This window comes from Talpa europaea (genome assembly GCF_964194135.1).
Source record: "Talpa europaea genome assembly, chromosome: 13".
Taxonomy (NCBI): domain Eukaryota; kingdom Metazoa; phylum Chordata; class Mammalia; order Eulipotyphla; family Talpidae; genus Talpa; species Talpa europaea.
In genome coordinates this window covers 4,057,145-4,129,034 of record NC_140080.1, presented here as the reverse complement: position 1 = coordinate 4,129,034, position 71,890 = coordinate 4,057,145, and the positions used below count along the sequence as shown (strand labels likewise).

At 45.9% G+C, this 71,890-nt stretch overlaps 1 protein-coding gene across 1 annotated transcript; it reads left to right on the top strand.

The window, feature by feature from the left end:
- Window positions 1-16,178: 16,178 nt before the first annotated feature.
- On the top strand, window positions 16,179-61,118 carry PAPSS1 (3'-phosphoadenosine 5'-phosphosulfate synthase 1; the record flags this gene model as incomplete). Its single annotated transcript, XM_084251782.1, has 12 exons — window positions 16,179-16,249; window positions 25,704-25,818; window positions 28,768-29,003; window positions 31,275-31,413; window positions 33,064-33,182; window positions 40,425-40,538; window positions 41,798-41,909; window positions 43,257-43,462; window positions 44,773-44,908; window positions 49,871-50,139; window positions 56,646-56,875; window positions 60,980-61,118. Exons 1-12 carry the CDS (start codon window positions 16,190-16,192, stop codon window positions 61,116-61,118), a joined length of 1,875 nt encoding a protein of 624 aa, XP_084107908.1. The 5' UTR covers window positions 16,179-16,189.
- Window positions 61,119-71,890: the final 10,772 nt, after the last annotated feature.

Here is a 71,890-nt window from a genome sequence, read left to right as displayed (position 1 = left end):
AAGCTCTGACATTGTGTCCCATTTGCTTCTTAGTACTTGGGCGTGTATCTTTTTATTTATTTATTTTTAAGATTTATTTATTGGGCCTCCCCTGGTGGCACAGCGGTTGAGCGCTGGGCTGTGAGGCTGCCTGCAGCCTCTGCAGCGCCGGTTTGTTCCCCGGCTGCCAGCAAGGGTCCCCCCCCCAAAAAAAAAAAAAAAAGATTTATTTTTTTATGCACACAAGAGCTGGGGTAAAGGCCAGAGATGCAGGGGCTGAGAGGACTCACCAGAGACAGAGCGGGGAGCAGAACAGGCAGACTGACTGAAATACACTGCTGAGGGGAACAGCGGGCGAGTCAGGACAGGTCTGCTGCACCATGTGGGTTGCTCTGTGGCTGGCCTGGGACTGAACTCATGCTGCAGAGGCTGCGGATTGCTTCATAGTGCGGTGCTTAACCCCTTGCGCCACCAGGGAGGCCCAGCGCGTATCTTTTTAAAACAAGGTTATTGAAATACCAGAATCAGAACATTTAAATACTGATACATTGCTATATCTAATCTACAGTTCATTTTCTAATTTCACCAGTTACCCTAATAAAATATCCTTTATAAGCTACCCTACTCCACCCCTTAATCTGCCCCTCCCCTTCCCCAGGATCTAATCCAAGATCATGTATGACATTTAATTGGTTCTTCAGTCTCCCTGAATCTGGAACACCTCCTTGATCTAGCTTTGTTTCTTGACCTTGACATTTTTTAACAGTTCAGGCCAATTATTTTGTAGAATGTGGGTTTTCTTCAAGGAACGTTACTTCACAATTAGATTTATATTATGGGGTTTTGGCAGGAATATTACATATGTGTGGTTGTGTGCTTTTCAATGTAAAATTGGGAAAGCGTCTAATATCAGTTTACTCCATTTGGGGGGATATCAATTAAATTCCTTCGTTACGGTGATTTGTCTTAAGTTTATCCACTCTAAAAGCACACACACAAAAAGTGCCCCCCCCCCAATTAATAAGTAAATTGTGGAGAGATACTTTGAGACCTTGTAACTATCTTGTTCTTAAAATATAAACACAAATAGTTTTGGCACCAACAGACAGTTCTGTGTGAATCAGTTGTTACCATGAAGGCTGCCAAAAGGTGATGACCCACCTCCCTCTCTCCTTCTACAAGACATTCTATTCTAAGGGGGAACTTCTTCCTCATTTCTTTACACACATTGTTAGGAGAAACTCATCTACTTAATTAATTTTGGTTTGCTTTCCCTCACGGATCAGCACGGCGTCCTGTCAGTTATCAAGAGCCCATACGTACTTGGGTCTTTCTGGGCTCTCCCTTTTGTTCTTTTAATCATTTGGCTCTTCCTATGTGTCAAAACACTGTCATTATTGTGACTTCATCATTAGTTTCAGTGCGTGGTTTCCTCTTTTTGCTAGGCAGTGCCTTGATATTCTTGTTTTCCTACATAAACACCAGAGTCAGCTGCTGTGTTTCATTAAGCCTCTGTTAATATTTGGATTGGGAATTACATTAGCTCTGTAGGTCAATTTGGAAGGAACTCATGAAATAAAAAAGGTTGAGCCTTCCTTTCCATGAACACAGCATATCTCTCCATTTACTTAGGTCTTCTGAGTGTCTTTTAATAATGCCTTATGCATTTTTTTTTTCCTTTTCTGCAAGGTCTTATATATCTTTCATTTGATTTAATTTTAGATATCTTATTTTTGAGTCATTTAAGTGGAATACGTTCTTAAATTATGTTTTCTATGTGTCAAAATGTTTACTGAGTGCTTGTTAGATTTCCTAGAAATGCAACTGATTTTTGCATATTGATTCTATGCTCAGACCTTAGTAGTTCCAATAAATTGCTTTTCCGTTTTTTAAATATAATCATTTGCTTTATGAAGCTATGAATTCCTTTGTCTTCCTTTCCAAAAATTTGTCTTTGATTTATTTTTCTTGTCTTTCAGCGTGAGATGAATAAAATGAGTAAGGGATCTGCACAGTCTGGGGGCTGTTGCTTCCCTAGCCACTCTGTCCTGGTCCCCACGACAGTTTGGCGCCATCTAGTGGTGACTGTCGACTCGCTGACATCCTGATGGGAACCAATCAGGGTGTGTACCCCAATGGTCTACAGGAAAGCATCAACCATTCCAGGAAATTCCTGACTAGCTGGCGCCAGTTTTGTCGGCCCTGCTTGGGAATATTGAGTTGGGCGATGACTGAGCGAGCAGACACATCAGTCATCTTCAGGCTGCACACTCCACCTTCCCTCTGGGGTTTGTGCTATTTTTCAGACAGGCTCTCTGCTTCACCCTGTGCCCTGTTTCTTCCCCAACCACAAAAGTAAGAATTTTATCCTCTTTCCTCTCCACCTGCTAGGCTAGGAGTGAATCATTCATTCTATGATCTCATAATTCATGATATCCTGGAAGTATTTTTACAGGGCTTTTCTGTATTTACTTGTACATTTTTCTTTTTCCTTCAATTATAATGTAAGCCTTGAAAGGCCGAGAATGTTTCATTCACTGCTGTATTACTACTGATAAGAGCTCCTAGCATGCAGACACTCAGAAATACTTAGTGAATGAAATGAGTTGAATGGATACTGAAATCTTCCATTATAAGGTAGATTTGTTCATTTTTTCATATAATTCTCACTCACTGCTTTTTATTTTTAAGCCTCCCTTATCAGATGCAAAAAAAAAAAAAAATAAAATTGTAGCTTCTTGACAGAAATGGAGTGTTTTGAGTTTTCTGCCTTTGTATTTTGGTCACAAAACCTGAATCAATGCTACTATGCCAGCAAGCTATGTTCTGGTTGGTCTCTGCCAAGTACATTTTTTTTCACTTACTTTTACTTTCAACCTTTTTATGTCCCTCTCTTCTACAGTGTCTTAAACTGGATTTTAAAATATAATTGCACAGTCAATCACTGAACTGGCAAGTTTGGTTCATTTATGTTTATGATTATTTTTTTATTATATCTGCATTTATTCCTCTATATTTAAGCTGCTTATTGATTAAAAATATTTCTAATTAAAAAGCACATTTCCAGATCACATTATTCCCATGGGTTTTGTTTGAATTGCTCCTCCTCACTTCCACTGTCTAATTACATTGTAATTTTTAAAATCTCATTGCTTATTTCTGGAACTATTCTATACCTAACCTACCACCTATGGGTAAATTTATAATAGTTATACTAGGTAATATTTATATACTGCCAAACATAACTGCTGCATATATCAGATAATCACCTATGTACTAGGTGTTCTTTTTAAACAAATTTAGTACTATATGTTACTTAGTTCAGAATGCCCAACCAGGTGCTATTTTAAGAATTTGTTTGTATTACCACATTTAATCCTCATTTTGCTGATTAACTCCATTGTACATATTAGGTAACTATAATAGAGAGAGCTAAAAAAATTTACCAAGATAACCTATTTTTCTGAGCTGTGATTTGATCTCAAGCTGTTCCTAAATTCAGTATAAAGGACAGGAAAAAACCCAACATTGCTTTTAGCAAAAAATTTTTTCCCTTTTTTCAGTTCTAGTGACTTCTTAGTTTTGTTCATGTGTTAACTGACTTTTTAAAATGCCTTTTTAGTTTATTTTTCATATTATTTGTTCATTTTTATCTTAGCGTCACAACTGATCTATGTATTAAAAGTTCTTTGTTTTACGTACAATAGAACACATTTCTATTTAAAAATTTTACAACTTAGCAGAAATGAACTTCCAACTAAATTTTAATTTCCTATGAAATTGATAAGCGCACATGAAAAATAAGATATATATAATTCCTTCATCAAAGAAAATGTACCTTCGCTCTTTCTAATTCTCACTCTCATAAAATTCTCAACTATTATTTTCTGGCCCCTGAGTTGAAACCCCCATAAGGAAGACAAGAAAGAAAAAATATGTATGTATCCTTCTGTCACATACATAAAATATATGTATATGTCACATACATAAAATATAATCTCCGTGAGATTAAATGAAAACAATTACTTATTTCAAAGAACTAACCATATTTTATTATATGTGCTGCCGAAGCAAACACAAACTAACCATATTTTAAATACCATAAATAGAACATAATGTAGTTAATAAACAGACACAACTAATATTCTATTTTAAAGAAAAACGTTTTAAAGGTAAATGACCAGTGATCATGCAAGTTATAAAAAGGAAAACTTTGTTTTCAAGAATGAGCCACTAGGGGCATCCCCCATGGTGCAGCGGTTGAGCGCTGGGCTGCTAAGCTGCCCGCAGTCTCTGCAGCGCTGGTTCAATCCCTGGCCACTGGTGAGGGTCCCACATGGTGCACAGACCTCTCCTGTCTCGGCCGCTGCTCCCCTCAGCAGTGTATTTCATCAGTCTGCCTGTTCTGCTCCCTGCTCCGGCTCTGGTGAATTCTCTCACCCTCCCGCGTTTCTGCCTGTGCCCAGTGCTTGTACAAATAAATAAATAAATAAATCTTTTTTAAAAAAAAAAAGAAAAAAGAATGAGCCACTAGGGCCTCCCTTGGTGGCGGCGCAGGCGGTTGAGCACCGCGCTGTGAAGCTGTCCGCAGCCTCTGCAGTGCCGGTTCGATCCCAGCAGGCAGGTGAGGGTCCCACATGGTACGGCAGACCTCTCTTGTATTGCCCGCTGCTCCCCTCAGCAGTATATTTCAGTCAGTCTGCCTGTTCTGTTGCCACTCTGTCTCTGGTGAATCCTCTCTCTCACCCTCCCGAGCATCTGGCCTGTACCCGGGTTCTTGTAGAAATAAATAAATAAATCTTTAAAATAAAAAAAAGAGCCACTAAAGGATTTCTTTATGGATCTGTCCAAAAGTGCACCTAATTTTTTTTTGGGGGGGGGATGGGAAAAGCTTAAGAAATTAAAGAACCACAGTAGCATTTCAGTCTGAGCATTTGTCTTGAGAAAACTGGTCTTAGGGAAACAGCGGTCTAGGAATGCTGCCCTCTAGTGTTCTCCCACAGAACTGGCTCCACGAAATTAGCACACTCTGGAGAAATTATGTCAAAATGTAGTGAAGATCTTACCTCTCTGAAATGAAGCTGGACACCAACAGAGAATTTCTTGAGGTAACCGAACAGGTTCTCCATTAAGGAAAGGAGGAGGAGGTTCTCAAAGGGGTGTGGGAGGGAGGGGGCGGAAAGAGAGAGAGAGCGCGCTGACTCTTGTGGCCATGCAACAAGAAAAGTGCAAGCACTCAGGATCTTTTGGGGAGAATAAAGACCATGAGGAGAAGGTTGAGGCTCAAGTGACTGACCCTCAAAGTCAACTGGTCACTGACATGGACTAGATGTGGAATTTAAAAAAAATTTAAAATATTACCTATTTACAACTTCTGAGGAATTTTTAGATGTGTGGCTCCTGCTTTGCATCAGACTGCCTCGTCTCGAGTCCCCTGTGGAAATTTCTGGGTGAACTGCTGAGGCAGCAACTGGTGGCCATGAAAGAGACAGGAGATATCTGCTGAGCGTCACAAAAGCCCCACTCTGCAGCCTTCTGTCTGGAGTTCTGTCAGGCAATCACAGACAAAGAAATGGACTTAAGGATCAGACCAAAAAGTTACAACAAACTGCCTGGGGTTAGACCGCTGGCCCGCCTGACCTTTTAAAAACTCCCCTGTGCTCTGACCCTGGTGGAACACACCTTGGGACTGGCCTGGGTTGTGATCCCCTGCTCTGATGGTACATTTCTCTGGACCCAGTTACCATCTCAATAGTCCTTAAACTTTTATTGAATCTGTTTTATTTTCATTGGACAAAACTCTCCCTGTTTAGAATTCAAGTAACTATGAAGGACGGGTAGTGGAACCCTTCATCCACCTTGTTTCTATCTTGGAAAGAAAGAAATTAAGCAGGTGGATATGAACATGTTGCTTGCCAAGCATGCATTCTTCTGTATGCTGCAAATGAATTCTCCTTGGAATCACCCATCTCTTCTTTCCCTGTGCCATGTACAGGGATAACATCCCCTTCTCTGCCACTGCTGGCCAACTGCCTGATGGCTCATTCTGGCCTACTCAGAATATCCACAAGCCATGCCTGCCCCTAGCCATGGGGTTCATTCCACAATAGTCGCACATACTATCCAAGACTGCGTGTCTCATAATAAGCAGACACTTATTTCTCACAGTTTTGGAGGCTGGAAGTCCAAGGTCAGGGTGCTAGCATGGCTGATTTCTGGTGATGGCCCTCTCCCAGTTCATAACCAGAACCTTCTAGCTGTGTCCTGCCATGGAAGAAGGGTCTTCTTTACTATGATACCATTCCCACTCATAAAGATTTCACCCCCATGACCTAATCACCTCTCAAAGGCCCCATCTCCTAACACTATTACTTTTTGTGGTGAGGATTCGACAGAGGAAATTTGGGGTAATGCATACATCCAGTACACAGCCAGGTGAAAATTAATATACAGAAACTATTTAAATGAGGTTGTGAGGCTAGGAGAGAGTACCCCGGTATCCGCAATCAGCAAGCTACACGACCCGTCATGCCCTGCATCTCCGCCAGTGAAATCCAGAGCAACCACGCTGCAAGATATTCGGAAGGGAAAGGGAGGCGTGCGGAACAGCAGCCAGAAAATTCAATTTAAGTCCACAGAAATGCCAGGTCGAGAATGTCAGTGAGAAGAGACAGAATATTGACATCTGGACACCAAGCCCATCACAGGGTGCGTCTGTGATTCTGACAAGAGAGCACCGAGACATACAGAGTACACAGAATCTGCCTGGTGTGCCTGGGCAGGCTCAGTGGATGCTGAGCTGGGGGGTTTAGCACAAGACAGGAATATGTTTGCCTCAGGGTGTCAGGAGCCCTTTTGTTTAAAAAAAAAAAAAAAACACAAGAACTTTTTTAGTAAGAAAAATTAAGCTTATGGTACAGCATGAACCATTATGTTATTACTAACATAATGAATTAGTTATAAATAATAAATACTAATACATCAATATTAACTACAGTCCACGGTTTATTTAGACTTCCTTTGTTTTCACCTAATTCCTTTTTCTGCTCCAGGGTCCCATGCAGAATATCAGAGTGCATTTACTTGGTATATTCCCTGAGGCACCTGTTGGCTGCCTTTCCTTGTGTTTGATGACCTTGACAGGTTTTTTTTTGTTTGTTTTTGTTTTTTGCATAGAAGTGGGGTGTAGGCAAGAGGTGCAGGGGGTGAGAGGATTTACCAGAGACAGAGCCGGGAGCAGAACAGGCAGATGTACTCAGTGAAACACACTGCTGAGGGGAGCAGCGGGGAGACAGGAGAGGTCTGCTGCGCCATGTGGGTCAGCTCCCTGGCCCAGGGATCCAACTCAGGCCTTAGTGGTAACAGCATGGAAATGAAACCCCTAGGCCACCAGGGGAGCCCCCAACCTTGAAAATTTTAAGGATTATTGGTCAGGCATCCTGTGGGTTATCCCTCTATTGGAACCTGATGTTCTCCTTGGGGTTTGCTTAGGGTGAGGGGCTTCTGGTGGCAGATCACCAAGATAAAGTTTCCTTTTGATCACATCACATCAAGACCACATACCATCCACATGAGTGATCACTGTCCATGCTGCCCTAGATGAGCTGGCAGAGGTAGTGTTTGCCAAGTTTCTTTACACTTCCCTCATGGTAAAGCTACTCTTTTTTCTCTCCATTTCCGTAATGCACAATTGCAAGGAGGGGGTGCATATTTAAAGAGTGGAGATTTGGGCCTCCCTGGTGGCGCAGCGGTTGAGCGCTGGGGTGCAAAGCTGCCTGCAGCCTCTGCAGCACCGGTTCAATCCCCGGCTGCTCCCCGGCCACCGGAGGAGGGTCCCACATGGCGCGCAGGCCTCTCCTGCCGCCCGCTGCTCCCCTCAGCAGTGTACTTCGGTCCTTCTGCCTGCTCTGCTCCCCGCTCTGGCTCTGGTGAATTCTCTCACCCTCCCGCGCTTCTGACTGTACCCAGTGCTTGTATAAATAAATAAATAAATATTTAAAAAAATAAAAAAATAAAGAGTGGAGATTTATACTCCCTCTCCGGGAGAGTCTAGTGTCCACAAATACTGTTTGGAATTCTTCTGCATGGGAGATTCATCTCTTCTCCCCACTTATTTATTTAATCATTTATTTATATTAATATGAACTCACAGGTATTTACATGAAATAATAATTCAATACTACTTTGTTTTGTTGCTCAAATGTTCCAGCTTTGGCCCTAGGAGCGCTCTGGTTTCTTTGACAACCTGCACAAATGTGGTTTTTTGCTTTTCATTTTGTTTTTCCTTTTTGTACTACCTTACCTTCTGACATTAAGATGTTCCACATTCACCTTGTGTATGTCTTCGCTAGTACTAGACTCAGTCATTTGCACAAGGAACCCTGGTTCCTTTCATTGGAAATGGTGTTAGAAACCAAGATGTGGGTATACTCATTGCTACTGGGGTCTTGTTTTTTTTTTTTTTTTTTTTAAGATTTATTTATGCACAAAAGAGCTGGGGCACAGGCCAGAGATGAGAGAGGTGAGAGGATTCACCAGAGCCGCAGCGGGGAACAGAACAGGCAGACCGACTGAAATACACTGCTGAGGGGAGCAGCAGGAGAGACAGGAGAGGACTGCTGCGCCATGTGGGCTGCTCCCTGGCCGGCCGGGGATGGAACTCGTGCTGCAGAGGCTACGGATTGCTTAACTTCGTGTGCCACCAGGGAGGCCCTGGCCTTGTTTTTTTGAGCCCTCTCAGCTGACAGCAAAGAAATATACATGTATATGCACTATCAGTAAATATTTCTATATGTAGTAATTCTATATGTAACATTTCTCTCTGTAATCACTATGTGCAGGTGATTCTTTCCAGATGTAAATATTTCTACATGTATTTATATAAAGCTAAACATGAGCCTTTACTAATGTCTCCAATTCTATTCCATCACTATATTGGCCATGCTAGCTTCTCCTCTAGGCCTCACCCCTTGTTTATCTGAATCCCACTCAAGCAGCAAGAAATTTAGCTCACCTTTTGTGTCATCATCATCTAACTGTTCGATTGCATTTCATATGTATGACAGTATCAGAGCTGTTAACTGTACCCCCATGGGGGAAGATTTTATCAACTGGAGTACAGTGTGTATGTGTAGTTCCTTCTGCCTTTAGTTTTACAGATTTCATCCATTTCCAAATATTCTTGTGTAAGCCCCCCACTTCTCTTATTGGTACTTCATGGAAATGAAAAGGATGAAAAGCAAACATGCAGATTAAAATAATCTTAAAGAGATGTCATACTTCCAACATTGGCAAAACTAAGTTGAGGGACAGACATCTAGAGATAAACATTTAAATAATAAAACAAATGAACAAAAAGGCAAAGAAGTTATTGCTATAAGTGTAATCCAATTTAAAAAGCAGCTCCCACTTTTGGCAGATGAAGTATCAGAGACTGGATGTCCTCTCACACCTCTAACAACTTGACATGATCACGCACCCCACACTGGTTTTCTGACCTTGCATACCAAGCGGCATGGGACAGTGGTACCTGAGAGATGGGGAGACAAACAAGGACGCTCTCTCGCTGCCTCTGCTTTCCACCTGGAATGTCCAGGCTGCAGTGCAGGGAAGGGGAACCAGACAGTGACCCAGGCACCCCTGAATTAGGACATGAGGCTAGGAGTCTAGAGACAGAGTGGAGTACAAGAGAGGACCCATTACTGCAGAGAGAGTTTCCAACATGGCAGGAAGGTTACCTGAGCAAAGGATGGAAACCACCACAGGAAAGAGAAAGAGACCCAGAAGGAGTAGAGGGGAAATGCCCAGAGCTCCCACCCAGCAGAAATGGACTAATTTCTCACAGCCAGAGTGGAAAACTCTGATGTGGGCAAAGTCCCTGAAACGCCGTTCTGAGTGGTGGGGCACAATCAGTCAGAGGCTGAAGGGTGCTCTGGCACCACCCAGGGATGCTGAAAACAAGCCCTGAGAGGATCAATCTGTGTCCAAGTCACTTAACTGTGACCCAGAATAATGCTAAGGATATTTGCAGGAATACAAAAATATGCAGCACTCAACAAGGTAAAATTCACAGCATCAGTGGTCTGCTAAGAAGGAGGGTGAGGAGGAAAAGATGATGTGACCCTTAGTGCAAAAAAGTCAATCAATACAAATCAATGTAAACAGATAAAAGAATGAGCTCCATTACCTATAAATCGGAGAGTTAGGGGACAAACTGCTTGTGCTACAAACTGCTTGTGCTAACATGAAAAACGGGTTAAAAAAAAAAAGAAGACCGAAGCTGAACTTGTACAGGTGAAAAATAAACTATCTGAGACAGAAGATATATGCAGTCTCACAGTTCAGTAATGGGACAAGAAACAACGCAGTTAGAAAATGGACAAGGGGGGGCCTCCAGGTGGTGCAGCGGGTTGAGCACAGTGCTGGGAAGCTGTCCGCAGCCTCTGCAGTGTGGGTTCGATCCTGGCCGGCTAAGGAAGATACCCACATGGCACGGCAGACCTCTCCAGACTCGCCCGCTGCTCCCCTCGGCAGTGTATTTCAGTAGCTCTGCCTGTTCTGTTCCCCGCTCTGTCTCTGGTGAATCCTCTCACCCCCCACATCTCTGATCTGTACCCTGGTTCTTGTACAAATAAAAAAAAAAAAGAAAATGGACAAGGGATCTGATCAGACTTTTGACCAAGGAGATACACAGACAGCTGCTAAGCCATGAGGAGATGATCAACATCTTCAGTCACTGGGGAAGTGCAAATGAAAACCACAGTGAGATACCACTGCACGCTACTGCAACAGCCAACATTGAAGAGAGCAACACACTGGCAGGAATGTAAAATTGTACAATCCCTTTGGAAAAGGATCTTGGCAGGTAAAAAAAAATATATTAAACATATACCTACAATATGACTCATCCATTCCTGTCCTAAGAATTTGTCCGGGGAAAAGGAAAGCAAACATCCACACAAAGGCTTGTGTATGGTTGTTTGTATATGGTTGTTTACTTGCAATAGCCCCAAACAGAAATTAAGCAAATACCCATCAGCTGGTGAACAAAAAAATCATGGTACACCCGTCCATTGAGAGTTTGCTAAGCTACTCCATGGTGTTCCTACTGAGGCATCCATTGGATCTGCACATGCAGCTTGTGGGGTCTGACCCCGCCAACAGCCCCCTGTATGGGCGCCTTCCTGGACAACAGCCCAGAGTCACAAGCAAATCTAAGTTCCTGAGATGGCTCCCCAACCTCCCAGGTGATCTACAGTGTCCCAGCCTCACAGGGCCTCAGTGTGCGCCTTAGATAAGACCTCCGACGAGCTTAGTAATACCATGGTGTTTTGTTTTGAATGAACCAATCCAGGTTTAGCCTGAGAAACCCAAAGCACTGTACCCCAATACTAGGACCTGGGGCCTGGGCCATAGATTCTGCCTGTGCCTGTATCCTGCCTCGACCTCTCAACAGGACCCCTGACTGTGTGTCATACACTTCACCCAGGACCCGTGAGCAACAAAATTGCTGGCATCTCTTTCTCCTGTGATCTGTTTTTCATCAACAACTCATCATCCAGCACTCTGTGCTCAACTTAAAAGTTAATTTACTAGTAACACGGTATACAATACAACGCTAATCCTCAAGAAAATGAACTACTGGTAGACACAACATGGATAAGTCTCATAAGCACTATGCTGAAATACACTAGGGAAGAGAATATATGCTGTGTCTGGTGCTGCAACCTGTTATTTACCACTCAGCCACTTTCACATAGAAATCATTAAGACAATATTTTACATACAGCAGGCACTTAAAGACAATTTGAAGGTTGTGTCAATGATCATTTCCAGGTATAAATGATGCAACTGAGGCTAAACTCTCAGACTCTCAGAGTACAAAAGAGAGACGTATCTAAACTTTTCTCTGCAATTTGCTTTTATAGACACAGTAGAGCCTGGAGGCTTAGCAAGTGAACTAGTTTAGTTTTAGGGAAGATGATTTGAGAAGAGAGTGGCTACCTAGAGACTAGGGAATGCAAACTCATTCTAGGGGCTACCTAGAGGCCATTCTAGTCTCCAGGGGCTACCTAGAGACCAAGGAACGCAACAGAAATGCAGACTTATGTATGAGTTGCCCTGTAATGAACCAATGAACTTGAGGCACATCCACATTCTTTTGCCTCAACCCATTTTTTAGTCAATAAAATTTAACTCCTTTGTTCTTGACCTAGTTTCCCAAAACTATATAATCTCATTCCTTTTCTTAATTAGGAGGTAGATTCCAGTTGATTTTCTACTTCCTTGTCAACTGATTTGGAATAAAGTTTCTTTTCTCAAAACCTGATGTGGTATCAGTCTCTGTGTACATTGGGTAGCGAGCCCATTTGCTTGGTGACAATGACATGTAAATTAAAAATCTAGCATAAATAACAAGTGGAAGAATCTTTTGTCCAATTTCTTCTCCATCCCCAGAAGTTATAAGATTTACCTGAGGTCATGTAATAAGTAGAAAATATAGAATTCTAGAAGTTACTTCCATTAACTGTCAAGATTTTCTTTGAATTGGGCCTCCACAGGGGTGCAGCGGTTGAGCGCTGGGTTGCGAGGCTGCCTGCAGCCTCTGCAGCGCTGGTTCGATCCCCCGCCGCCTGTGAGGGTCCCACATGGCATGCAGACCTCTCCTGCTGCCCGCTGCTCCCCTCAGCAGTGTATTTCGTCGGTCTGACTGTTCTGTTCCCCGCTCTGGCTCTGGTGAATTCTCTCACCCTCCCACACTTTTGACTGTACCCAGTGCTTGTATAAATAAATAAATAAATCTTTAAAATTTTTTTTTCTTTGAATTATGGACAAGCCAAAATTTTAAAATATAGTTTTTAGTAATTGGTTTTATGAAATTCACTGTTTGGGGGCCCTTTTCCCAAGGGGAAAAAAATAAAGTCAACAAGAAGACAATGCTTCAGATGAAATTGATACGTGATATTTCAGGGAATCATTTAGTCTTATTCCTCTTTCTTCTTCATTAAATCAAATCCCTCTGGTGGAGGATATATGGTTTTCTTGCTTCGCCTATCTTCACCTATGCTAACTGTTGAGAACATGGAGCTGCTTTGAGCAGAGGGGGTATTTTCTCACAGACTAAGAAATCTCTGGCAAGACCCAGAGGCTTGAGATGGGTAGGAGAAAGGGATTTCCTTGAATCGCAAGATTCCTTCCAGATAGAAATCAAATATTCCTGCCTGCTGCCAAATCATCACTCAGTGTCTCAGTGGGTGAGGATTTCAAAATTGGGAGTCTGGAGAGTGGCTGAGATTCTGGAGACCATTTACCTGTGGCTTATGGGTAAACTTTCTAACTCTGGTCAGCGCAGACAACCTGCTGAGATTGATGCACCAGTATTACCACGGTAAAGCACTTAACACTGCCAAGCTTCCTTAGTTCCCTGTTACTGCCAATACCTGTGCATCCTGCAGGCTAAAAATACACTCCCTGGGAGTAGTCCTTGAATAGGATGACTGAATAGCTCTCATCTACCAGATAAACAGCCCTTGGAGCACATATTCAACACCATTTCTCAAGAGATCTGGGTGGGATTAAGTTGCAATTGCACACAGTAGCCACTTGATATCATGCTCTTTATTGATTTCCTTCCTTTACCACCTCCCCAATCCACACACAGATTACCTGCCAACTGACTCTATGTGAATCTTTCTTTCCATGCCTGCCTCTGGAACAATCCAAACTAAGACAATTAGTGCTGAGTATTTATTATATCACATCTTAAAGTGCATGATATCTGGCGCCCCGTTTTTAAAGAAGGTAGATTGTTGAGAGAATGCAGGTGGTGTCTTGATCGCTCCACTATAAAATTTCCTTTCCTACCACACTAGTCAGGGAAAGAACCAACAGTACAGACGGACAGACAGACAGAGATAATAAAGAATTGGCTCACATGATAATTGAGACTGAGCAGGCTGGAGACCCAGGAGAGTTGATGGTGCAGGTCTAGTCTGAATCCAAAGGCCTGAGAACTAGGAATGCTAACATAGGTTCCAGTTTGAAAGGCAAGCTGGGGACCCACGAGTCAGGATTTCAGTTCAAGTGTGATAGCAGGAAAAGACAGTGTCTCAGCTGAAGGCAGTTAAGTAGGAGTTGTTCCTGGTACTTGCAGAAGAGTCAGTCACCTTTTTCTTCTACTCAGGCCTTCAACTGATTGAGTGGATGAGGCCCACCAACATGAGGGAGAGCAATTTACTTTACTCCCAGTCTATTGATTCAAATGTTACTCTCACCCAGGAACACTCTCACACACACCCAGAATAATGCTCAGCCAGATATCTGGGCGCATCAAGTTCACACATGAAGTTGCCTATCATACTACCTTACACCTAACACATTTAGCAGTCATTAGTAATTACTGCCTATGTCAATGACCTCATCAGATGTTAAAGTGGTCATTTTTAAATGCAAATATTCCTTCTGCACTTAGTAGCTAAAATTCTAGGTAACATGAAAGGATGAACTTCCTTAATTAGCTACTGGCTTGCTCTGAAATACAGTTTGTATAAAAGACTATGGTCAATGCGTCCTTTTTGGTGACATCATTTTCTAAGTAGTTATCACTAATTTAACCCTGAGGCATATTTTCAGTCTGGTCATGATTGATGCTGCACAGATTTAATCTTCCTAAACTCAGCTCTTCAAGGTTCTTCTGAGCCCCTGGGAAACCTCTTGACTGACTCTCCTCCAGACCTGGTACAGATAGCCATCTTGGGATCGCCCCTTAACTTTTTTCTTCTACTCAGGCCTCAACTGACTGGATGAGGCCCACCCACACGAGGGGATTCCCTTCTGCTGTCTCCTTCCATTTTACCTTGAAGTCTTTCACGAAAAATCTCAGAAATAGGGGCTAATTCAGAAGCAACGAGCACTCCTCGAAGCCCACCTTGCGACATCTAAATGCCATTTTCCTCTTAACACCATTTCTCTGAATACCTTAGCTGAACCCAAACACGGCCCTGCGTACCATCGAAAGCTGGGGCTTCTCTTCCAAGCTCATTCTTGTTATTGGCAGAACTCAGAATTACAATGAAATTCAATTGCAAGCATGGACTCTAAACTAAGGCTGCCCTAAAAAAGTTACAGGGAACCCCTACCCTTTTGGGTGCTCGCTAAGATGCGATTTGCATGTGGGAGAATTACTCCCGCACAGTGGGAGGATGTCCACTTAGGGGGACTAATTTGGGTTCATCCTGGTTCTGGGGAAGGTCTAACACAAGGCGGTAGCCCTGGAGTAAAAGGAGGGGTGCTGAGTCGCTAGCTAGGAAGAGTGGCTCTGGAGCTCCAGGGCTGAGGGCTGAGGGTGTGTGAGAGCTCTCTGGGTGCTGGGCCAGCGGTGGGAGAGCGCGCGCCTCCGGAAACCGGGCCGGGAGGGGCGGTACACGGAGGAGGAAGCTCCCCCATGGCCCATCGTCCCATGAACTAGCCTGGAAGGCGGTGAACTTGAAAAATGTCCTGGATTGCAGTCCTGCGAGGGTTTCCGACAAGCCAAGCCTCCAGAGGCCCCCGGGGGCTGCCCGCGAGAAGGGCTGGCCGGCTGGCGGGGAGGGAGGCCTCGCACATGGCCGCCATCTTCGACGTCGGGGCCGGCGCCGACTTTCTGACGCGGCGCGCCGAGCCCGGCTTCCACGCGGTCCGGCGGGCGCGGAGGCTCGCTGTGCGGTGCGTGTCTCCTCCCCTGGGCGAGGCTGGCGTATCCTTTCTATGTTGCGGCCAGGCGGACGTGGGCACCGGCTGGGAGGATGGAGGCCGGACTTGTGGCGGAGGAGCCAGAAAGGCGGCGGCTCCGTCGGCGTCGACGCCCGGCCCGATGCCAGGCGCTCCCCTCAGGCTCCTCCCGGGCGCCGGCGCCTCAGACGCGGCGGCAGGCCGCGCGCATGCGCAGCGCCGGGCAGCGAGCGGGCCGAAGACCAGCGCAGGTGCCGGACGGCCTGCGGGCCCCGCCCCGGCCTTAGCGGCAAGGGGGCGGAGCGTCGTGCGCGCTCGCGTCGCTCGGTCCCGCAGCCCCGGAACCCTTCTCGGGGGCGTGGCCGACGCGGCGCGCCGTCGGAACGTCAGCGCGCGTCGGCCACGGCGCGAGAGGCCCCGCCCCCGCCCCGCCCCCGCCCCGCCCCCGCGGCTCTCCGGCTCGCCGCGGCGCCCAGCACCACGCCCGCGCGCGCTCTGCGGCATGGAGGGCCCCGGCAGCCTGTGCAAGAAAGTCAAGCTGAGCAACAACGCGCAGAACTGGGTGAGTCGGCGCGGGGGAGGGCGCCGCGGGGCCGCCGCCTCCCGCCCGCGCCTCTGCATCCTCGCGGGCGGCACCCGAGGCCGCGCGCCCGGGCGGGGCGGGGTGCTGCAGGGCGCGGGGCCGGCGGGGCGCGCGCCCCTGCGGGGTCCCGGCTCCCGGAGAGCGGGGCGCCGCCGCGGGGCGTCTGCGGGGCCGGCATCCCCGCCTGGGAGCGGCCCGAGCCCCCGCAGGGGCCCGGAGGTCTGAGGAGGCGGCGCGGCCTCTGGGTTTTCTCGGCTGTGCCCGCGCAGTTCGCCCGGGTTCGGGTCCGTGTCCGTTTCTTTCCCTCGCCGAGCTTCAGCGTTGGAGGGAGGGGACCCAACAATGTGGCCATTCACGAGTCCAGGCTGCCCGGACTGAGGTTCTTTGTGACTCGGTGTGGAACGGCAGTGTCTGCACCGCGGCGCCTGAGCCTGGGCTCCGGGGCGCTCAGGTGTGGGGAGGCTGAGGGCGGGGGAAGTTTAGCCACCACTGTCAGTTGGCTCTGAGGGTCGAGGGCTGTGCCCTCAAGGCTTCCTTCCTTAATTTTTTTTTTTTTTTTTTTGATAAGAAACAGCCGCCAGCGAAGATTTTGTAATTGCAGTGGCGAGTTGGGGGAGGTGGTGTCCCACTTTGGAGTCCGGAGAGAAACTGGTTTTAGGTTCAGATGAAAATTTGTATTTCACAGAACAAGAGTAGGAGGTTTCCATGCAGCCTAGCAAATCATTACCCTTGGTGAGTCACCAAAAAAAGAAGGGGGGGGGGGGAAGAAGAGGAGGAAGCTATTTCAGGCAAATGTTGATTAGAAGTCATTCATTTAGCCAGTCTGGCGTTACCAAGAATTCTCAGCTGGTTCCTTTCTCCTTTTAGTTGCTTAATTCTTCTTAGGTGCTAAGGAGGGAAAGGAGAGGAAAGGTGAAGTAAACTCGGGGAAGAGCACTGGGCTGGGCGGCTGAGCTGGTGGCTGGTTCCAGGTCTGCCTTTTCTGGCAGTGTGATCTTGACTTGACTTCAAGCTGACTGGAATGAATTTGAAAAGTAGCATGTCCCCACTTCAAGCCTGTTACCTTGAGGAATTTGTTGGTTAGGGAAGGTTGGCTAAGTGAGGGTACTTGCAAAATTGGTTGCACCATCCACAACTCATTAACTATTCTACGTGTCAGTGAAGAGCACATTCTTTGTAGAAACCAGCAGTGCCGATGGAATGGATGAAAACTGCCGCTGTCTACCTTCCTTGCTCAAGGCCTGGTTGGGTTGTAAGTGGCATGTGCCGGGAGGATGGAATATATCAGCACTGAGCGCAGGGGATGGTGTGAAACGCAAGTTTTATCGTAATTTAGAGGGATTAGTTTAGCCAGGGTGTTTTGGAGGAGGGTTTATGAAGGAGAAGTGGAGAAGTGTGCTAAGATTTCTGAAACAGAGGGGAACTGTAGGAATAAGGGCTGGGGATAAGAATTAATGTCATGATTTTTCTCTCCAGGAACAATGAAGACACTGTTTGCTACTCTGGAGAGTTTTTGTTGAGAAGTGCAGATACGCTTGAATTCGGTCAGAGGGACTGGATTATGCAGTTGTCAAAGTTTGACTGCTCAGTTAAGTCTTGATTCTGTGGGAGATTTGGAGAACTCTAGAATTTTTAATTTTCTGTGCCTTGTCAGAGACAAAGATCCTTCTTCTTTAGCACTCGCATATTTAAGTCAGCTGATAGGCACCTTTCAAGTTCCAGCAGAGATGAAAGTGGTGTTCTGGGGAGCCTAGCTGGGTCTGCTGGAAGAACAAGATGCTGTCAGAGCCCAGAGGAGGGAGCCCTGGAGGACAGACAGGGGAGTGTTGGGGTTGACAGGAGCCCATAGGTTTAAAGGATGCCAAGACTGAGTACTGCTTTAGGGGTTTTTGTTACTGATATTGATCTATCCTGTGGACTCATGGCTGTTGATCCACACTATTAATCCAGTGTGAGGGTATGACAGGCCAGGTTAAGATGGGAGTGGGAATTGCAGAGTGGACATGTCAAAAGCACTGCAGGGAGAGAAAGAAGGACCTGACTCGGCTTAGGACGGAAACGTGAGGGAAATTAGGAGTTGATCCTGAGGATTTAATCCTAGGAAACAGAGAAAGGTTCTGCCATAGAGGGAAGTACAGAGGTAGGTGGGGGCTGGGTTGATAGAGAGGACAATTAAACCTCATCATCAAGGAACAGCGTATTCTGTGCCAGGTACAGTTCACGGTGTTTTTCCTAAATGACTTGGAATGTTTGCAGCATCTCTGATTGGGCATTCTGGGGGGACACTGGCACTGTGGAGCTGACTGCCAGGGCTTCGCGGGTAACCTTTGTCAGTGAGATAACTTCTCTGTCCCTCGGTTGACTGTCTATAAAATGGCAGCAATAGCCTCACAGCAGCTAATCTGCAAAACACACTTAGAACAGTGTGTGGCGTCATCCGTGGTGTGGGTTCTCTCTACCGGTGAGTTATCCTCCTTGTTAGAATTAGTGTCTTCATGTTATAGATGAAGAAACAGAGCCATGGAGATGTCAAGGAGCTTGTTCGTGGTGGATCCAGTTTCACACATGCTGCGTGCAAGGGGGCAGCCTCAGGAAGCTAGAATATGGAGTAGAGGCATCCACTAGGACGAGCCACACCTGTGACTTGCAGCGTTCTGGAGGTCACACTAAAAGACTACAAAGGAACAGGTTAAAATAAATTTGAGTGATTTATGTGACCCAGTATGTATCTGTAGTTGCTTCATTTCAATGTAAATGTCAGTTTAATGCTATCAGAATCAATATGAAATTAGTAACGAATCTGACTTGTGTGCATGTTCACACGTTATTCAGATGAGGCACATTTCACATCCACAGTGGGCAGGTGTGGACACCAGCACTGTCGGGATTGAGTTAGGTTAAGTTTGGACACGAAGACTGGATGGTTGAACTTGATTTAGAGAATATAAAGAGAGAGAAATGAGAGACCAGAGACCTAAAATTTAATTTGGGGTAATAGCTCCTGTGAAGGAGCTGGGAAAAGAAGTGGGTTCAAGGAGCTATGGGCCAGGAGAGGGGCGAATGGAGTGTTAGGCACTGGGAACAGTCAATAGTCCCGGAAGCTATATGGCTGCAGGAACAGTGGAGAGAAATTGGGAATGACCTTGGCGCTTAGCCCCTCCCCAGCCCAAGCTGATAAAACCCCTCCCCAGCCCATCTGATAAAGCTCATCACAATGAGCTAGCCATCGGGCGCCAGGGTGTTGGCCCTTGGCCGTGTGCTGGCCGGCTTCAGGAAATGTGGGCCCTCTGGGGTCAGACTCCGTGTCCTTTGCTGCGGCCCTACACTCAGTGGGGGCTGACTCCCTTGCCTGGGCCTGCCTCGCTCACAGTGCACACAGCGGTCGCAACTCTGCCTCGCATTCATTCTCACTCTGGGGTGCCTTTCCAGCCCCTCTCCCTGCGCTCTGGAATGGCCAGAGCTCAGTGTCTCCTGCCCCAGCTGGCCTTCCACATGGTACTCTTCCTGGTTCCACAAAAGCCTGGCCTTCCGCCTGGCTGCCTGTTCCCCATCACATGCTGAATTCATATCATCGTGGGCTGTCGCACCATCTCCGTGGGACCCTCGTGTCTACACTGCACCTGGGTTGGTTGCATTCACTATCACAGTCGTGTGCAGCCTTGCTTCGTTGGAGATGGTGGGTGTCTATGCAGAGCCCCTTTTCCTGCACAGCAGGGGTAAGGGCAGGGTGCAGTGTCAGAGTGGGTGCTGCTCATCTCAAAGCCTCAGATAACATGAGTACTTTAGGTCAGCTTAAGTTACAGAGAAAGTTCCATACAGGGTAGGATTCGTGTTATACGCTCCACCGCCTGTGTGATCTGGGACGTGTTACCTAATCCCCTCTGTGCCTCAGTATTCTCAAATAGAAAACGTGGATGATGAAACATCCCCTAGAGTAGAGATAATAGTACAAACCTCGTAGGATTATGGTGATGTCTAAATAAGCTTTCTGTTACAGCTTGATGGTGTCTGGTATGGTGCTAGAACTATTGAAGTTCTTGTTGTCATTTATTCATTCATCAAACATTTAACACCTACATTGTACCTACTTTTCATCCAAGGGCCTGGGATGCAATGGTAAAAAGCCAGAAAAGGCTCCTGCTTTTATGGCTACTGCATTCATCCTGCCAGGGAGTGAATGAAAAAGCAAATCAATAAATGAATGAGTCTGTTTTCCCTTTTACCAGTTCCATCTTTTCCGAACAACAGTTTGTCCCTTACGCAGTTAGATACCTTCCATACAAAGCCAGCAGCCCGTTCTGGATTTGGCAGAAGACTGAGGTGTGGCACAGAAATGAACCAGACAGCAGGCACTGAACTCGCAGCACATGAAAGGCAAGCATGAGGCACGTGTGTTTCTCCAGAGTGTTGGCCTGGCTGTGGTCCGGCCATGTCCCTCTCCCTGTGCACATGTGGGAGATGCTGCTGGGACTATCCTAGCGAGGGCGGCCACCTGGACTTGTACCAGGAATATGCTCTTGATGTTGCCTGAAAACAATGACAAGCTGAGAGCAGGATCTGATCTTTATCTCTTTGTCTTCTTCCCCTAAATTTTTCTCATCATTTTTATCTCCAGTATCTAAAAGGGATCACTGAGCAAGTACTGAATGAATAAGCCCTTTCATCAGCCTCATTTTGCCTTCTAGGTATTCCCCAGGGCTGGGCTTCCCAACAGGAGGTCATCAGGGGCCCTGCCACTAATGGTATTGCTATTTAAAAATATCCAGTATATAAATATTAAATGTTCTTTGGTTTTTAAAAACAATCTTTGGAGAATGCTTTGTATAGGCAGGGCACGCCCTTGAGAGTTGCTGGCGATCCACAGGCCTGGCTTGGTAGTAACTCAGTTCTGGTTCTGGTTCTGGTTTGGGAGGCCAGGGATGGGGCCTGGTTTGCAGCCAGCTCTTGCCGGTGTCGCTGCCATCTCATTTCCTGGTGGCCCGATGTCATGTGGAGTCTATTCGAGGTCCTTCGCACACTCCAGCAGTGTGGTCTTCCCTTCTGCTCTTGGTCTTGGCCTTGATATTTAATTCAGATATTTAATTCACCTGCTCAGAATGTTCAGGTGAATTTCAATCGTCAGTGTGATCTGCAGGTTTCTTCTCTTGCTTCTCTACCTCTTCTTCAGTTGAACTGCCTTGTCTTCTACCTTCTCCTCCATGTTAGTTAGGTCTTGGGATGTGAAAGAAATGTGCCTGCTGGCATTTCAGGGGTACTTGTGGGGAGCAGTGCACTGTTCAGCGGTCACTTTGGGGTGGTGGGGTGGGCAGAGGTGTTGAGTTGAGAATTACGTGTGTTAGGTGTACACTTTGTACTTTTACTGAAATGCAGATTTCTCCATAAAACCATCCTAAACTCACAAGCATCATAGTCTATCAATGACATTATGGGAGAATTTGCTGCCTAGGGAAGTGGATGAAATGGCAAAGCAGCCCGTGTGGAAGTGAAGGTGAGTCCATAAGGGAGCTCTGGCCACTTGTGTGGGGGAGACAGAGGTGTGTGGAATGTGTGGAGAAGGTCCACCACGCACATCAGGCTGAGGGATGTTAACCTAGTGAGAGTCACTTGGCCCTGAACGTCGGCAGTGAAGGGCCACTACGACATGCATTTTCCAGTGCCGCTAGACTGAAGGTCCTGAGTGTCAGTCGTGGCTTCATTTGCAAGTTATACAGAGAAAACAGACTGTACTTTTAAATAAATGCCTGCTGGCTAAATTTTACTGAGCTCTGACGAGGCACAAGAGAAGACACAGGCTGTTCCGGAACACAGAGGACGGGAACTCTCCGTCCCTGTCCGCCAGGGAGGCCACAGTGTAGCCGCACCCTCAAGGACCGAGTGGTCCGTGGATGAGAAAGGCGTGCTGTGGGCTGTGCATCTTGCTGTCCCGACGGGTGGATGAGCAACAAGCTGAGGAGACACTCGCCGAGTCTCCTGGACCTTCAGGAAAGAAGCAGCAGCTGGTTTCTTCCCCTGTGGGTACAAGCTCCTTGCCCATGGGTCCAAGCTCCCCATCCAGCATCCTGCCAGCTGGCATGTAGTCGGGAGGAAATAACTCCCTCTTCACTGCAGTGAGTCACTCATGTCATGTCTTCCCTGCGTAATTATCAGAAGGATTTGCCTGGAGTGGGTGGAAGAGGAAGGGGAAGGGGAAATAGGGGGAGTCGAGTAGAAGAGTCTCAGACTCTACAAGGCAGATTCTCAGTGGAATTCAGGCTGCCTCCCTCCCTACCCCCCCACCTGGTGATTCCAGTTGTTAAAACTTTTTGATGTGTTCTGAAAAACTGGTTGGTAGGAGGTTGTGACAGATATTTTAAGATTTTTAATATGAAAAATATCAAACATCCATAAGCAATAAGCCTCGTACCCATGTAAGGGGGAGACTGCCATGATTGTTACCAGGCTGCTTTTGTTTTTTTGTTATTTATTTATTGTTAAGATTTATTTATTCATGCATACAAGAACCAGGGTACAGGCCAGGTGCGCGGGAGGGTGAGAGGATTCACCAGAGACAGAGCAGGGAACAGAACAGGCAGACTGACGAAATACACTGCTGAGGGGAGCAGCGGGCGAGAAACAGGAGAGGCCTGCCCCGACATGTGGTTATCTCCCTTGCTGGCGCGGATCGAACCCGTGCTGTAGAGGCTGTGGACAGCTTCATAGCGCTGCTCTCAACTGCCTGTGCCACCAGGGGAGCCCCACCAGGCTGTTTTTAAATGCAGCAGGTAAGTAACTGCAGAGAGCATTCTTTTCTACCAATTAAAAGACTCTGCTACCCTTTATTTTCTCAGTCATATTGTAACAGGGTGGTCCCCAGGAAAGGGGGAAGTTTCAGGTTCCCTGCCCCACCCAAGGGAGGGTGGAGCTGAGCAGGGAGAGGAGAAGCTGCAGAAGAGACTGAGGAAGGAAGCAGGATGGAGCCAGGAGACCTGGAGGAGGCGCATGGAGCCTAGAGACACGTGAAGAAACTGCACTTGTCTTTTGGTCGTGGACTGGGTGACACAGATGTGGGTGAGACCCGTGGGGAGGTGACAATGGCAGTTTTTATCTTGATGTTGATTTTGTTCTTTTCTTTTCGGGCTTGTCTGGTTGTTTCTGACCCTTTTCTGGGGTCCCCACTGGAAGATGCTTTAACCATTTTAACATTTTTTCCCTGTGATTTTGATATATTTGCTACCTTGTTTTAGCCAATGCTCCAAATTTTTTTCTTTTGGCTTGTATAATGGACTATTTTTAAGTAATGAAACTGTCATACTGGACATTCATGGACAATGCTGCTGACTAATTGTTGCTTCTCTTACACACATTGTAACCCTGAAAAAAGACTGTCTCCTAAGACTACACCCTGAGATTTGTGCCACCATAGATATGGTGGAATAAAAATGAAAAGGGGGGATTGTAACAGGGTGGTCCCCAGGAAAGGGGGAAGTTCCAGGTTCCCTGCCCCACCCAAGGGAGGGTGGAGCTGAGCAGGGAGAGGAGAAGCTGCAGAAGAGACTGAGGAAGGAAGCAGGATGGAGCCAGGAGACACGTGAAGAAACTGCGCTTGTCTTTTGGTCGTGGACTGGGTGACACAGATGTGGGTGAGACCCATGGGGAGGTGACAATGGCAGCTTTTATCTTGATGTTGATTTTGTTCTTTTCTTTTCGGGCTTGTCTGGTTGTTTCTGACCCTTTTCTGTGGGTCCCCACTGGACGATGCTTTAGATTTGGGGCAGGCTTTGGGGCCTTGTTCTGGGCCGATCCCATATGGATGGAGTTTTACCCACGAGGGGACAGGTAACTTTGGGTGCCTGATTTAGAAACTAGACTCTTTGCCTTTCCTGTATTGTTTCCTTATTAAAGTTCCTTCCCATTAAAGTCTCCTATGTTTTGTGTTGATGCGCAGAACCCATTTAGAATAGGCAGGTTTGCGGGGTTTGGGCTGCCCCTCTCCCTGCCCTATAACAATATCCTCAGCAGCTTATAGCTTCTCAGATAGTTTTTATCCATTCCATTCAACTTAAAAGAAAAGCAAAGATGTTTCATAGGGCCAAAATTAATGAAAATTCATTGCATGCATTTTTCTCCTGTGTAAAAGCAAGGTAACTTGGGGAAAGATCTCAAAAGAAAATGAGGACGTCAAACAGGTTCTGCAAGTGCAGCAGCTGACTTTCTCCCTGCTCCCACACCCCTGGCCCAGACAGCCTTTGACCTTCCTGTTCCCACCACCTCCACCCCCTTAGCAGCCATTGAGCGCCCTGCTCCCACTAACCGCTGCAGCCACTGAGCTCCCCTTTCCTCTCCAGTGTGTGTGTGGAGTGGGGGCGGGGGGGGGCTTGGAATGTCTGTGCCTGAAACACTGGGTTTTGTTTAACATCTTGGAAATACAGAGCTCGAGAGTTCACTTTGCTTTATCAGTTTACTGAAAGAAAAAAATAAAAAGGGTTGGGAACCCTGTGCTATCCTTTTTCTTAGCTGGTTACTGAACTTTAATTTCCTGTGAGTATAGAACCGGCAGCAGATTTGTTTGCTCACAGGGTAACTCTATTTGGAGAACAAGCAGACTGTTCTCCAGAGGGCCTGCACCCTTTCGCATCCCCACCCACACCCAGGTGAGCATTCGGTTTCTCCATGTCCTTCCCAGCACTGGGGATGTGGGTCTTTTTGGTGATAACTTGCATCGGGGTGTACAGTGGCATCCCCTTCTAGTTAAGATTTGCATTCACTGAGGGCTGCTTATTCATCATTTGTATTTTTTTTGGGAGAAGTGTCTTTTCATCGCCTTTGAGCCCTGCGTCATTTTATACACCTTTTACAAAGAAGAAAATCTGGGACAACAGCAGTTGTATTTCTCCTTTCTGGTGGAATAGCCACAAATAATTAACCATGCACTTTGCATCCTGCTTTTCAGGGCCTGCAGTGGCCTTCCCTGCCCTCTAGGTGCCTGCTCCACATCCTCCTGTAGAGACCTCTGGCCTCTTTTTCCATGTCCTCCTGTTTGATCTTCTGCAGTGCCCGTGCCACTCTCTGATAGCACCACTGAGTTTTATTGGTTTATTGCTTTGTCTTCCCCAGTGGAATGTAAGCTTAGGAGGGCAGGACCCTGTTCTGTTCATAGGGTGTGCTCCAAGCCCCCCATCGACAGTGCTTGAGTGAAGGGGTGACTGAAGGAGAAGATGACTCCTAGTTCTGGGGATTCGTCTTGCATTGACATCCTCACCCCTCACCTGTGAAACCACTGTAAGAGCTCTGTGTCCTTGTATGGCAGTGAGGGGTGAATTAATTGGTGCATGTGAAGCACTGAAAACCACGGCCAATGGTGTGACATGGGGTAGTGACTGTCTACAAGTGACCAGGTATAAAGTTGTAATGGGTAAAGACTTCAAGTGAACCAGAAATCTCTCTTTTTTCCTAGGGGATGCAGAGAGCAACTAACGTCACCTATCAAGCCCACCATGTCAGCAGGAACAAGAGAGGCCAGGTGGTGGGGACCAGAGGTGGCTTTCGAGGTTGCACCGTTTGGCTGACAGGTACGGTGAGAGAGAAACCAGTTTTTTGCAAAAGCAGTGTTTACAGACACCCTGAATGAGGAGTCAGCCTGTGACATCTGAGCTTTGTTCTGCTATCTGAGATATCAAAACATAACTGATGAAGTTGCTTAGTACCAGATTTCCTTTTAGTGATTCCTTTGATTTGTTAGCATACTTACTGTTCAAACAGGATTAGCCAGAATGCGTCTTTTTTTTTTTTTTTTAAAGATTCATTTATCCATGCGCACAAAAACTGGGGTACAGGCCAGAAGTACGGGGTGTGAGAGGATTCATCAGCGACAGAGCAGGTAACAGAACAGGCAGACCAACTGAAAGACACTGCTGAGGGGAGCAGCGGGCGAGTCAGGAGAGGTCTGCTGTGCCATGTGGGCAGCTCCCTGGCTGGGGATCGAACTCATGCTGCCATGGCTGTGGATAGCTTTATAGGTTGCATCTTAACCCCTTGTACCACCAGGGAGGCCCCCCAGAATGCATCTTAAAAGTACTTTCTAGATGAAACCACATTATAGTCTACAAACTTCTGCATGTTTAAGACACCTGGATCCTTCGCTCAAGAAACTCTCATAAACCACATGAAGAGAAACAGCAGCAAGGAATTTTACATAATCAACTTCTTTTTATGTATTGAAGTGACATTGTTTGATGACATATTCAATTTTCTCTTTCAGATTTTGCTTTGGCAACTGACTGCTTCTTGGTTTGCTTTCCCAGTCCTCTGGGTTCACCTCAACAGGGGTCAGAGGGCACATGAGCCAGATGTTGGATGTGGCTTTAAATATGATGGATACTTTCATTGCTAGGAATGGTGTTTAAAAATTTGCTGTACCCTCCCCCCATCTCCCCTCCCCCCCGCCATTACCCACTAAGACTTTATCCTATTTATTTTCCCCCCAACATCATTTACAAAAAATGGTGTTCTCATTTTCAGTATTTTTCCTAAGTGACATCTTTCAGTTGTAGGTAGGTCTGTGTTTCTGTACGAAAGAGGGAGAATGGCTTGGCACTCACTAGCTCACCTTCAGTTCTTCGGCATGTCCACTCAGGAGCTCCGTCTATGAGTCGAGTTCTAATCTGTCTGTCACGGGGGACCTCTGGCTATTTAACAGCTGGCTCATAGCCTTTTCTCACCAGCATGGACAATCACACAGGGTCAACTTCCCTGCAGTCTGCTGGCCACGGATGCGTGCTACGGCCCCCCAGACTCCGGGGCCAGGGCTTGGCTGCTACCTCTTGCCACTGTCACACAGTTTGAGAACTTGCAGGCTGGCAACGGTGATGCAGGCCTCTTTGGGAAATGCAGTCTGCTGTACTCACACTAGTGGAGCTTAAACCCATAAGACAGCTCACTCAGCGATCCTCTCACGGCCCTGCCCGCTTTTCTACTTGTTTCCGTTAGTCTTCTGTGCCAGCACCTCTTCTTTCCAGAGCATCAGCATGTTAACCTTCAGGATTTGACTTCTCGCCTCATAACTGCCATTGCTGTGGAGTCTGTAGCTTTGCACATGCGCCAAGGTGCCAGGTTGTCACTGTGTGTCAATGTCCGTTTCCTTTTCCTTCACTTCTCCTTGTTTAGTGACTCAGCGTGGCTGGTGCAGGAAGGTGAGTGGAGCAGTGGGCATTCTCCCAGGTCAGCTATTGCACATTGAAGCCTGGAGAGGCAGTCAGTGAGAGGTACTGGCCCCGGGATGTTCAGGGGGCCTCTGATACGTCACTTAGTGTTGTTACCAAGTCATGTTCTTGTTGACCCTGTGCACAGAGATTGATGCCCTGGCCATGTGAGAAAACAAGCAGCTTTGTTGCAAATCTGTTGACAAGGAAGTAGGCCATCAACCCAAATCTAACTCCCTGTGATGATGTTCTACAGGTTTTCAGGGACTAGGGTTGAGAATATCGGAATTAAATTTTCCTGGCTGGTAAGCTGATAGGAGGAAAGAAATGTGGTCTTGACTGAAGTTCATTGGCTAGTATTCAAGCTGTTCATTTATGGGGAGTAGGAAGAGGCTTTTCTTCAGTTTTGAATTTTGGGCCCCTCACCTCGGGTAACCCCTTGCTCAGGTTTGCAGTCACCTCTATCTGGCCTTGGAGCTCAGCTCAATTGAATCACACCTGTTTACTCACACTGGGTCTCCTGCCGAATAGGCCCAGGCTCTGCTGACTGTGAAAGTTGAGCCCAGACAGAAACTTTGATAGCTTTTTATTCTTTCTTTTGTGCTTTAGCGTCTGAGAGCAATTTAACCATTTAGCCTCAGTTGCTTTTTTCTTTTCTCTTTCTTCCCTCACTAGAAATAACTGTGTCTTCAATTTGGCATGCCACTTTAGAATAGTGGCGACAAGAAGACATGTCTTCTTGTAGGGGCCTCCCCTGGTGGCACACACAGTTGAGCGCAGTGCTGTGAAGCTGTCCGCAGCCTCTGCAGCGCGAGTTTGATCCCGGCTGGCCGGCGAGAATCCCACATGGTGCACAGACCTCTCCTGACTCGCCCGCTGCTCCCCTCAGCAGTGTATTTCACTCAGTCTGCCTGTTCTGTTCCCAGCTCTGTCTCTGGTGAATCCTCTCACCCTCCCATGCATCTGGCCTGTACCCTGGTTCTTGCATGCGTTAATAAATAAATCTTTAAAAAAAAAAAAAAAAGACAAAGTGACTAAATACCCAGTTACATCTGCTATTAAAATTGGTTAAGCCTTTGAAATCCAGGGATTTCTAGGAGTCCTTTGGGCGTAGGCAAGAATGATTAAAAGTATAAGTGCTTATTCTATTTAAGTACCATGATTGTTCTAGCTTGGAGACAAACCTTCCGGAGAATATTGGTCACAAGTGTCACCAAGGGGCTGTTGTGACTAACGGTCACGCCTCAGCTGGTGATTGAAATGCTGTTACTCTGTCATTCTCCTGCTTGATGTGGAATTTGTTTGGACTGTTCGTGGCAGGCTTGTCCGGCGCGGGGAAGACCACGGTGAGCATGGCGTTGGAGGAGTACTTGGTGTGTCACGGCATCCCCTGCTACACTTTGGATGGGGACAACATTCGTCAAGGTCTCAATAAAAACCTTGGCTTCAGCCCGGAAGACAGGGAGGAGAATGTTCGGCGCATTGCGGAGGTGGCCAAGCTGTTTGCAGATGCCGGCCTGGTGTGCATTACGAGCTTCATATCTCCTTACACTCAGGTGTGCTGCCACTTTCAGAGTCAATTTACTTATGGTATAGCATGTCATAAGCCTTCCCCCAGAGTATAACCAGGATTATTGATGTCAAGCCAGTAGCTAAATTATTTCGAGTGGCCTTTTCAATCCATAAACTTGTAGTAGCTACTCTGCATGGAGCAGGTGCCCGGGGGTGGGGGTGGAGGTGTGTCTTGTTTAAAGCTCCCAGTGTCTGATGTACATGCAGTAAGTAATAGCACCGTTCTGGTGCTGTGCCTTAAGTTTAGATGGTGACTGGGGTGTTTTAAAAACAAAAACAACATTTGAGCTATAAGATATACAGATAAATATCAGCTCGAGAGCTAATCATACAGGTTCATTTAATTGAACATGCAGGAGTCCTAGAAGGTTCTGTGAGGACTAGCCACTTCTCATTTTCCTGAATTGTTGAGACTGTTCATCATTTTAAAGTATCTGGGTAAGACGTCGGAAGAGAACATGAGTTCTTGACTCCTGGGAGAGAGAACATTGTCACAGTGGTGGGCTGCCAAGGAAGTCATCCTTGTAAGCCTCTGGGCTCTTCTCCAGCTGGACAAGTCATCGAAGCAGCATCAGGCGGCTTAGCAAAGGAAAAAAATAACAACATGCATATGCAGAATTCACATGGTTGCAAATTCCAAAAAATAATGGAGAGGACCAGGGATATTTATCCTGGATTTAGGGTCTGGAGTGGCAAGGACCGAGAGGAGGAGACATCACAGGACAGACTAGGACGGGGTGACCTCATCCTTGTTCTGAGATAGACAGCATTTCAGATAGAGGGCTGTTCACTTGCTAAACCGACAACCATGAGGCCTTCCAAACCGCATTCTTCTAGATGTCTCTTCTAGGACTTAGACAAGTGCAGAGGCTTCTCCCAGCCTTCAGGGCCCTCCCTGCTCAAAACACTCTGCATTCTTGAAGTAGAATTGGCAAGCCTCTGTCTCCCCTCAGGGAAGCCGACTCAGGGTACCTTGGGCAAACCTGACTGATCCCACATTGGTAATACGGTGGTGTATATTCTTGTACCTTCGCACCTCTTGGGAAGGGGGAAAGTTAAGGCTTGATCTGGAGGGCTGTCAGCTAAGATCCAGTATCTGAAAGAATAACCTTGGTCTGCTTTTTGGCCCCTCTGGCCATAAGGTGGAGCAAAATTTGTGTTACTACAACATCAGCCATCAACTCAGGAATCTGTGCCCTGCAGCATTATTTGTAATAGCTGGAGTGTGTGGGAACCCAGTGCCCACCGAGAGAGGAGGGGACCCACACAGCGGGATACTCTCAGCCACAGGAGAGGCGGGACACGCCATTCACAAGGAATTGGGGGGTGACGTGTGGTAAAGCAGATCAGAGAGCTAAAGAAAATTGTATGGTTTGACATAAGAGAACAAAATAAAGGATGAAAGTTGATGAACTGATAAAGCAGAATAATCATAAACTAGCGGGCACTGGTAACTGAAGTGAGATTTCTGAACTTAAGAGAGAGGGGAGAGGGAGAAAACTTTGAAGGGGCAGGTGGTGGGGAAAAATAAAGAATATCACAAGAAAGAAAGTATGCAGCCCCTAATGTGAGAATCTTTTTTTTTTTTTTTTTAAGATTTATTTATTTATACAAGAACCAGGGTACAGGCCAGATGTGCGGTAGGGTGAGAGGATTCACCAGAGATAGAGCAGGGAGCAGAACAGGCAGACTGACTGAAATACACTGCTGAGGGGAGCAGTGGGCGATACAGGAGAGGTCTGCTGCGCCATGTGGGTTGCTCCATGGCCGGCAGGGATCGAATCGGTGCTGCAGAGGCTACGGATAGCTTCACAGCGCTGCGCTCAACCTGCTGCGCCACCAGGGAAGCCCTGATGTGAGAATCTTAATAGTCTAGTAAGGGAAACTCAGATCAGACAGAAGGGACACTTGTCAGCTGCTATAGTGAAATAGGCACAGTCTCTCATGAATTGGTTTGAAGGGTCTCACCTGTTGTCGGTTTTTCCTGGAGCCCTGAAGGTGACTTCTGAAGAATGGCTGTGCCCCCTATCTCGGATTTGGGGTACAGTATACCATTTCAAAATTGAATGTAGAAGGGGTGTAGTAAGCTGTAATGATTTCTTGGATGTTCTTTGTTTATGTTTCAAACTATATTTATTTTGCCTTAATGTGCTTTCCACTCACTCTGCTGGAAAGCACTGTTGCTTCTCAGGATGTCGGGGACGTGTGGCGGGTGGAAGAGCTTCTGTCACATCACTGTGCCTCTTTTTCCCAAGGACCGCAACAACGCCAGGCAGATCCACGAGGGCGCCAGCTTGCCTTTCTTCGAAGTGTTTGTGGATGCTCCTCTGCATGTATGTGAACAGAGGGATGTGAAAGGACTCTACAAAAAGGCCCGGGCTGGAGAAATTAAAGGTGAGCGAGACTTTTTCCCAGCTCCTCTTTGCTCCAGCATTTTATCTATTTTATCCTGCCACATCTCAGACGGATCCCTTTTCCAAGCAGTTGGGGGAATGGGGCAGCTTGAGCGCCTGAGGCAGCTTTGTCCTCACACTGAGGGATCTCTGGCTGGTGAGCATCGTTGCTCAGGTGGGAATCCTTGTGAGACAGATTTTGGGGCCAGTGGGAACCCTGCTGCGTGTAATGTGGTGCCTGGCATTAGACTGGGTATCACTTGCTGGCTGCTACCACTTTTCTTTTCCCAGTGAAAATGGAAGAAGTTCCACACTTATGGGAAAGGTGCCTGAATTAGAAGCATCTTGAGGGTGGGGACCATGTCTTTTTCTTATTTCCAGTATATCCCAGTGCTCGCTGTCTCTCATGCATTCTCTGGATGCTTGCTGAGTTGGACTGAGTTTACACATCATGGATGACATCAAAAAAGATGCAGCTCACTGTGTAGGTTTCACAGTCTGCACCCAGACTGCGGCGTGACTGTGACACGCACTTGCACGTAGAAGGGACATTGATAAATACTCTATCTCCTGGGCTTCCTTCGACAGTAGTCCTGTTCTGGTGGTGGTAATAGAGACAGAGGACCTGTCAGCATTAAAAAAAGGCCACAGGTGGATAGCTTAGTCAGTGTCCCTCAGGGACCAGTGACTCACCTGGGGACTCTAGCAGGGACAGGGAACACCTGGGACTGTCACAGAAGCTCCTGGGGTCTGTGTGTGACACTCAGCATCTGGCCCCAGGAGAAGGAGGGCGATGTTTGAGTCCTAGGCAGGTCCCACCTGCATGGGGAAGTCGGCTGCCTCAGGCAAGGCTGATGGCCTGTCATGTGGGCCTGTCATGTCTACCTGTCAGGCCTGCAGTTTCTCTTCTGAGGAAGAACAGGCTGCCTGAGCTGAAGGTTTGTGACAATGGCGGGAATCCGCTTAGCCCTGTAACTGCCTACGGCCAGCCTGCACTTGAGTTTTTTCAGAAAGGCGGTTTGGCCAAGAGAAGTGAAATGAGGCACCCAGGATCCTGAAGGCGAACTCTTTTGCTTATTTTAATGGTAGTTGATTTTGTTGTTTTTTGCTAGGCTGTGTTGGTGAGGGAGGCATGTCTTGCCCAGCCGGTGTACTACTCCTGGGCATTTTTATCGTGAACATTTTTGTATCTTTAGAAGGTATCACAGGCCAGGGGCAAAGCAAATCCTGGTGATGCTGAGTACCTGTCTTTGTTGCCCAACACGGAGGGCCTGTTGTATGTGAGCTGAGGTGTGTTTAGGCAGAAACACGCGTGAACTCCTGTTCTGGTCAGTTGGCAGGACTTTGGAGACCAGGGGCTCCCTGGAAGCTCACCCTTGTCCCCTCCAGGCGCCGTCGTGCTGTGCACACTAGTTCTGAGTTGGTGGCAGCTCGATCAAATGGAGCTACTGTGAGTAAAGACAATCAGCTCCACAATTAAAGAGGAAACCAATGCCGAATTGGAAATCTCTTCCCAGAGTGGAGTTCTAGTCCTGCAGCCTGCACCTTAGGGGGCCGCAGGGGTTCAGACCATCCACATCATGTAGCAGGACTGCAGGGACACTCAGGCCTAAGGTAATCTCCGTTTCCACCCCTGTTCTATCTTGCGCAGGTTTTACCGGCATCGATTCGGAGTATGAGAAACCAGAGGCGCCCGAGCTGGTGCTGAAAACGGACTCCTGCGATGTCAACGACTGTGTCCAGCAGGTCGTGGAGCTTCTGCAGGAACGGGTGAGAGCAGGCCCAGGCGCCACCAGGAAATCGCCAGCCCCTCCCACCAAAGGGGGTGGTGGCAGGGAGTGATGTTGCTGTTTTCAGTCTGATGCTCACAGCTATCCCAGGCTTCATGAACCATGGGAGGCTAGAGAACCAAACCATCTTTTATTTTACCCATCATTTTGCCACGCATGCACCTAATAAAGTTCAGCCTGGAGTATTCAACTCGGCACGATTCCCTTCTTTAAGTTGGGGAACATCAGGTAGGTCACTTTGCGTAGACATTTCAAGCGCCCAGATTTTCGCGGTGGCATTGAGATGATATCCAGGATGTCGTGTCGGGGGCGGTAAGGTCAGGACGCGGGCCCTGTCTCTGCTTCCTGAGCGTGAGGAAACAGAAAGGGACTTGACCCTGCACAGAGTGCTCAGGCCCGTGGATGATGGCGACTCAGTTTAGTGCAGTCTCGGGCTTTAGAGGTTATTTCCTTTTCCTCTGCTCCTTCCACACTCCCAGTTCTTGGGATTACACAGGTTGCTCAGTTAGGGGAGGATCTTGCCTTCATGTGGGGGTCAGCAGGTACTGTCTCCTGGGCGCTCCCCTGAGTTCTTGGTGTGCTGCAAGCCTCCTGATGCACACAGTTGGTGCCACATTAGTGTCTGGGCTCCCAGGTCCATCAACCCGCACACCAGTCCACACTCGTCTTAAAGGAGTCTCAGATTATCTGAGCTGCCACCTTTTTCCTGCCTTGACTGCAGCCATCCGCTTCCTAGGCTCCGCGGGAGGGAAGCAGTTCACACGTCTGGTCTTTTCCTGGTGGGGCTCGCAGCTTTCGGGTCAGCGGCAGACCTGGCTCTAGCACCTCAGCTCTGTGACGGCCTCGCGCCGTGCGTGGCCCTCCCATGTGCCGACTATCTTCTTAGTAGGTGCTGCTCTATGATGAAGTCTGTTTAATTTTCAGCCAATTGTCTATTTTTATTCTACTTTTACTCTGTTGGGGCTGTTTATAGTTTTTTTTTTTTTTTTGTAAATTTGTGAGAAATTAGTGCTAATTTTTGGTCATTTTCATTGAAACTGTTTCCAGTATTTTTCCTTTTGATTCTAATTGTGGTTTTGTTCGTATTTTTTTTCCTACAGTGAACGTACACACATACATATATATTTTTTTCTTGAGATTTTCCATATCAGTGGAAAATCAGTCACATAATTTTATTTTCTGTTAGTTTGGATAATCTATTTTTACTTCTAACTTTGGATTCTTAAGTGTTACAAAATCTCAGAAACATGCACACATGTAATCTTGTGTCTAACTGGGCGCTTGTGCCTCTCTGAAGCCATTTTGTGGACTGTAGGTGATTGCCAGGAGTTCAGACACGATAAGGGGTTGTTGGATTTTCCATGTGATGAATGACTGCAGGTACCTCCCTTCTTACATTATTTTCTTCCTTCAATTCTTAATTTCTTTGGGGCCCAATTTTTTAGAATATCATCCTTTGGGTTTTACATTTTACCTATATAGGGGCTATTTTTTTTTTTTTTTTTGGATTGAGGACAGATGATTATGATGTTTAAAAAAAAATCTTTATTTTGAGAAAATTTTGCAACTCTTTTGTAAGTCTAAAAATACATTCTGCCAATCAGCTTCTTCTTAAGTTGATATCCTCTGTGACCAGAGAGCTTTCTCAAAACTGAGAAATGAACCTTGGTAGGATGCTATAAACTGAAGCCAGACTTAGTTGGAGTTCTCAAGTCTTCCACTTATGTCCTTTCCTGTTTCAAGCTTCAGTTGAGGATTCCACACTGTTTAGAGTTAATTTGGTTTATAACAAGATTCTGTAAAATGAGAATACTGCCTTGCGGTGTCTGTAGTGAGCAAGCAGCCTTTGCATCTTTTATTCCCCCTACTGGTTGAAAATGAGGTGAACTGCCACTGCGTGGTGTGTGTTCACTCAACACCTTTTCCCCTTCTCGGGCCCCTCCTCCAGCTCTGACGCCTTTCGTGTAGCCCAGGCTTGTCTGATACATTGTCTTTCTACAGTGTAGTTTAGTCCCTCCCTTTTCCTAGTCTAAGATGTCGATTAATCTTCGCACTTTACAGATTCAGGGTGATTTGTATCGAAGCATCTATCTCCACAGTTCGTTTCTGAGTCGCATGCTTTCTTTCTTTCTTTTTCATTTATTTATTTATTTATTTATTTATTTATTTATTTATTTATTTATTTATCTATCTATTTATTTTTTAATAGAGGCATGTTTTATTTATTTGTTTGCTGGTTTGTTTGTTTGTTTTGTTTATACAAGCACTGGGTACAGTCAGAAGCGCGGGAGGGTGAGGAAATTCACCAGAGCCAGAGCGGGGAGCAGAGCAGGCAGAAGGACCTAAGTACACTGCTGAGGGGAGCAGCGGGCGGCAGGAGAGGTCTGCGCGCCATGTGGGACCCTCCTCCGGTGGCCGGGGAGCAGCCGGGGATCGAACCAGCACCGCAGAGGCCGCGGGCAGCTTCGCAACCCAGCGCTCAACCGCTGCGCCACCGGGGAGGCCCTGAGTCGCATGCTTTCTAATCACTTTCCTGAGGCATCCCACCTCGGTGTTTACTTCCCGAGTCTCTGGGAGCTTGTTAATGCCTTGCTCCTAGTCATTTGCCCCATTGAACGATTATATGAGTCACTCCTCCTTTTATACAGATGCTGGTCTCTGTATCTACTGGAAAATCTGATGATTAGACACTTTCATTCAAGGTTTGAGAAAGAGGTATAGATGAGAAGCTGACAGTAGTCGGTACTTACTTTAAGGGACATACCTGTAGCACTTTTAAAATAATTGTTTCGTTACAATTTGGGCGGAAGTGACTTTTCTCCTAGTTCAGCTTCTGACCAGCTCTTCTTGGAATTACTGTGGTGGTTTCCCGACTATCACAGCTATTTATGTTTCCTGTTTTAGCCACAGAGTAAACCTATGAAGTATTTCAGAGCCACTAAGTCACTGGCTCGTGGGCATGCAGGATTCTCCGCATAGGCCTCCAGGGGTATGAAGTCCCAGGATGCGTTTTCATATAACTGACTTTTACTTTCAAGAGTATTCTCATTTTTAGGCCTCCCGGGTGGCACAGCAGTTGAGTGCTGGGTTGCAAAGCTGCCCACAGCTTATGCAGCGCCGGTTTGATCCTGGCCACTGGGTGAGGGTCCCACATGGCGCGCAGACCTCTCCTGCCGCCTGCTGCTCCCCTCAGCAGTGTACTTCGTCAGTCTGCCTATTCTGCTCTCCACTCTGTCTCTGGTGAATTCTCTCACCCTCCCGTGCTTCTGACTATACCCAGTGCTTATATGGATGAATAAATAGATCTTTTAAAAAAAAAAAAAAAAAAAAAGAAAGGAAATTGCTAGTTCCAAACACTTATAAGTGTAAAAAAAATCTTAAAAAAAAAAGTATTCTCATTTTCCCCTTATTAATGCATAAATACATTAATAATTCTTAAAGAGCAGGATTCTTAAAAACAAAAAAAAAACACCAAACACCCACAATCCCAGTGCCACACCTGAAAATTAAAATTAATCAGTCCTTAATAATTCCTTACTATTGTCAGACACCCAATCAGTGCTGACATTTCTCTGCTTAGTTTGCGATTTCTGTTTTATGCTGTGAGTCTGTGCAAATTGGGATTCACTTTACCCTTCCATCTTTTTTGTCTTTTTGTTCTGCTCCTTATGTATTTATGTCTTAAAGAATTGCCTACATTTTGATTTTACTGGTTTCATTTCCATTGCATTTTTAAAAATACTCCTCTTTTCCTTACATTCCTTTAGACTGGTGGTAAGATCAGGAATCCAGATAAGATTTCCATGGTACTGTGAGTGCAGTGCCATCAAGTTCACACACACCAAGGCGTTGTGCTTCTCTTAGTTTAAGAAAAAAAATTTCCTTTGTTGATTATTTTTATCCTAATGCTGGGTGGTGACAGAAGAAGAAATGTAAACAGCTCTTTCATGCATCTGCCTTCTTTTCATGCCGCCTTCCTTTGGGGAGAAGGCTTTCCTAAGTAAATGACTTCACTTCCCATTGAAAGGGTGTGTTTCAGTGCTGTATGTGGTCGATCTGCTAGTTAATTTAGCAGATACTTGGTGCCGTGTGGACGAAGCACTGTTGTAAAACACGGAGTGTGGCAGTGAATCAGACAGCAAAACTCCTGATTCATGGTCCTCATTATTTATACTGAGAGACTGGGGTGACTATACACATTCATTCAGTATTGTTTTCGTTTATAACGTGATATGGAATTTAAGAAGAAAGACACCCCCACACACATTCATGGCTACTCTGACATTTATTCTCCTTCGATCCTTTGTCTCACAAAGTTGACTCTCAGATGAGCATTGGGCACCTGGGGAACCAGTGCATACCTGAGGTCCAGCCCGGGGTTCACGGTTGGTTGGTGATACCACCTGTCCTCTCACCTGATGGCCTGGTGCTTGCCTGTGTCACCTGCTTTCCGTGCTGTCCCCCCTCCCTGGTGATCCAGGGGAGCAGAGAAGGCTCAACTTGTCACTGGGGAGGCATTTGTTACATCTGATTAGATGTAACATTCATTCAGAAGATTCAAGTGTTTGCAGTACAATGGGCCAGGACTGATACCTGCCCCCCACTGCACCCCAGCTTTTCACTAGAGCAGCACAGGTGCTGTCATTTGGGACCATTTCTAGGGAAGACAGGAGTGGGAGAAGGAATACGGGATTTTTTTCTCTCTGATGGTTGGTATGGTTTTGGAGAGATTTCTAAAATAATTCCACCAGGTATTATTTCCTTAATGTTTCTCTTTACTGAGATGGGATTGGTTTCACGGTCTAGGGAAAAATGTGTTCTTAGTGTTCACTGGGGATTTCAGGGTGCTGGGGCTTTGATAGTGCAGTGTCGCGTGACCTAGCGCCTCTGGTGCCTTGTTCTCTTTCATCTGTCCGCTGTGATAGAATTCAGCGGGAGGGGGTAACGTGGTCGTGTGTATGAGCACCGAATTTCTCAGTATGTTTTCAGGGCATCTTTATTTCTCAAGGTGCTTCGCTAGGCTTTTTTCAAGAAAAGAGGAGACTGGAAAATAGAGGTTTGGGATTTCAGTTTTATCCTAACCCCGAATAGTCACTAGGTGGCCTGCTGGGGTTGCATTTGAACTTGGCAGCGTATGGCCTCAAGAAGTAGGCTTTGCCGCTGGTTTTAATCTCAAGTGATATTTTAAATACTGTTTGTAAATCTAGCAGGCACTCTAGATTTACTAGTGCTATAAATTATTTAAAGGTTTGTCTTTTTCTGAAATGGAAGGTTTAGTGTAGTAGGCGGATTTCATACTGCACGTGAGAACCAGACGGAGCAGCTCTGTTCTAAAGCGTTGCTTGGGTTCATGCTGTGGATGCATGTTACTCAGATAATCGAAATGTAATAGTTACATAAAAACATGAATGAGCTCCAGCATTCGAATCTGTTGAGCAGATTTGGCCCAAGACAAAAGTGTAGAAAGTACTTAAAGGAAACACTGGAAATGTGGGATTGTTTTGTTTTTGAACGTGATCAGAATTTTTTAGGAAGCTTGAGACAAGAAGGCAGGAGCGGCGCTCTCCAGGTGACGGGTGCTGCCAGGTGACGGGTGCTGCTTGTTTGCCAGCCCAGCTCCAGCTCATAGCAAGGGCATCTGTGAGATTATCCATCCAGCAAGGAATGAAAAGTTTTGAGTAACTATGCTGCACTTCAAAATCACTGACTGTTTAACCTTTGTTATATTCAGATCTCTCCAGACCCACCTCGTTAGTGGGAGTATGGTCACTGAACTCCCTACTTAGGGGATGTGTGAGGACCTTCAAAGCCTGGTGACCATGGAACCCTTCATGAGGGAGGGGCTTCCTGTGGAACCCTTGCTTGACTGGCCATCTATTTCTGTTTTAAAGGAAATTCCCTGGAATGAAGGGTTTTCTGGAGATGAGTTGAAGAGCACATGGCTTTCTTCAGCTGGCTGTGGCTCTGGAAGTCCTAAAGACTGTCTAGTAGGATGTGTGCTCATGTGGCAGTGCCTTCCCATGCTGTTGACCTGGTATCTTTGAGGAGGTTTTGCTCCTTTGAGGTGGTTTTGCTCTTTTGAGAGGTCTAGTAGTGGTTTTAGAAGCTAAAAAGATGTGTCACTAGAATATGCTAGAAGCTAGCAGGGTCTGCATTTTTAAAGTTCTTTGCGTAGTCTTGCGAGCATCCTCTCCGCTGTTCACATACAGTCTGCGCAGGTCTGGCTTCTCCGAGCAAATGTCCCTTGTCCTCTTGGTTCATGCTCTTATGTTTGTGTTAATTCTAAAAATAGCCACTCTGTCTTTTTCAAAGAGAAACACAGTAAAAGCCTCTTCAGGTTTTGTATGGTGTGGGCTAGGCATCAGGAGAATTGTGTCTCTTAAGTTGTGAGACTAAAATTCATTTAAAAATATTGCTGTTTGCGGTCGTTGAAGAGGGAAGAATTTTGTGAAATGCTTGTAATGAAAAAAAGTGTTTTGACGCAAATTAAGAATTTCCTTTTCTTGGGAAAAAAAACCAACACAAAAAACGGTGCGGTCACTAAGAATCCTCTCATCCTGTAGCAGCGGCAGGGCCATCACAGTACTGGCCGGGCCATCACAGTACAGTGCGCTGGGCTTGTGGCCAAAGGCACCAAGGAGGCGCTGCCTGCTTCTTTGAGAAGGGTCTGTTCAGTCTGCCCCAGTTTGTTTCACCCTCTCCGCGCTCCCGGTTTGGGCCAGCCCAGGAGGGGGTGCTGGTGCCCTCGTCTTCCCTGGTGACTGGAGATGGGGAGCATCACCTCACAGTCGCCTTTGTCATCCGCACATCCTTGGTGACGGCTGTCTACAGGTGTCTGGCCCATTTTTTATTTGGGCTGTGTTGTTTTTTTCCTGGGCTTTAAGAGATCATTGTAAATTTTAGATACCAATCCTCATTTAGGTATTTTGTTTCCAAATTCTTTTATCATCTCCACTGTGCATGGCACATCCTAGAATTTATTCTTCTTTTCCATGGACCACAGATGTTATGTTTAGGGCCTTCTTGTATGTGGCACGTTTTCACTCGAGAGTAAACCAGTTGACATGAGGAGCAGTGATGGGGGGTGTGGCCCTCAGAGCCCTCTTCTGTGCTGCTTTTCTGAAGTTTCCGCTCGAAATGTTGATTTTCTTCTTTATGCTCCCCCTGGGGGAACTCAAAATTGCTGAATCACACACCTAATTGTTCTTCTGTTGTTGTATAGGATATCGTACCTGTGGATGCTTCTTACGAAGTGAAGGAACTGTATGTGCCAGAAAATAAACTTCATTTGGCAAAAACAGATGCAGAAACATTACCAGCCTTGAAAATTAATAAAGTAAGTGCTTTGCTACTTATTATACCAAGTGATTTAGCCTCATACAGTCATTATTTTGGAAAATTCAGGATTAGCTAGCTGGGTTTGAGGGAAGTTGTAGTGGATACCCCAATATGCAGGGATGGGAACTGTTTAATTTGTGAAACCAAAATCCCAAATTACCATGGCTTTGACTTTTAGTCATGGTAATTATTTTGGAGTATCAAAGAATAACATTATATAAGATTTTCAGACTTATTGGAAAGAATGGGTTGCAGAAGGTTAAAAAATACTAAATCTAAAAATTCCAATGAACATTTTTTCCCATCAACCATATTCCTGAATCCCCTACCCAAGTGTCTGGCTCTCTTACATCCTTAAGAGTTCTACTGTGCAGCTTAGCTCTTGTGATACTATTAGTGTTTTCCCAACATGAGAAACTAAGTTAAATTAGATCTGATGACCATGGAAACTATAATTTATCATTTTCAACTCTTAGAGAATTTTAAATTGTGTCATTAGGAATGCTTTAAAATGCAGGAATTGAAGATGAAGAACCTGGGCCAGGAGTTAATTTCTCAGCCTTTCTTTTAGCAGAATAAAAACCCAGAACATCCAGGGAAGTGCCAAGTCTGAAAGTGAGGAGAAAGCGCAAATCCAGCAGCTTCTAGGCTTGGAGAAAGACTCTCTGAGTAGCTATTCAGGTCCCTGTAAGAGTAGGTATTTGATGTGGTTTGTGGGACCGGGTCTTTGACCAGAAGCCAGGACATGCTGGGGGCTCAGAGAGAGGGTGAGTCAGAGAGCAGAGTCACTCGGGAGCTGGCATGGGACGAACACACATGCACACATTTCTGTTCTCTCTCTCTCTCTCTCACACACACACGCACACTCACGCAGTGGCATGCCCATTCACACACATGCACATAAACATTCACATATATACACTCCCACACATTTATCTACATTCAAACACATACATACAGTTGTGTGCATGCTTACATACATACTTGCACACAGGTGTATATACATATATACACACTGAGAATAAATGATACGAATCTCTGATAAAATGACTCCTCACTGGTTTAGGAGATGCCATCCTTACTAACAGTGCTTAGAAACCTGCTTATTTTGCCTAGTGCCCTCATCTTTATTAGATTTACATAATCTATAATGACTTTTGTTTACATTTCTTACAATACTGAACTTCCTTCTGAGGTTATTCCTGCCTTTGTTGTAAGTGTGTGATGTAGGATCATCCTCATGCATGTCCTCCCCAGGTGGACATGCAGTGGGTGCAGGTGCTGGCAGAAGGCTGGGCCACCCCGCTGAACGGCTTCATGAGGGAGAGGGAGTACCTGCAGTGCCTGCACTTCGACTGTCTTCTGGATGGTAAGACATGCAGTGCGCGGGCTGTGCTGGGCAGTGGCACTGGCAGGGACTGCTCATCAAAGGGTTGGTGACATCTTAGTGGGGGTGGCGTGTGAAGACTGAGACATACAAGTTGGGGAGTATAAACTGAAGAGTCCAGAAATAACTTCAAAGAGTGACTCTTTCTGGTCTTTCAAAATACTAAAAAATAATTGCCAAAGAAATTGACATTCTGTGCATCATAAGGACAAACCAGCTACCTTGAGCTGCCTACTATCGCTAAGATTATTCTGCTACAGTAAAGAAAGCAGGTTGGGTATAGAACCTCTTTAAATTGCTACTGCTTTCTTCCACATTACAACTTCTTTGAGCAGTGAATTAGATATTGGAAAATGTAGTTTTGGATGATGATTCTCTAGAAACTGTATTATAAGAAAACAAGGTGTTAAATGCTGCTTTTTGATTTTCATCCTTGGGAGCACAGTCTTGGTGGAGTGCCTCCTTGGGAAAGATTTAGTCTTGGGTTTGGTGCAAATTCACCTGTTATCTTTTTGAATTGTACCTGGTGGTGGTGATTTTAAAGCAGCCAAGCTATTATGACTGATTCTGATGGTGCCTTTTGTCCAAGGAAGACGTGCTATGGTTTTGAAGACAGTATGGTTGCCGTCGGCTTGTGATGCACGCCCACTGGGGAGCTGGAGAGCTCATTTTTTTTTCTCACCTGTGCACAACAAGTAGGAAACAACTCAGAGCTTGACAGGTTGGAAATTGCTCATGGGCTGTGGGTCTCACTGGTGACTCATTTGGTTTAGATAGAGCCGCTGATGACAGCTTTGTTTCTTGGTCAGTGATAGCTGACAGTGGCTCAATTCTGATTAAAAACCAAGACATAAAACAACATTTTCGGCGTTGTCTGCTCTCTGGCTCAGGGAGAACCAGCTGTTTCATGTATATTTGCCACTCGGAATGTAGTCATGAGCAAGGGTTTCGATTTTTCCCGAAAGGGCTCCGAAACATGGTTCATGTCTTACATACTGAAGGGGGTTAGTCCATCTTGGGGGGTGTTGGCCTTGAGCCATCCATCCTTGTTAAGACAGTGCTTTCTCTCTGTGCTCCAACACCAAGTGTTGCCCCCCACCAGATAGTTTTGTGAATTGTGGGGATTTTGCTGCCCACAGTGCGGATGCTCTTAACTTTAACTCTTTTTTTAGTTGCTGATTTTCTCCCGATTTTCTGTGCTAAGCACTGGTCCCACCCGGACCCTGGGTACATCCATCTCCTCACCTGTGCAGCATGTCAGAAGTGAATGCTGGCCCAAGGCATGCTAGTAATGCGTGCTGTGTGCTTTCTGCTCTCTGTGCCATGCAGGGGGTGTCATTAACCTGTCAGTGCCCATCGTGCTGACAGCCACTCACGAAGACAAGGATAGGCTGGATGGCTGCACAGCTGTCGCCCTGGTGTACGAGGGGCGCCGCGTCGCCATTCTTCGCAACCCAGAGTTCTTCGAGCACCGGAAGGAGGAGCGCTGCGCCCGGCAGTGGGGAACCACCTGCAAGAACCACCCCTACATCAAGGTCCTGTTGCAACCCGCCTGCCTCTGTCCTGATTGGCTAGTAATGAGATGCCGGGATTCCCTGTGTATCAGCTTTACCATTGGGATTGTCAGTATTTTGCAGAATTAAGACTGGATGTTATATTAGTAGTCAGCAGAGTAACTTGCCCTTTTGGTCCACAGAAATATTTATTCAATAATAGACTTTTTGTTGTTCCTGAAATATTTTATTTTTTATGTTAAATATTTCATTTATATTAAATTACTTTTGTCCAGTAACATTGGGGACAACGCTGTGTGTTTTAAGGGTGCAGGTTCACACCTTGTCAGATGTGTAGTGTCACGCCAGGCCCACCATTTAAGCAGCGCAAATGTATTTTAAGTGTCTGCAGAGGGCCAGGGGCTGGTGCTGCCATGCGGGGCAGTGTGCACATTGTTTTGTGTGTTTGTTTTGTTTTTTTCCCCCTTAAATGCCAGGAATGAGTGAAATCATGCTTGTGTTTCTCCTCGGACTTCTTAGCATAATCCCCTTCAGCCCCACCCGTGTTGTCACAAATGACGGAAGCCATCTTTCTGACTGAGTAATATTCCGCTGTGTGCTTCCGGCAGCTTCGGTGGAGTCTGCAGCATGCCAGGCCCTTCCACCCCCACCTGCTTACCAGCCCTCCTGTTCTCAAGCCGGGGTGGAGTCATAGTCCACTCCCACAGTTGCCAGAAGAGGATCTTGTAGAAACAAAAATCTGAGGACATCACGCCACCCTTAGTGTGATTAAAATAACCCACCCATGTGTCTGCCTGGCTCTTAAGGCCCTGACCTTCTTGCTCTCCTTCTGCCCTCTGCGAGACAAAAGCTGGTTTCTGCCCCAGAGCATTGTTTTTGCTCTCCCTCCACCTGAGGTGCTGTCCCTGCGTGACCTGTTCCCTTTCATCCATTCAGGGTCAATGTCACTCTCCTCTGAGCGGCCCCGCCTGACTCATTTTTCTGAAATACCCTCTCGTGTGTCCCAGACACTATGTCCACCACCCTGCTTTTTTCCGTATGACATTCCTCAGCAGCTGAGTGTTCTCTGGTTTTTCGGGTGTCCCCCGTGAGAACATAAGATCCATCTCACCCAGGTCTCAAGCTCCCTTGAAGGGTGGGCAGGGAGGTGACAGAGCCTGACTCTGGAGTGCTGGTGGAGGGTGAGCGACATGTGTGCAGGTGTGGAGTTGTGCCCTGAGGTTATATAGTTATATAAGCGACTGGCATATCAATAAAACTTGAGGGGCAAAAAGTTTTTTTAAATTGAATTCATACTTTCAAAAAAATAATTTCCTTTTTCTTCCCTGTAGATGGTTATGGAGCAAGGAGACTGGCTCATTGGGGGGGATCTTCAAGTCTTGGACCGGATTTATTGGAATGATGGTCTCGACCAGTACCGTTTCACTCCTGCCGAGCTCAAGCAGAAATTTAAAGACATGAATGCCGGTAAGATAGGGATCGGATTATCTCATGTGGGAGTACTTGGCATCTCTGCCTGATGGAAAAAGTTCTAGAAGTTTTGTTCCAGCATTGACTAAAGCATAAGAGACAGTTGAGTCGAGGTAAATGGAGCAGTGGAATGGGGAAGGAAAGTCAGCTAATCCGACCTGCGTGGTTCTGCTCTGTGGCTGTGCTTAGGCTAACATTACCATGTCTGCTTTGGAAGGTGGATGCTGTCAGCAAGTTGACTTTTGTGGATTAGGAAGCTGACACGTTTAGCACCATGTGAGAGAGAAGTTATTTGCAGAGTTGATCGGTGCGCTTCATATCTCAGAATGTCTTCTCTCGGGAACGGTTCGATAGGGTTGAGAAAAGTGAGGTGAATGTGGTTGCTCTTCAGGAAACAACTGGCCACCAAGCCTTATGGGTCCCCATTATGGGTTGCAAGTGACTCCAGACATCTCAGTCAAGACCACCCTTTTCTCAGTGTGTTTAGCTTCTGTGAGGACCAAAGCCTGGGCATCCCTTCTGCACCCCTGAGGATGTGTGGAGATTATCCTTTTTGAGTTTCTCATCCAATCCTGGGGTCCAGCTCTTTGAGTTGAAGACTTCCTGCCTTTTGAGCTACTTAAGATGCTTGGTTGGGTCTTCTTTTCTTGCAGCCAGAAGCATCTGTGGAGAACAGGGTCATGTTCAGTGAAGGACTTGCTGAGATCACCTCATTTTCTTTCATTTTTTGCCAAATATTGAATTCATAGCTGAAATGCATGCCAGTAAATAAGTCACTGGCACGGTTGAGGGGTCTTATCAGGGAATCAGTCATAATTGGAGGCTTTCATATTACATCTGTTTTATCCTCCCCTGCATCAGGCAAACGTTTTATGCCATTGGGATAGTTTGTTGCATAATGAGTTATGGAGACTTTGTTTAAAGTAGCCTAGAGCCAGTTAGTAGCCTCACACCAGTCAACAAAAACCCTGGGGAATTACTTTGTTTACTTTTCCACTTTAGATCAAGGCAAATAGATAACAGACCAGGGGGTTACTTTGTAGCTCTTGTTTACTCTTCTAGGAAGCCCTAGTAATAAATCATCTGCTGCTGTGTGCATGATAAGGAGAGAAAACGGGAAATGTTCATTGTTTTCCTTTTACCTGCAGTTTTTATTACCTCTCCTTCCTCTTCTGTCCCTCACCTCAGAAGAACATTGGTCTCCCCGTGGGGGCTGTTGTACTGTGCACAGTAATCTGAATAGTATTGCTCTTCTAGAACATTCTGTAGCTGGCAAGGTTGGAGGTCTGTATGATGTGCTTCCAGATGGCAGGGTCTTTGAGCCACTGATGGTTGACTGTTCCCCTGGAAAGAAAGAAGGAAGCCAAGTGGGAGTGCATGTTTATGACATAGAGAATGTTGGTGTCCTAACCTGTCACAGAGGCAAAATTGACAGCTTCTTACAAGCCAGTACGTGTCCACACAGTGGCAAGTAAAGCTCAGAACTTTGTGGAGCTGTTGAACTACAAATGATAATTCGTACACCTGGAGCTGTGTGACAGCTCTTTTAGGCAGACTGAGGAGGACATGTGGCAGGTAGCTTGTCCACAAAGGCCCCAGGCTTTCGTGACATCAGTGGCCGTGCCCTGGGGATGTATGTCTGATGTGTGTGTCACCCTCAGTCAGATCAGGTGCCCCTCAGATAAGACCTTGAGCATAAATTCAGCAAGGAAGTATGACCAGGGTTAGGGAACCCAGTGGAATGTTGAGGCCTCCAGGGACTAAGTCTAGGTGGCGTTTCCACTCTGGAAATGGGGCTGGAAGGAAACTGCTTTTGAAGCTGGGTGAGTGGGGCGCTGGGCAGAGCTGGTTTTAGGCAGTCAGCACAGCCAGGTCACAGCACTGAAGCACGTGCTCCCTGGGCCGGAGTGCCCCTGCCTCTCACCCATCCTCTGGGCGCCTGCTGAGTCTCCCACCGCTGAGGTGGAGGGCAGCACTCCCCCGTGCCAGGCACATCCACTCACGGGCAGCACACGCACAGGCACAGACACACACCACACACTCAGACATGCATACTGTCACATGCACACATGCATAGATCACGTGCACATATGACACGTGCGCACACACAGGCAGAGAACGGATGCTGGGGAAAGGAAGAGCAACAACACAGTGCCCCGCTCGCAGAAAGCTTTATGTTCATTGTTAGCAACCAAAGGTGTTTGGGACGTGAGGCTGAAATAGTCATCGCGCGCTTGCTTTGGGGCGTGACAGTCACTGTGCGGTCACGCTGTAGCAACTGTGTTCATGTCTGTTCAAGCAGTCTCTCTCCATCTCTTTGATTCTTTTTATTTACTTTTTCCCTCATAAACATTGTAAGTAAAAGACAGACCAGTGATTTATGACATCCAGACGGGGGAGGACGTTCAGACTCATTCTTAGTTCCAACTCTTAAAAAAAAAAATCCCACCAAAGTAAACCCCCCCCCCCCACACACACACACACTTTCTCTCTCTCTCTCCACCCCTTGATTATTCACAAAGTGTGGTCAAGCAACTGTTGACTTAGGAAAAATCAGAAATCCCTGTTCTTACAGCTTTGGGGTAGATTAGGGGCAGGCAGTAAGGCTTGGGCAGGGACAGGAAAAGGAGACTTTTTTTTTGACCTAATATTGATAGTTTTTTTTTTATCTTTTAAAAATTTTTTAATTTATTTTTACATCATTACTCATTTTTAAACAATATTTGCTCCCCTCTACCCCCTCAGGTGTAGTCCCCATAGCGTTTCCTTCCCCAGTGCACCCGTGCACCATCACCTCAGTCCCCTGGGCTCCTCCCTCTGACATTTTAATGGCTGCTGCAAGTAGGGGCTTTTATAAGAAAGGCGGAAAAAAGTGGAGAGACAGATGAAATGGCCTTTGAATTTCTGAGTGGAGTAGATAGTAAGGAAATAATTCTACCTGGAGGAAATTTTGGCAGTGAAATCCTTGGTGGGATTGCGAATGTGAACTTCTAATAAGTTGCCTAGCTGCTGTTAAATCTCTAGTGTGGAGTTGATTAATTCTTTTGGAAAGAAGATCTAGATAGAGGAATTATTAGCGTTGGTGAAATACATGTATAGGAGACAGCTGACTGTGTTGTTTCCTCATTGCACATCCTGTCATGTGAGGACGTGCGCTACATGGTGATTTTACAGAGTCAGACTTGACCTGGCTGAAGTTGGGAATGTAGTCATCATACCTGGACATGTATTCCCCAGGGTCCCCTTCGAAGATGGGCGCCTGTTCCTGATTACCACCCCTTCATCCTAGATACTCCCTGGGAATGTGGGTTCACATGGTAGTGGCCCTTGACCCACAGCCAAACAGTGGGTTCATTTCCTGCTGAGAATTTTTGGAATTGGTTTTTAGCATTTGCACCTGTTGATTCTCAAAGAGGCATACCTGAAACTCCCACAGTGTTACAGTGCAGTGTTCCTTCAATGAAAAAACACAGAAAGCAAAAGCAGACCCAACAGAATAATATTCTTAAGAAACTCAGGTTTGCGGTGCACACCTTGATGTTGTTGTATCTTCATCACAATAGCCTTAGTGTCGTTCCCTTTTTAGGGAAGTAGAAAGGGAAATTCAGTCGTTGATACGCTCCATGGCTAACACTGGTAGTTCTGGGTCTTGAACTCATTCTTACTCTGTCCCAAAGCAGTGTTTCTTGGTATCCTACATCTATCCTCTCCTTTGAAACTGTCTGGGAAATGTCAAACCTTACTGCTAAGTCCAGATACTGTGGAGTGAATACCCAGGTACCTCTGACCCATCTGACTCTTGACTCATCTTTTATCATCCTCCCCTGTCCTCAGCTGCACCCGTCTTTATTCTGCAGCAAATTTCAAACCCTGTGTTGTTTCATCGAAAGCTTTACTTTTGTCTGTTCAAGGTAAGGACTTAAAAAATTAAAAAGCACAACCCTGATATCTGTAAGTGTGTTAGTATCTCAATATCCAGGATATGTTGACATTTCTAACTTCATAGTAGACACGTTTTTAAAAAAAATTGTTTGAATCAGGGTCTAAATAAGATCCATTGCTTCATATGTCTCCATTTCATTATTAAACTCTTTTGAAATCCTTTACAATTTATAGGAAAATTACAGGAGTCGCACCAAGAACACGAGTACATTCCACCAGATGCTACAGTTATTAGCTTATACCTTACTTGCTTTCTCATTCTCTTTGAAGGTTGTAGACCTGAAGTGCGTTTTCTAAAAACAAGGACAGTCTCCTCCTAGCTGCAGTGCGCCCACTGAACTCAGGATAATAGCCATGGTGTCGTACAGTCTGATCCCTGGACTCTGTTTACATCATGCCATGGTCCAGCAGCCTCCTTTAAAGCCAAATCAACAGCAGCAAAGGCTTCTCTTTGCCCTGTCCCTTCCTGTTCCCAGTTTCCAGTCCGTGTCATCAGTCCTTCTCTGGCTGGAGCTCTCCGTGTTCCTTGTTGGGACGTTCATAAAAGGGGCGTTTCTGAAGTGCTCATGTCTTTTTTTTTTTTTTTTTTAAGTAATTTTTCATTCATTTACATGTCTGTATATCTTTGGGGTGACCTTTGACTCCTCCATGTGTGCACAGGCTTCACTCACCCTCCACCAAAGCTCGCACACCAACATCCCACCTGGTGGATAATTATGGCAGAGGCCAAGAATTGGCCTCCATTGGGAGGCTGAACCAGGATGTTTGCCTCGGAGTCTGCTGCTCTTCTCCAGTTTCCCAAGGGTGCAGAAAGTTACTGTTACAGACCCATCACCATTATATCTGTTGTATTTTAAAGTAAAAAATATAGCAGCATCTGGGCAGGACACAGTTTCACCAGTTTCGGTCCGGTTGTGCTGCTGCATGTTTTCTTGCGCTAACCTCAAACTCGTCTGCCCTTTGGAAGGTAATCTCTTAGAAATGTGCTGTTCTCAACTCTGGAAATTCTCTTTTCAGATGCTGTCTTTGCATTTCAATTACGCAACCCAGTGCACAACGGGCATGCTCTGTTAATGCAGGACACCCACAAGCAACTTCTGGAGCGGGGCTACCGGCGCCCTGTGCTGCTCCTTCACCCTCTCGGGGGCTGGACAAAGGATGACGATGTTCCTCTGATGTGGCGGATGAAGCAGCATGCTGCAGTGCTGGAGGAGGGCGTCCTGAATCCCGAAAGTACAGTCGTGGCCATCTTCCCTTCTCCCATGATGTACGCTGGGCCCACTGAGGTAGGCTGCTGCTGAGATTTTCACTGCTGCTGCATTGAAACTGCTCTTGTGGGAGGGTAGAAGGATGCCCCCCCCACTGCCCCCCAAGGTTCTGTGATGGCTGAGTAAGCCAAACAGCATCAGGCAGATTAGCAGGCGAGAAAGCTTAACTACCTGTGTAAAGGGAGTCTACCTAGAGTGTTCTGGTTTTTCAGTGGGGGAGACAAGGATCCCAAGCTGTCCCTGCAGACGGGGCTGGGTGAGCGCGGTGTGGCCAGGTGGGGGCTGCCCTCTCAACTGCTACGTGTGCAGACAACAGCTCACACCTGGCTTCTCCCCTTAGTCACTCTTCCCAGGGGATAGATATTGGCATTCTCTGAAATTTGGAATTGCCAAAAGTATTTCAGCAGGAGGAAAAGCATGGTATTTTGAAAACACGCTCCTAATACCTCTCTTCCTCTGTGCTTTGTGAAGGACTAGAGTTGAAGGGGACCGGGAAGTAGTATTTCCTGTTATGGTTAGGGGAGGGCTCTGGGTTCTATTTAGTGGTCAGAGGGATATTTTGAGATCTTTTTATAACTATATTTGAAGATGGCTTAATTCGGGGTTTGCTTCAAGGGCAGAGTAGGATTAAAAAAAAAAGTATTTGTTGAATGAATGAGTGAATAAATCAATGACTGACCTAAAAACCAGTGTGTGGGAAACTCCCAGCCAGCTCCTTGTTGGGTTTCCAAGATAAAGAATGGAATGCGTGTTGTTTCTGCGTCCCTTTTCATGCCTGCCTTGAAGGGAGAGGAATATATTCAGATTGCTCTGGTAGGCAAATCCTTTTAGAAAGGATCTGAAGAATTTCCTTGTATATTCCCTGAGCTGTCTTCCTCCAAAAAAAGTCTAAAAGGAAATCGAACTGTGTGTGGCTGTCCTTTGGGGTCCATCTGAATGTTTTCACCAGAGCTTAGTAGTGGGGCTGTACGCGACACAGACCTCTTCATGCAAGGAAAACAGAACGACGAAAAACTGAAGATTATAAAATGTATTCAACTGTAATGTTCTCAGAATGGTCCACTCTTTTTACATAATAATAAAGCACGTGGCCACGGGGTTTTAGAATCAGGCTGGAAATAAACTCTTGGACTCGGAGCGGGCAGGGCGGCCCTGCTGTCCCTCCTTGGAGTGGAGTCGCCAGTACCGCGGCTTTGGCTTGCTCATTGTTCATCACGGCCTGGACTTGTGGGTTGTGATTTTCTTTGTTTGTCTGTTTCTTCCCTGTTGTTCTCTCATGTTACCTGCCCTGTGGTAGCAGTGATCGCTGTAGTATTTCCCTTGTGAGCAGTCAGGGGGATAGTTGTAAATCACTTCCCACGTCGCCTAGCTCCTGGCAGTGCAGGCTAATTTAGCGATCAATAGCAGACTGCTCGTCTGCAAGTTCTCGGTGTCCCAGGATTCTGTCCTGTGTCAGGGGGCTTGTCCATCTGTGAAAGAAATCCTAGAGTTTCCATGATGGCAGAAAGCCCCGATGTCCACTCCCGCCCAGGCCACATGAGAGCATGCCTCCCCTGGGCCGTGTCCTGTGGTGTTCAATAATTTAGGAAGAGTAGGAAAATAAGTGTAAAGATGGAATGAAAACCACCATTTCTGGGTGCTGCGCAAGTATCTGTCACACGCTGAACAGATTCTTAGCGTGCATTCTACAACGTAATCCACACAGCAGCTCACAAGGTAGGTTTTATTCCCTCTTTCCAGGTGAGGTTGCTGAAGCTCCGGGAGGCGTAGTGATTTCACTGTGGTCTGCCGAAGGACACCAGAGCTGCATGGTCAGCAGTGCAAGTGGTGGCAGCGGGTTTAACTCAGGAGCCGCTGCCCCTGTGGAAGAGACAGCTTAGAACTCGGTTCTGAGCGTCGCCCGTGGGGATCTGTAGGCAAAGACGAGAGTGGCGCAGGGCGTGGGCGTGTGGAGGGAGGCCTGCAGGAGGGACCGCCAGACTCGCGGGAGGGGAGAGATGATTCTGGTGACACAGGCCAGCAGGTGCTTGCTGAGGCAGCCACTGGGGCGGTAGGGAGTGAGGAGTCTGAACCCACGTCAGGGGTGAGCACTCCTACTAAACTGACGCAGCAAGGTTTTTACTACAACTGGTGGTGCAGGCCCTACACGAGTGTATCTGAGCCCCCTCTAGAGTCAGAGGAATCCTGGTCAGGTCTTAAGGTCAGCAAGGCTCACTGTGACATGCCTGCTCGTCCCACAGGGGCTGGCGGCTGCCTGGAGGCTACCGGAGGCCTTCTGCTGTGGGAGGACGGAGGGAATGGTGTTGGGTGCTCTGGGTGCCTACGCCGGTTTCTAGAATGGTATAAAGAGCATCAGACTTATATGTAGATCCCCGTCTGGAGGGTCAATTCTCAGTTGAGGGGGGGTGGGTCCTAACAGAAAGCTGTGCATCTGGTATCCAAGCAAGCGATAGCGTCTGACGTCCAAACCTTTCGCGAACCAACTTGGAAATTCTAGGGCACTCTTCATCCTTTACGCCGTTTGGTGTTTCAGGCTTGTGGCCTGGCAGGGTCAGCTCCGTCAGATTGAGGACAGATGAAAACGATCCTGTGTCTGCTTCTCCAGCACCCCACTGTGTGTTTGGCTTATTCGCAAATCTTCGGTCAAGATTCTTTTGTAATTAGAAAAATGCTCATTTATGTAGCTTTTCCAGCGACATCAGGAAAAAGTCTGCCAGTGACGCTTGCTTGCCAACTAATAATAATAAAATGAAAACAACGACTCTTCCTTTAATCATCTTCCGGAGGTCATTTAGAAGGCACTGGTACCAGATTGTTTCCCTTGACACATGTTCTCTTATCAACAGGATGTCCCTGATTTCCCAGCCCATAAAGATGTTATGGCTTGACTCCTAAATTCTGTTTCAGGAATGAGGTCGGGTACGGGGAGACATGTGGAAGGAGTGTTACTTTTCTAACGGTCAAAAGGAGTTCTGTCTGTGCATTCTCACTCTGTGAGGTTCCCGTTGACCGTAGGAAACTGCCCCAACTCACTGAATACTGAATCCGTTTCTGTAAGGGACAACGCAGGCTTTCTCGGGCCCCCTAGGGACAGAGCCGGACGTCAGCTGTGCCTTAGAGTGTGGGTGTGTGCCAGCAAGCAGTTGTGTCCTGGCTTTCAGGTGGAGGAAGGAGAATTACCAGTTGAATCTTGGAGAAAACACGTTGCTGGAGGTAGGGATTTTCCTCTGCTGTGGGAATTACCCACACGCAGTACAGAGCTGACTCTGTGTTGGGGACAGAGGCTCTGAAGCAGGAATAGGTTGCCACTGTGTTCCTTGAACTGTGTTCCTACCACCTTCCGGGGAGTAAATCCTGCCACGGTGTCAACCTGTTCCTCCTGTCAACAATTCCAAGCGTCCTGCCAGCTAAGGAGACATGATTTGTTGAGATCTGGGCCCAACTAGAAGCCAGAGCCCCCAAGACTGCCATCCACCTTTCACCCTCTCTGGGGTCTTTCGTAAGATAGCCTTCAACTCTTTTTTTTTCACTCATGTTTGTGGTGTAGTTCACAGTCTTTTTGGGGTCCCTGTACTGTGAAATACCTTTCAGTGATGAGAGGTAGGGTCCTTGTGAACCAGATGAGGTAATATCAGAGCTACATTTAGGAAATGTTTTTTTTTTTTTAAAGCTGATTTTAAATGATGTGTAGACCCTCTCTACTTAATACTGTTGGGAAATGTGAACCCTGAGTTTCCCACTGCTTATACTGAAGATCTGCGGCAAGAACCAAGACTGCTTTCTAAAATCCTGCGTGAACCTCTGATGCCCAGAATTAGGTTAGTCGTGACTGTGGTCTGTGGTACGCCTCCTGTCGTTGGGCTGTTGGTCCATGAATCACTCTTTTAAAATTTCATTATATATTATTTTTTGAGATGAGAAAAGTATGTATTAAAGTTAAATCATGCAATTAGAATGAATTTTTTTAAGATTTATTTATGCAAACAAGAGCTGAGGTATAGGGCAGAGGTGTGGGGGGTGAGAGGACTCACCAGAGACAGAGTGGGGAAGAGAACAGGCAGACTGACTGAAGTACGCTGCTGAGGGGAGCAGCAGCCATGCCACGTGGGTAGCTGCCTGGCTGGGGAACGAACTCGTGCTGCAGTGGCTGTGGATTGCTTCATAGTGCTGCATCCTAACCCCTTGCACCACCAGGGAGGCCCCTAGAATGAATTTCTTTCCCCTCCAACCCTCCCTCCCATCCCATTGTCAATTTCTTCCACTCCCTCTTAACCTCAGAGGCCTGCGTTTATTAATATGTGCTACTTTTAAAAGTATATTACTTTGTCTAATCCCCTGCCATGAGAAATCATCCAGAGTTTGCTATTCTGACTCGCTTTAGGATACAGGTCCCTCAAACAGCAGCTCTTCACCTTTCTTATCACTGACTCACCTCCACAGTGTGGCTAGACCACCTGCTGACCCGTTGTCTGTTGATGGGCGCTTACACTGCTTCGTGTCTTAGCTGTTGTAAATAGTGCAGCAATCAACAGTTTCTTGACCACAGTTTGCACAGTGGGGAGAGAAGGGTGGGTGGAGGAAGCGGAGGTTTGTGTAGCAAAGATCTGTTAAGCTTCCTGCTTTGCCGTCTTACTCAGACACAAATCCTGCAGCTCTCATGCGAGGAGAGCTTGTGTGTAGGAGAAGTGTGGCTAGGACCTGGGGGTCCTCTCCATCCCACTAGCCATTGGGAAAGAGAAACTGGACAGTGCTCAGGAGACTACTTATGTGTTACTTTTTATGAATTGGAGTTTTAATGTTTTTAAATTTTATTCTTTCGTCCACCACCATCCACTGGAAGTCCTCCACCCTTGCTCCTCCCCACTCTTTTCCCTTCTGGTAACCACATTTGTGTTGTTGAAGTCCATTCGTTTATTTCTTCTTGGTATATTCATCCACTCTGCTGCTTTTGCACATGTAGGTGACATCTTCCCGTATTTGTCTTTACCTTCTGACTTTTTTGTTTGACCTGAAGCCTTTAGGTTCCTTCCATTTTGCTAGAAATGGCAACATTTCATCTTTTATTTATCTTTTCTGTAGCTAAATAGTATTTGTTTGTGTATATATAGTACATCTTCTAACCAGTCACTCACTGATAGGCACTTCTGTGTTCCTGTGTTGTAGCAATTGTGCCACAGTGAATATAGGTGTTCCTAGCAATGTAAATGGGGTGCATATAGCTCTTCGAACTACTGGTTCCATATTCTTCAGGTGGATACCCAAAAGTGGCATGACTGGATCACATGCTAACTCTGATTTCCTTTTTGAGGACATTCCATACTGTTTTCCAAAATGGTTTTACCAATTTATGTTCCACCAACACTGTACAAAGGTTCCTTGTCTGCATCCTCATCATTGTTGTTAGTCTTTCTGATGTAAGCTGTTCTCGTGGGTGTGAGTGGAGATCTCACTGTGGCTGTGACTTGCTTTCCTCGTAACACTTTTAATGGCCTGTGTTTGGCTCGTTTGACTGGCACATGGCACAGGGCCACGCTGCAGGGGAGATTGGGGATTCTAGTAGACTATGTGCTCAGGAGAAAGGATCTACAAGTCCACAGAAGCACAGGTGTGTGGAAAAAACCAAGGCAGTTATTAATTCTAGGAAAACAAATAGTTGTACCAAGAGGAGAGGGAAAAAAAAACTCGTGACCGTGGATAACGTGTATTGCGTGCTTACTCTGACCAGGTACCATCTACGTCCTCACGTTTCATACATCAATGTTCCCAAAATTCTTAGAGATAAATACCATTGTAATCCCCATTTTATGGATGAGTGTTGACTTCACAAAGGTTGGTGTCACTGTACTTAGTGGGTAAATGGATAGGGAGTAAGCAGAGTGGATAAGCGCCAGCGTCATGTCCATGAACCCTCTGTGAGCATATACAGCTAGCACGCTCTCATCACAGGTGCCTGGAGCAAGACACAGACCATTGTGGACTGATGTCAAAGTGGATTAGATGCAGACTTTTGTTTCCAAGCTGGTCACAGGATATAAGCCTTCAATTATAAGACAAATAAGTTCTGAAAATGTAACAATGCACAGCATGTTGCATATAGTTAAAAATACTATACTAGGTATTTGAAATTTATTGAGAGTAGGTTGTGTTCTTACTCCCTCCATACACATTAGCTTGACTGTAGTAAATATTTCACTGTGTAAATACATCAGACCATCTCTTTAAAGCTGTACAGTTTTATTTGTCAGCTATACTCAGTACAAGAAGGGTAATTACCATTATCCCAAAAGCCACATGCGTTAAATATGCATATAAGTGCATATGCATAAATACACATTTATAATCCTTAGGTTAATAGGAGGGGGTAGGGATTCTGTTTCTGGTTTCTTGAGATGAGAAATTTATGTTTATTGAGATTCCCTGCTAAGCTATTGATTGTGTTAAGAATGCGCATTTATTACCCATTCACTGCTTCTGAGCCCTGGCCATACAGAGCCTGCTGACCTACATGCAAGCTGTCCTTCTAGGTCCAGTGGCACTGCAGAGCGCGGATGGTCGCAGGAGCCAATTTTTACATAGTTGGACGAGACCCCGCTGGCATGCCGCATCCAGAAACAGGGAAGGATCTTTACGAGCCGAGTCACGGGGCCAAAGTGCTGACGATGGCCCCCGGCCTCATCACCCTGGAAATCGTGCCCTTCCGCGTTGCCGCTTACAGCAAGAAAAAGAAGCGGATGGATTACTATGACTCGGAACAGTAAGTGGCAGTTTCCTACCCAAATCTGGGAAACATGGGGCTCCCGCCCCCTGGGGCCGTCATGCATGTCTCCTCTTTCCACACCTTTAGTGAAGGCAGGCTGGGTGGTAAAAAGGTACCAAGGCAAGGTACTAAACACAAACCAAGGAAACGAAATCCTCAGTCTTCCAGAAGATAGGAGAAGTAACGCTGGACCAGGTCTGTGGCTTGTGACTCCAGGGATTTGGTTGTGAAGCCTGAGGGTGGTGCTGTGGTTCCGCTGTCCGTGTCTGCTGGCCTTGCTGAGCTCACAGAGGCAGTTGGGGGACTTGGGGGTTGTGACACTGCAAAGCCCTGGGCATCTGTGTGGTGGGGGAGGTTTGCTAACATTTGCACAGTCCCCGTGACAGGCGCTGTTCTGATGGCGTTGTGGGTATTACATCAACTGTCCCCCACAACAGGCCTGAGGTAGGTGCTGTTCTTGCCCGTTTTACAGGTGAGTAGTACGCTGAGGCACACACAGGCCAAGTAACTTGTGTAAGGCCACAGAGTGGAGGTAAAGGGCAGGCCAGCGTGGGACGTGTGGCCTGGCTCCAGCCCGTGTGCTTGACCAGGCAGAGGGCATCTCTCCTCAGTGCTCCTAGGAGGAGCCAAAAACGACAGTGCAGAGAAATGGAGAACTGAGCTTCTTTGTACCTGTGCCCAGCAAACTGTTTCCATTGCTGAGTATAGATACCATCCCAGGCAGCGCAGGCAGGCTGTAAGCGTGGACAGCAGCGTGAGGCTCAGAATCAGAAGCTGGCTGTGCCACTCCCGCGGAGCCTGGGTCATTCCCTGTCCTTGTCCCCTCATCCCCAGGAGGACAGCGTGACATGACTGCCTTGTGCAGCAGCTGTCCCTTTTACATCCAGTTGGAGCTTGACACAGGACTTGTCTTCTTGTCTTTTTTGTGCGACTTACAATTTATGTCCAGCAAGTGGAATGTGTAATTATTTGTGTGTGTGTGTCTGTTACCAGTGTCTGCTCTACTGGCAGTCCTGGAGTGGGTACAAGTAGAAACCGGCTGAGTTCCAGCAGCCTCTGGTCTCAGAGCAAGCCTCTTCCCGTGAGACGTTACAGTTGTCTTCAGGAGTAGCCTTGACCCGGGTCCTCAATGCTGTAATGGTGGGGACAATAAATAGAAAAAGAAACCTTGGTAGGGAGGAAGCCTGGCTGCCCTTTGCTTCTCCCCAGCGGGACATTTACACAGGGAGTCTGTGTAGAGATGCTGTGAAGCTAACCCTGTTAGGAAAGGACTGACCGAGAGCCTCAGACTGGCTCTGCTGGTAGCCGGTAACCCATGCCACCGTCGTGTGTCCACCTCGATGAGCTAGGGAACCCAGACCAGCCCGAGTGGAGCTTTCCCGTTACACGTTTCCTTGTGTTTCACGACAGAGGCGTCTTTGCAGATCCAGCGGATTTAATCCCAGGCAGGCCCCTCGACTCCATCTTCCATCTGTATGTAGTTGACTGATGTGCTGGGAAGCCCTTGGTAACTTTCATGTTTTGTTAAATCTGTGGAGTATTGCTTTAAGTCTCTCTTTTAATCACTCAAACGCTAAATAATTACATCAGTTCTCATAAGATTTTCCAGTGATGAACTCTTAATTAGTTACATGAGTGGTTCATTTTCTTGGCATTTTTTTTGAGTTACTGAATCTGAATAAATTGTAACTTGGGAAGCGTTAAAGCTGCCCTCATTTTCTATTTTTCATATTTGTGTTCAAATACAATTAGGTTGATGGGACTATACTGGAAGGTGATTAAAACTGTGTGGAAGGCGATTGTCTTTGATGTAGTGCGAAGACAGTTATTAATTATGACCACATGAAGTTGTCTTGTGTTTGATTAATGGATGTTATTCAGTGCCAACTTTTATGTAATTAATGATTTTGCAGCTTTTGATATGATTAAATACCAGTGTAAGACAAGGCTCCGGGAGAAAGAAAAACAAACTTCGTGAAGATTTCAGGCAAAATATTATTGATAGGAATCATAGTATAAATCATCTGTTTACACTTAGGAAGTTAAGGTTCATAGTCACTAGAACAGTGACTCAAAGAAACTCAGTTTAAGGGCCATAGAGACCTTTATTCCCCTAACCCTGTTCCCATTTAAGTCTTGTGAAGCTGACCGCTAAAATGTTTTGTGTGAATTCCTTTATTTTCCTCTCTCCTGTTGTTTTTGCAATACCCAAGTATTTGTTTTCGCAGAATTGTCTTTTCCATTAATTTATAAAATGTTTTGTTTTTACTAGTTTTGAAGTTTCTTCTGAAAACATGTAGCTGATGTGATTGTATAAATTTACCAAGTCTTACCCTGTGTTTTTAGATTTTGCACGTATTTTATTATGGGGAGTTAGTATGTGACTGTTAATAGATATGTAAAATGCGTTGCCTTTTTATATTACTATACATTTGAATAATAATTAGGGGAGTACAGGTATGTATTAGAAAATACAATTATATATTTGTTCTTTACCTGTATCTTGTTTTAGGTTAGCATGTTAATACTGAAATTAGTTCAGAACTTTCTGACGTTGCTATGCTTTTATTCACCTGTTACCTATTTGGACAGAGATTTTTAAAATGAGCTTTATGCATTATAAAAATTGCTTTTGGTAGTAATTTGATTTTGATATTGGTAATTGCTCCAACTCATCCTCATAGAAAACTGCAGAAAACATGATGAGCTAAATTAAAAGGTGCACGATACTACTTCGCAGAAATAATCACCAGTAGCACTTGTGTCTCTTTCTAGTCTTCTCTCCCCTGGGCTCCTCCCCCATTTTGTTAAAATGGCAGTGGTGTTGCAGGGAAAGCGTGGCATCCTGTTTCGAGCCTTCACCCTGCACGTTATTGACAGGATTGTACCAGCACAGAACGACTTTCAGAGAGCTCTCTGCAGAGTGTCTGTGTGCATCTGCTTACCTGGATGCCCAGGTGTGTGTTGGTCAGACATGCCTGCCATCCCTGAGGAGGAGGGCCATGCAGTGCTGGGTGGCCCACTGCATCCCCAGGTCATCTTCACAAATAACAAAGTGGAAAGGAACCACTGTTGATCGGAGCAAATGGTGCTGTGAGCTGCTTGACTTGGGTGGCCCAGGACACTAGCTGGGTCCTGCTGTGTCCTAGGCCGGTCACCACATTTGGGGGAAGAGGACAAAATGACCAGTCAGCAGTGTGTCACAGCCAGAGGTGCTCAGCGCTGAGGCCTAAGGGCTGCAGGATCTGCAAGGAAGAGGAAATGAAAACTACCTTTGCGGTAGCTTATCAGTGGAATAACAGCAATTACTGCCACTTACTAGCTGTTACAAATTCTAGTTTTTCTCTGAAGATTCCGGTATTCCAGTACCTAGCCTTTCCTAAAAAGTTTTCAGTCTGTGCTAGATTTAATGTGATCTTTTGTTTTAATTCCTAATTCTAAAGCAGCAGTTGCCAGGGGGTTGGATCGGGAAGGAGTGGGTGTGCTTTTAAGGATCCTGGGGGCATGCCCCAAGATCACCAGGGTTTGGGAACTGTTCTGATTCTTGACTGGTGGGTCCGGGTTTGGGAACTGTTCTGATTCTTGACTGGTGGGTCCGGGAACCTGCCTGTGTGGTGAAATTACACAGAACCTAGTAACACACAGTAGGGGTAGGAGGAAAACAGAGCAAGTCTGAATAGGAACAGGGACTTGCTTCTGTGCTGTCAGCCTGGCTGGCTGCTCTGTAGTTCTGCAGGGAGTTAGCGGCGGGAGGGCTGCAGAGACCTTGCTGTATTGTCTCTGGAATTATAACCGCATGTGCATCTCGATGAACTGTGAAACAGTCAATTGAAAATTTTTCCTTAGTTCTACGCAAGAGTCCTTTTCCATAGTGTTTTTTGTGCAGTGGTACATTTGAAATCAGGATAATACCCACCAGTTAGTACTGTGTTTTCTCCACATTATTTTCCTCTTCCGCTGAGATTGTCTACCATAAATAGAATGAACCAGTTAAGAAAACCAGTTAAGAAATGAACCAGTTAAGAAAAATTTTAAATTCACTGAACATTTCACTAGAATGTAAGTTTCTAAAATGTGGAATAATTTTCTTCTCTCTCTCAGCCATGAAGACTTTGAATTTATTTCAGGAACACGAATGCGCAGACTTGCCCGAGAAGGCCAGAAACCTCCAGAAGGCTTCATGGCGCCCAAGGCCTGGACGGTGCTGATGGAGTACTACAGGTCCCTGGAGAAAGCCTGAGCTGCAGCCACGTGCCCTCCCGTGACCCTGCCCTGGCCGGCAGAAGGGGCCCGGAGCTGCTGTTGCTGGTGGCGTCCATTGGCCACCACCTAAATACAGCCTGTTTTCCCTAGGGATCATCAGTGTGTCCTGCCTAACGGGCTTTGTCCCGAGCTAGTGTAACACACAGCTGGTTTTAATGTCTCTCTGCCACTTACTGTAGTTCGTAATCCTACAATTTTAAAATCTCGTCTTTTTATATGGTATTTATGCTTCTGTCTCATGATTTTTCCAAACTGTTGTAGATGTAACCAATAGTGTACACTTTGAATCTCACTTTTTCATCCCTTGAAAGAAGAGGGAGAAAATCCACTAAATGATAAACTTGGGTAGAGTTAGTTTGGGGAATTTTTCAAAACATTTGCAGCAACTAGTTTTTTGTTTTTTTACGTTGAACATAGAAACTGCTTGTATGCTTTCTTCCAGTCAGCTATCGATCTCTCTCATCTGTTACAATCTAAAGTATTCTTACGATCTGTGTAAGCCCTGAACGAATTTTCTTTATTCAATAAAATTAATTTTTTGACTTCTTACTATGTGGTACTTTTAACCTTGTTTTGTTTGCACATACTCTCTCCTTCTTGTTGAAAAGTGAAAACACCAGCCTCTTTCATGACTGAGACCTGGTAGTTCCTCACACCATGATTCATGGTTTTTTACGCTGGGAAGTAATAATGCATTCTTAGTCCATCCAAAAACTCAGCTAGTTTCCCCAAACACACAATATTCTTAAGTAGCGAGGAGATGATAGAGGCGGGGGCACCGTTACCAAGTCACTTTTGTACAACATCCGCAAGTAGAATATTCAAGTGCAAATGCTGATTTCAGAGCTGGAAATACAGTTCTGGTTGAGATGTTAGCATTTTGGACTTGCAATCATACTTTCTATGATGAAGTTATCTGGGATGATCTGGCCTTGAAAATGCAGCATTTTAAAGAGATGACGGATTCTACATGGAGAATAGTACATGGTTACGAAAACCAGTGGGAACATAATACCATGAGGAAAAGAAACAAGGAGAAATGGGGGAAAAACAGGGGAAAAGGGAAAATAAGTGGGGAACATGAGTAGCGTTCCCAGTGGATAGCTTTCTTCACTAGAGGCTATTGCGTGAAACTCCTTGTCAGCGGGCGATGTAGAGGGGACATGGATGGCTGTGTCGGGGAAACCAGAGGTGATACGGTTCCTACTACTGTTTTGGCTCTGCATTCCCTAGATCTTTTTATTGAGGGAAAAACTTCCTGTAGGTCTGCAAGGATGCAGGAGCACTGCAGGCTCCCTCTCCAACCCCAATAGCTCAGTAGCACCCCAGCTCAACAAATCCAGAAACTCCCACCTGAAATGTTGAACACGTGGGAACTGAAGCAAAGATGCGGAGGACGAACTGATGGTTGGTTTCACAGTGGTGATGACAGAAGTGGTGACCCCGGGTCCAGGGAGGTGACGCTCATTAGGGTCTCCGGTGCAGGCACGAGTACAGTCTAGAATATAACAGTGGCATGACCTTGGCTTGAGTCCCCTGCCACCAATCTCCATTCATTCTTGACCAGTAAGCTTAATTTCTCGTTTTCCCCACTAATTAACCTACCCAAGATCCTTCCTGTAAAGTCCTTTGCTGATAAATTAGTTTGAGTTTCTATCATTTGCCATCAGGAAGTCTGACTAACAAGTGGCATATGAACAAAAAAAAATGTATTTCACATAAAAATCTTGGTACTGCTAAATTTTTAGGTGATTTTTACTGTCCACAGCATATTTTAAAAGTTAAAAGTAGGAGGAAAACCTTTAAAAATACTTGGTATTCAGACAACTTAATGTCCTTTCAAACCTACAAGAATATAAAATCAAGGACCTCCCTGGTGGCACAAGGGGTTAAGAAGCAACCTATGAAGCTGTCCGCAGCCTCTGCAACACGAGTTCAATCCCTGGCCAAGGAGCTAGCCACATGGTGCAGCAGACCTCTCCTGACTCACCCGCTGCTCCCCTCAGCAGCACGCTTTGGTCAATCTGCCTGTTGTATTCCCCACTCTGGCTCTGGTGAATCCTCTCACCGCCTCCACACCTCTGGCCTGTACCCCAGATCTTGTATGCATAAATAAATCTTTAAAAAAAATATATACGCTCAAGATGGGCACATGAAGAAATCGAGTAGTAACACGAGGGTGGCATGGGGTTTACACGTGTGACTGTTGTGTAACTAACTGTCCTTTCCCAGTGCAGCCCTCCCCATGCTCCTGGCGTCCAGCCCACTGAGAGGAACTGATGAAAACCTCACGTGAGGCCCCTGTGCCCATGGGACTGGCCACCCACCCACTGGTGTGTTCTGGAAAGATAGAGAAGAGAAGCACCGAGGATTTCCACCCATTCACAGGTTCGTGTGTGTGTCTGCACAAATCTGAGACACACAGACCTTTTCTTTTTCCTCTTCCTGGGTCATTAAAATGAGCCCAAACCAATCTTTAAGGCTTTCAACCCTTTCAGCAGACCTCTCCAGCTAAGTGGTCTTGGAAATCTCTGCCATTTTTATCTATCCATCTGCTGGAAAAGTGGACAGAAAAATAATTTTATGTTTAAAGAAAGGAAAAGAAAAAGCGCAGTCATCTTGGCAGAAACAAAATGTTGTAAGTCTCTCCGTTCTCCAGCCCACTAGCATAATCTAGACCACATATCTGAGTTTCATTTCTATCCAGGAGGGGAGCAATTATGTCTCTCGGAAGTCCCCATTCAAATTCCCTATCAGGGAGAATTTGGAAGTCACGCTGCCCGCATATGGTATGTTTTTGTTAGCGTGTATGTGTCGAGGGTGGGTTGGCTCACCAAGCACAGAAGTATTTGCCCACTGGGTCTCTTTCATGTGTGGGGTATATTTCTTAGTGTGACCACAAGCCTCTTGGGTGTATTTCTGCTGGATTCTATCCTGAATGTAATTACAGGTAGGTTGTGCAAAAGACCTATCCTGCCTCTGTGGGAACACAGGGGACGCTGCCTCCCTGAGGATCTGCGTTACAACCGAAGGCTCTAAGGTCTGAGGAACTGAAGCGGGAAACATGGAGGATTTCTTCACGGACTTTCATCTCAGCCGCGCACAATCACTGCATCTCCATTACCTGCCTTTGGTAAGAAAAGGGAGATGTCAGTACGGAAACTAACTTGGACACCCCCTCGGTTTGCTGCCAACAGCTTAGACCTCTCCTATTGGCCAGGAGGTTGGAGGATCTGTTAAGGCGAGCCCGTGGTCCTCAATGCCTAACCTGCTCCCCAAGGAGAAACATCTGAGTGGAGTGGTTCTGACCCTTGTCTGGGGTCCCACCAAGCGGCCCTGAAGCCTGCACACGTGTGCCTGTGCCAGCCCAGCACGGGGCTGGTGCCTTTTGTGTGGTCTCAGGCACAGCTAGGCCCTGTCCACAGGTGCAGAGGGAGGGATTTGATTTTTGCTCGTTGCAGGCAGTCTGGTGGGCTACACACAGCCACGGAAGAATTGTAAGAAAGAAATGGGAGGTTACATCAAAAAGATCAGAAACAACAAGTGTTCACAAAAATGTGAAGAAAAAGGAGCCTCATACACCATGGGTGGGCAAGTCGGCCATCCGGCCCCTGTGGAAGACGGCATGGAGGGTTCTCAGAAGATTAAAAAAGAAATCTACCATGTGGGCCTGCACTTCCGCTCTAGGAACCTACCCAAAGGACACAAAACACCAATTCAAAAGGAAACCTGCACCCCTGTGTTTACTGCAGCACTATTTACAGTAGCTAAGTTGTGGCAACAGCCTAAGTGCCCAAGGCCAGACCAGTGTATGTACGCATGGGTCCATCTGGTCTGTCCAGATGTGTGGTGGCTGCGGGACTGTGAAGGTGAGAAAGGACTTGGAGGTGGGAGCTCGAGGCTTTGTGATTACAGGGATAAATGACAGCATTAAAATGACAGAGGCAGGATATAGAACAGAATTAAGCAACAGTGTATATTTACAACACAGTGCTGAGCTACCGACCTGCAAAATACGGTTTATCCTGGAACAATCTGGGGAGTTCAAAGTGCTTGACCCCTGTGAAGCTGAAAATCCAGATGCAACTGTTAAAGCCCCCAAAACTAATTCACTAATAGCCTGCTATTGATGGGCAGCCTTATTGACTTTCACCAAAAAAAAGGAGAAAAGAAAAATGTGAATGCCTGAGTCGCTCAGGGTAATCACTGTGTACCACATATATATTTTTTAAATCTTTGAAACAATAGGGAAGGATTTGGTTCTTTTCTTCCTATCTCTGATAGATTAAAATATTATGCTCAAATTTTACATAATTTTTTCTCTTATTGCCAGAAACAAAAGAACAAACAGCCTCCACAAAGAAAAGAAAATATAGCTTAGAGAAACTTGGAAACTCAGTTTTGAGTAGCTGAAATTATATTAATGGAAACTTTTAGAAGGCAGTGTTTTAAAGAGTCTGGTGTGGTGACTTCCACTGTGATAAGTCTCAAGCACGCAGAAGGGCTGTCATGAGTGCAAAGAGTAATTTGGGGTATTATGTTCAGAGTGTTTTTAAATTGTGGAATATCAGCTGTACATCTTCCCATACATAGGCATTCAACACGGGGCTGCTTCCTTCCTTCTGAGGGAGACTACAAGTTCCCGAGTCTCCACCCCCACCCCCACCCCTTCTTTATAGCACCTTGAGTTTGTTGAAGATGGCAATGTACCAGGTCCTGGATCCTGGGTGTCAGGCTCAGACTGATCAGGACAGCTTGTTCCCAACTTTCCCCCTCCCTCGTCAGTGACCTTTCGGTCTCATGGGGTGGATAAGAAAGGCTTGGAGGGGGGCAAGATAAATAGGTTCATAATCATGTTTCAGTTAACAGTTCAGTGTGTTTTGGAATAAGGAGCCGGAAGAAGGCGGCTACCCTGTGTGTGTGGCAGGTATGGTGTACAGGAGCTTCCTGGCCAGCAAGACACACGGGGTCAGGCTCTGAGGGTGTCCTTTGGGCTTCAAGTATCTCAGATCCACATGCCAGGGGAGGTCTGAGCTAGACAGGTTGGTCTCATGCCGGGAGCTGTCTCATCAGCTTCATAGTATCATAATTCTGTTTTCATCCATGGTGGGGAGGGGGAGAGATTATGCACAGGGAAGAGGTAATTGCAAAGAAAGTCCTTAACATCCCTTTACCATGTAGTCGGGCAGTAGGGATTTGTCCATTGCTCTGGAGGACTTTGTAGGTCTACCACTTTTTCTGGGTGTGGGAGAGAAAGAATGAGCTGCGCCATCCTTGAAACGTTCACAGTGACCGACCTAGGAGACTATTGCTACCACTCTGTTGTGGGCTTTTACTGAATCTTGGAGAGAAAACAAGAGTTTGTTCTAGCTGCTTTCTGCATCAATGAGCTGTACTTTTTCCAACCACTCACTCAATAGTACTCCATTCTGCCTGGAATTTATGATCATGAAGGTGGGGTTTAGAATCTGGGGGATATTCACCTCTGGGTATTTATCTAAATACAAAAACACTAATTCACAGAGACCTGCACCCCCATGTTCACCCCGCAGTATTCACAACAGCCAAGACCTGGCGAAAACCTAAGTGCCCCTCAATGGATGACTGGATACAGAAAACCGGACTCATGCAGTGGAATACTACTCAGCGACAGCAACAGACGGAGGCCTGCCACCGCAGCAACGGGGGTTAAGCCTACAGGATGCTCTTCTGCTCAGCGAAATAAGCAAGACAGAAAGACAAACACCATTTATCTCTCATGTGTGGAACATAAAGAAACAAATGAACAAAACCAAAACAGGCATTTAGGGTATCAATGCAAATGAATGATCACCAGAAGGGAGACCAGGTAATCCGGCAAAAGAGGGCAACTATACAGTGATAAATAGAAGCTAGATTCTGGTGAGCATAACGTACTATATGCTGATTTTTAACTACTTTTCATTGAGGTAGTGTTGGTGTGTGTTGTGTATTTTGAAAGTATAGGGACCCTCCCCCGCGCCTTTCGGGTGATGGTACACAGGGCTCCCACCACCAAAGTCCACTCTGCTCCCTCTCCACTCTGTGCTCCCCCCACACCCTTAAAGAGTGTTTCAGTCCTACAGCCTGCTTTCAAAGGCTTGCTCTCGGCTTTATCTGCCCCTTTGTCTGCTTTCTCTATATTCCACAGGTAAGTGATAGCAGCCTATTGGCCTTTCTCCTCCTGACTTATTTTGCTGAGCCATAATCCCTTCCAGTTCCATCTACGTTGTCACAAATGGCACAAATTTATCTTTTGTGATCACTGAGTAGTCGTCTACTGTGTGTACAAACCACATCTTCTTGCTCCACTTGTCTGTTTTGGGGCACTTAGATTGTTTCCATAGCTTGGCTGTTGTACACAGTGCTGCAGTGAACACAGGAGTGCGAGTGTCCCTTCAGATCAGTGTATTTGTGTTCTGGGGGTAGATATCTAGGCGTAGAATCACTGGGTCATATGGTAGATCTATTTTTACTCTTTTGAGAGCCCTCCGTACTGCTTTCCACAGACTACATTCCCACCAACAATGCAGGAGGCCTTCATTTCCTCCACATTCTTGCCAAAACTTGTATCTGGCCTTTGTGATATGGGTCATGCTCACAGGCGTGAGGTGGTATCGCATTGTGGTTTTGATTTGTATTTCCCTGACAAAGAACGATTGCATTTTTTCATGTGCCTGCTGGCCATCTGTGCGTCTTCGCTGGAGAAGTGCCTATTTAGTTCTCCTGCCCATTTTTTGATTGGGATATTTTCTTTTTGTTGAGTTGTGTGAGTTCCTTGTAGATCTTGGATACCAGCCCCTTGTCTGATGTATGATGTGCAAATATTTCTCCCATTCAGTAGGGTGTCTTTTTGTTTTACTGAGAGCTTTTTTTGCTGTGCAGAAGCATTTAAGTTTGATGTAGTCTGAGTTGTTTATAGTCCCCTTTGCTTCTCTTGCTCTAGGAGACAAATCTATGAAGTCATCATTGAAGCCTATGTTGCTGAGTGTTTTTCCTATGTTTTCTTCTATGTAATTTATGGTTTCAGGTCTTAAGCCCTAGTCTTTTATCCATTCTGAGTTAATTTTTGTGTATGGTGTGAGACAGTGGTCCAGTTTTGTTTTTCTTTTTCTTTTTCGATGAAGTATTTTTTCTTTCCTTACACCATTATTAATTTTTGGACACTATTTGATTGCTCCCCTCAGGGGTAAGCCCCACAGTTCTCCCACCACCGTAGCACACATGATCTGTCATCACACTCTCTGTGCTCTTCCCTCCTCTTTCATTCTGTTGCAAGTGGCTGTCCAGTTTTCCAAGACCACATATTGAAAAGACTTTCCTTTCTTCAACATATACTCTTCGCTCCTTTGTGGTAGATTAAGTAAACATCCAAGTATGAGTTTATTTCTGGGCCCTTATTCGATTCTATTGGTCTGTGTGTCTGTTTCTGTTCTAGTACCATACTGTTAGAAACATACTATACTTTAGCCACTTCCTTATTTTTGAATTTTAGGTTCTCCTTACTTTTTTTTTTTTAAAAGATTTATTTTTATTTATACAAGAACCAGGGTACAGGCCAGATGTGCGGGAGGGTGAGAGGATTCACCAGAGACAGAGTGGGGAACAGAACAGGCAGACTGACGAAATACACTGCTGAGGGGAGCAGTGGGCGAGACAGGAGAGGTCTGCTTTGCTATATGGGATTCTTACCTGTCAGCCGGGATAGAATGCGCACTGCAGAGGCTGCGGACAGCTTCACAGCCCTTTACAAAGCAGTGAGGACACTTTTCCTAGGGAAACAAGAACCTTGCTCACTCCGACCAGGTGCCTTGCTTGACTGTAAGGACAGGGGAATTAGGACTTTCTCTTCATCTCAGCAAACGGTGAACACTGAAAATATGTTACGCTCGGCCACTGAGCCCCAGCAGCCAGCATCTGTGCAGCATTGCTTACGGCGTCCACTACCTTCTCACAGGGTTTTAGCAACTTTATTGAGAAGCCTTTGTGCCATCAAAGGGGCTTCTCACCATCAGGCTGTTTGCTGGCATGGAGAGGAGCCATCTTCCGAATCCATCCTTTGGCTCTTGTGATTCCAGTGGAGTTAAGATCCCAGATGAGGAAGCAATTCAAGTTTGCTGATTTCCAGGGTGTAAGAAAGGGAATGGAAACTATATTCTCTTAAGACAGAGTGATCAATAAATCCTCGCTGAGACCTTGAGTTATTGAAATAAAATTACACATAACCTCCTAGCATCAGAAATTCAGGGTCTCAGATGTTCTGTGTAACAAATGGGGACTTGAAGCTCATGCCCCTGTTACTTTAAATGGGAAATAGAAGGATAGTTGTCCCTCTGTGTATGCGTGGTTTCAGCATTCACAGATATTATGGTATTCCCAGGGATACCATAATTCACGGATGTTCAAGGCTCTTATATAAAATGGTTTGCATATAACCTATACATGTACTCCTATATCCTTTAAATCATTTCTAAATTGCCCATAACACTTGATGCGATGCACATACTATGTAAATAGTTGTTATACCATATGGTTTAGAGAGTAATGGCAAGAAAGAGCCTATACATGCTCAGTATAGACCCAGCCATTTAGCATATTTTCAACCCAAGGTTGTCTGAACCCATGAATGTGGGGCCCCAGATAGGGATGGCAGATTGTAATGATATGCGATACCAAATGGCATGTAACTTCTTCCCCACCAATTTCCCTAAATGGAACTAAAGCAGTAATTATGCAAATTACTTTGGACATTAAGTGACAGATTGTAAATGCTTACAACATGCTTTCTAATCATCAAACAGTAACAAAGTTGTTTAGCAGGAAATCAGGCATGACATTTCCCCTCTGTTAGCACGCCTCACTTTTTAAAAAGTCTGAGGAGTCTGACATTGTAACAGTTGCATTTGTAATTGTGGAATTTTCCTATACATCATTTTATTTAATAAATTGTAATGAGTGTGATGGTTAATTTTATGTGTCAACTTGACTGGGCTAAGAGATTTCCAGAGAGCTGGTAAAACTTAATTTCTGGGTGTGTCTGTGTTCCTGGAAGAAATTAGCCTTTGCGTTGGAAGGCAATAAAGAGCACCACACCTGCTGAGGGCCTGAGTAGGCCAAAAAAGAAGAAGGATGAATTTTCTGTTGGAGCTGAGGCATCCATCTTCTCTTGCTCTCATGCCCTCCTGGTCGGACTCAGACAAGGGCTTCTGGGGCCTTTGGTCTTAACTTGAACTTACATTGGCTTCAGTGGTTTTCAGGCCTTCAGAGTGAGACTGAACACCACCAGTTTTCCTGAATCTTCAGCTTGCAAGAGAGTAGATCCTGGGAATTCTTAGTCTCCGTCATTGTGTGACCCAGTACTCTTTAGAGAGCTGTACATATTTGTTGGTTCTATTTCTCGAGAACCCTAAACAATGCAATGAATTTTAGAGATTTAAAACATGCATCTATGTTCTATGTAAAAGTCAGCTGAAAATTAATTGTGCTGAAAGACACCTATGTTCCATGAAGGCTGGGTATTGATAATCCAAACCATGTTTCACTATCAAGTGTTGGCCAGGCCAATTTCCTGAGGGGCATGACTGTTTTCTTTTACTGAGGCAATATTAGTTTACAACACTGTAGGTTTCGCAACCCCTCTGGTAACTACCATTAGTCGTCAGAGACTAAGGGTTTGGTTTTGTTTGTTTGCTTGTTGTTTTGTTTTGTTTTTATATTTCGCAAATGAATGAAATAATGTTTGTCTTTTTCCTTCTAACTTATTTCAGTTAGCATCGTCCCCTCAAGGTCCATCCATGTTGTGCAAATGGCAAGAGTTCATCTTTTTTTATGGCTAAATCCTGAGGGGAAAATAACATAACAGAGGTATCATGTTCTCTGACTTCAAACTATACTACTGGGCTATAGTGATCAAAACAGTATGATACAGGAATAAAAACCAGCACACAGATCAATAGAATAGAAAAATAGAGTTTAGAAATAAAACCACACATATATGAACACCTAATTTATGACAAAGGAGCAAGAGTATATACAATGGAGAAATGTTAAATCTCAATAAATGGTGCTAGGAAAACCAGAGAGCCACATGCAAAAGAATGAACTAGACCACTCTCTCACACCATGTATTAAAATTAATTCAAAATGGATAAAAAACTTGAATATTAGACCTGAAACCATAAAATACATAGATGAAAACATAAGCAGTAAGTTCTCTGACACTGGTCTTAGTGGTGTCTTTGTGGATTTCTCTCCAATAGTAAGAGACACAAAAGAGAATATAAACAAATGGGACTACATCAAACTAAAAAGTTTCTGCACAGTGAGAGAAACCATCATTAAAATGAAAAGACAGCCTACTGAATGGGAGAAGATATTTGCAAACCAAGTACAAGATTGTTCTAATTGCGTAGTCATTAATGGACTAAACTGCAGTATTTGAGTGCTTAATCAATGGGGTGGCTTGTGTGAACAGTCATCTTCCACAGCAGACATGTAGTTACCACTTAATAATGAAGTTAGTTTCTTCTCTGTATCTGTTCTGATCCTCAGACCACTCTAGTCTATGCACTAGGAGTAGTGCTTCCTGAGATTCTATTACCTGTACACACTTACGGGTTGTTGGGAGGAAGAATCTTCCTCTACCCTTCTAGGTCCTTATGGTTGGAAAATAGTTGACATAAGGCAGATTAAGAGGAGAAAAGACCCATTTAATTTCATGCACATGGAGAT